General features: G+C 38.5%; 1 protein-coding gene across 1 annotated transcript; it reads left to right on the top strand.

The window, feature by feature from the left end:
- The first annotated feature begins 20345 nt into the window (after positions 1 to 20345).
- Positions 20346 to 55176, top strand: ETNK1 (ethanolamine kinase 1). Its single transcript, XM_084294937.1, has 8 exons — positions 20346 to 20629; positions 30992 to 31251; positions 32053 to 32193; positions 36741 to 36883; positions 42954 to 43037; positions 45260 to 45420; positions 46767 to 46840; positions 48365 to 55176. The coding sequence occupies exons 1-8, from the start codon at positions 20474 to 20476 to the stop codon at positions 48435 to 48437; spliced, it is 1092 nt and encodes a 363-aa protein (XP_084151063.1). The 5' UTR covers positions 20346 to 20473; the 3' UTR covers positions 48438 to 55176.
- The last annotated feature ends 16913 nt before the right edge of the window (positions 55177 to 72089 follow it).

The following is a 72089-nucleotide window of genomic DNA, read 5'->3' as shown; positions in this document are numbered from 1 at the left end:
AAATAAAATAAAATAAAATAAAATAAAATAAAATAAAATAAAATAAAATAAAATAAAATTGAAGAAACAAGTTCAAAATCTGTTTCTTACATAGTTGAAATGATCAATAAAGATATGATTTAATGTTTTAAGAAACTTGCTTGGTGTGTTACATTCATCTTAGGGCTGAGGACTTTCCATACTGGCAGAATGAGACCTGTCTTCCCATCAATTAACATGTCCTCTAACACATCTCATGTCAACAGCATTCCAGTTCCCCAGGGCCAGCAGGAATTTACAGAACGAGTAAGGTAGAAAGGACTCAGGCAAAAGTTCAGCCAAAGCCCTAGAACAGATAAACTATTTGAAGCATCTGAAAAAGCATTACGTTTCCTGCTGTTCAGGCAAATGTTCAATGTAATGAATATACTTTATAATATGTACTTTTTTGGTAATATGCATGTTCGAAGTCCATAGAAAATATCAAGAGATGTATTTTCATCATAAGAGCAGTAAAGATGTGAGGAACTGGCTGCACTTTAGCATTCATTTTGTCTTCTGCTAAATTTCTTTCCTTTCTGCTTAAAAGTGGTGTTTTAGCAGGTTGTGACAAGTCCTGCTTCAGCTAGATAACAAGCCTGATAAACTTGCAGAACAGTGTTATCTTATTTGAGCAGGTATTGTCATGTATTCAATGGCATTGTAAGCCAACATCTACAAACCAAGAACATTGCTAATTATAATTTTAAAGACATCTTGTGTGGAACAATGTGTGCCATAAAAATAAGATTTTTGTGTAGGGAAGCTGAGAGATTTTACCATCTAATTGTAAAGATTAATGCATCCTTGTTTTCTCCTTTCTCCCAGGTGTTTGAAATATGATAGGGTTTTGTTCTGCTTTCTGCTTAAACTACTATCTCATTATATGCTTTGATTTCCGACAAAGAGATTTCCCTTAGTTTAACCCTTAGTTTAGAAACTAATACTCCAAATAAAAGTTTTCCCCATAACTTTAGTCTGCTGACTAAACCTATCCCTTTAGGGTAGGTTTCAATGATACTGGCTTACTGACCTTCTTTAAGATACTGATTAGAAGGTGTTATGCTAAGCTTCCCCCAGGTTACAGTGTGACCTGAAGTGGGATGGGTTGTGTCTTAAACATTGAAAAGATCACTTTTTGATTATCCTGCATTAAGCTGATTTGAAGAAAACTGAATGAAGAAGTTTTATTTGTTTGCTTTTACCTTGATGAAACACACCAACGAGACTTCATCAGAAGTCTAAAAATACTTAGAGGTGTGTCTGCTTTTGCATAGGAGCATTCACAGAAGATACTGGCTCTTTCTACTACTGTTACTGTGCCAAGCAGTGTCTAGAACAGGACACTACTGTAATAGTTGTCAACTATTATTAACAAAGAAAATTTTGCAATACCAGTTTTAGGTTACTGGAAGAATGCCAGTGTTTCTCTGTAAAACTGCACATTTCAAAGCTATCTGGCTGAAATCTAAAAGAGAACAATCCAAAAATATTTTTAATAATGCCATGAGGGTTTGAATTCAGAGTTACATATATTTACATATACATATGTATTTTTAGATGTGTGTATGTATAATATCACTTAGTAATGAACCTCTGCTATCCCAGACAAAAAAACTCATATACACTCTGAGTACAAGTGTTAGGCTGTGCCCACTATAAGGTTTTAGAAAAGGCAAAATCTGATCACTGCTACCTAATACTGCCTGTATGTATTTGCTGTAGCATTGGAACCCCTTCTGTCAACAAAAGATAGGGCATGACATCCTGTCTCAGTCAAATCAGTAAGGTGAAATTCTACCTCACTGAAATGAATAGGTGGATTTTATTATGATCTGTGGAGGGACCAAGACTTCATTGCTGAGGTTTCTGATTTTACCCTGGAGGTGTTGACTGCAGTTAACCTGTTTAAACAGAAGATTGAGAGCAGTCTTAATGTCTATCACTATCTACATGGACAAATTGCTGATACCACGATGGTCTTTAATATAGCAAGCAATGATTAGGAAAGAATGGAAGTCTGGAAAGAGTGGGACAAATTAAAACACAAAATATGTGGACATGACTAATGGAAATGCAGGTTATCATTGAGTAAGTCATTGAAGTTACTTTTTTTTTCTTTTTATTGCTCATTATCATAAGTCATTTAAGTCATTGCGACTGCTTAGAGTCTGTAGTTTATTACTAAGGCTGCGTTTTTTGCTGACGTATTTGTAAGAGAAATTTGTAAGAAAAGGCCATTGGCCTTGTTAAGATAAGCAAGGATGTGGCTGTACACAGCCTCCAGTCCTCCCTTATTGTCATCTCACTGCTAGGGCAACTCCCTCCTGCCCATTCATATGCACAGTATGGGTGAAAAACAAGCCTGAAGACAGCTCCAGCAGGAGGTTGTGAAGGCAAGCAATGAACAGTTTCCATCTAGTACTTGAGCCAAGAGGTTCATCTTGACCCTCAGTTACTTGGGGAGAATGTCATGGGCTCAGTTTTGCTGACTTCATCCTGCTTTGCGTAAAGCTAACTCTGCCAGTAATGTTTTCTAATCTTGATGCTGTAACTAGTAGGTAAAAATTGGATGGTCAGAATGAGGGACTTCCCTGATGGAATTAAACTGCCAGTGTATGCCATTACTTGTATCACATACTTCACTTTTTCCTGAATCTATTCGAAGTAGTTCTGAGGCTAAGGGGATTAATTTGAGCTGACATTAGTGATATATGATAATATAGTCTATTGCTTTGTATTATGCAGAAACTGAAAGCAAAACTTATTTGGACTTTAAAAGAAGACAATATGTTGAAATTAATTTTTTGAAGTTAAAGTTTGTCAAGAATTTTAAATGCTGTACTACTGATAGAACAGATAGTAAGATCCAGATAAATGTGTTAAAAATATGTATGAAAAAAGCCTACCCAACAAAAACTTTTCTCCAATTCCAGTGACATTTTAAAATATTGTTCCTATACTGAGGTAGTGAATTAAGTAAAACCTGAGGGTCCTTTGAGGGAAAAACACAAGCCTAGAGTTATTCTCAAGGCTTACATTTACGGGATAAAAATAAATACAGTTATGTCTCAGACCTAAAACTGTATTTCTGAGTTATTTATGTACACCTGTTTCCTGGATATCAAATTAAAGTATTTATTTTGGAAGAAAGATCTCAACATTTTATTCTTTTGAATACGACATATTTCCAACAGTCCACTTTAGTCAATAACAATCTTCTGTTGAATTTATCAGTTTGGGATTTGGTCCATATCAAGCAGTTTGTAAGAACAGAGACCCATTAAAATATTCCATTTCATGCTATTATTGCTGCAAGAGGGTCTCAATTTCCATATAGACTTGAAATAAATTGGATAAGATAAATAGCCACTAACACAGGAATGTACGCTATTACCTACTGGGGGAATCAAACAACTGGATCTGATGTCATGTTCTCAGCTAGTAATTGGATATCGTTTATCTTTCTTACAGTTCTCTAAGAGAAATAACATTGCATACAGCTTTGTGCATTTTATGAGCAATGAGTGGCAATGGCATAATTGCGATATCAGTTCACAGAGATTGCAGCAGAATCCTGTGTACACAATGCTCTGAGAAAGATACTTAGTTACAAGCAGTACAATAATAACAGCTATTCAGAGTGCTTCAAACTTACAAAGCCTTAGTTAATTAGTCAACACCTAGTTAATAATTTAATTAAATGTAATTGTTAGCAGGAGTATTTATATCATTAGAAGATGATTAGTCCTTCAGTGACTTCCTCCTTCTAAGGGTTGAGTCAAACGAAACATTTAACTTTTGCAAGATGTATTAGACTTGCACAGTTATTAAAATGGCTATATTTGCTGGGTTTTCTTCTTCTGCATGACATTGTTGGTATTTTGTCTTCCCTTTTCCTGTAAAAATATAATAAATAGATCATTTATTCAAGTCCCACCCCAAAATATAGCAATATTAATGAACATGCATATTCATACATTCAAACTGCTGTCAGGATCAAAGATGACGGTCCTGAATTTCAAGGTAAGTTAATGCTTATCAAAGCTATGATCCTTGCAGTTTGTCTTGTCAACAGCTAGGCAGCAAGAGTACAAATATCCCTTGCAAATCAGTTTGTCTTAGAGGAGGCTGTTTTAGGGACAGTAAGTCTGCATAAACTATCTATGGAGTAGTCTTCAAGATCCTTCACAAGATATGCATGCTATTTCCTGGTGCATTAAAGAGATTAAAATGGATTACAAGCAAAACAATAAATCTTTGTATTCTAAAACTTGGAGTGTGTGCAGTTCTTAAAAACCATGTGATGCTTTTGCTTCTTGTGTTTCACTTGGAATAGACATAATGTTGTGAGCTATTAAATGTTCAAAGTTTTTAATGCATAAACAAAAAAAAATCATGAAGCAAACTCATTGAATTTTTGTTTTCAGCAGTATGTAATATTCATCTTCTTGCAGAAGTGGAACACTGCCTTGTGTCTACACTGTGATGATACTCATTCGCTGTGAAAACATCTGACAGGCATTCACCTTGTTTATTTTAAGAATTTAAATTTCATGCCAAGCCAGAGGAGACAGGGAGGCTACTGATTTGAGCTCTCTCTCCCCCATTAGTACAAAAGCATAAAAACTAGGTTCCCAATTCAGGCTGGTAAAGTCATAAACTGTAAGCCTAAAGTAATCATAGAATATCCCAAGTTGAAAGGGACTCATCCTAATAATTCACTTTCTATGACTATCTAGTTTGTTGTGAAAAATATGTTCTACTGCTGCAGAAATTGTCATTCAAGCTCAGTTTAATAAAGTGGTCATGACACATCATGTGAACGAAGAAGGAACTGTGACTGCGAAGAGATGAAGCACTTCACAAGACAGAAGACCTCTCACTTCAGGTTCACAGCGGCAGGGGAGAAGGATGAACAAAGAGAAGAAGCTGTCTCTTTTTTATTCAGAGCTCTCAGGGAGTGGGGGTGGGCAGGAAGCCCCAACTAGAAGTTCCAGGTTCATTTTGTATTTTCTGCTGAGCATATGCATTGTGTCTTGTGGTGTGGCAAGAGAACCATGCTGCTGGTTCAGGGAGCAGAGCTAGGTGGGTTTAGTGGCAAAATGTTATGCTGTATGTTATGTTACACAGAAGTCCAAAGCAGAAGGAATTGTTATCCATAGCTGATGGCTTTCTGGAGTGATCAAACTGACTGCTTCTATCAAAGCAATATTCTGATTTATGAGAGCCTTGTCATGACTCCTATAAACATTCCTGCGTGCCCTGGGGTGAGAAGGAAATCTCCCTTCACAGAGAAAGCATAGAAGTTCAAGACTTGCAGGATGATTGAGGCACCACCTTTCTCCAAAAAAAAATCTGACATGTATAGCCTTGCTGCATGTACCTGTGTTATATAGTTTGGAAAGGAGAACAGATGGATGGTCTCAGTACTGGCTCTTTCTGTATAACTGTGAATTAATCCAGTTCATTCTCATGATTACTAGCCATTAAAGCAAACTCATTATATTTGATATTTACCACCTAACTTCTTAAGTAAAAATCTCTCATAGAGTAAAATGTGGCTAACTGATGCTCTCTGACATCTGTACTTGTTCTGAGTACTACCTTAATTCATTCCTGACAGAGTTGTGCTCAATGCTGCATTTGACCCTGTTAGCAGCAATTTATGGAGCTTTTGAACTATGAGGGCAGTATCTTGAAACTGCTTTCAAAGTACACAAATTCACATTTATCAGGCTTGGTCTGCGCTTTTTCTGCTTTTATGTATGGAAGAATTATGATCATCACCTTGAACTGTGTTGATAGCAGCTGGGGGAGGTACTGCTTTGATTTTGTTAACAAAGATGATTATGAACAGCAGAAGTTAAGAAACATAAATACATAGTTATATATAATGATTTTGTAAAGCAACCAAGCATCTTCTGATAAAAGCATGTTAAACACAGACCCTACTTAGGCAAGACAGGAGTTCCCATCTGGTGATGGTAACAGAGTTCAGTCTATGGCCCAATAATTAGCAGTCAAACCTCCAGTAACTCAGCGGGTCAAAAGTCAAGAAAAGCCAGCTGAGCAAGGTCATGATCTGTGTATTGCAAGCTTGGATGCAACCAACCTTCCACAGCTCAGAAAAAAGGTCTAAGGGCAGGGGCCAAAGCCTAATCCCAGCTTCTAGCCCATGGGCAGAAGCTGTGGAGACACGCGCACTCGTGCGTGTGTGCACACACACACCCCCCTCCGGTTACAAAATTTCACAGCTCTTTCTCCCCAAACTGTTTTCAAAGAAGCCCCATCCAAGGTTAGCTGTGCTATATTAGTGTTCATCTTGAGGATACGCAGCTAAAGCCTGGAGAAGATGGGAAGTAAGTTGGAGGGAGTCTTCATAATCACCTTAGGGAGGGAGGTGTTTACAGGATGGTGGGGGCAGCTTGGTTTGGTTTAACTGTATTTATGCATTCAGTGCTCTAGCAAGACTGCGCTACTGAAGTTGGAAAGTAAGGCAAGTAGACTTAGGTAGAACTAAGATGTTTAGCAGCTGAAGGAGCTCTGCTGAAATTAAAAGTAAGCTTGTATTTCCCATAAAATAATAAGACAGTAATATATTTCTAAAAAGTAACAAAAATTATTTTCTACATTTGCCTGGAAGGCTCTTCATGTATGCGAGTATGTCCTTATCATCCTATAAGAACTGCATCCTACAGTTAAGGCTCTTGAAGTAAGAAAGATCTCTACTGTCTTGCCACTTCTGAATTTAAAGACTACAAAAAAAAAAAAAACCCTTCCTTGGTTAATCTTTTCCCTCTGAAAGAGGCAAGGAGAAATAAGAATACTTTAGTATGCCCATCCGCAATTTTAGAAACATTCACTAATTTTGTCTTAATCTTATATTGACAGTGCTGAGATGTCCCACAAATGACTTGTGATAGCATGAAAATCTACTGGTTTTCCTGATGTTATTATTGTGAATCTTGAATACTATATATATATATATATATATATATATATAAAGCCATAAGATTAATATAATAAGTTTTCAAAGACAAGCATCCTCATAACTTTTGCAAAGGTCAAAGAATTCAAGAGTCTTTGCCAAGTGTAGCTGTGATTTGTGTGAAAGTGAGGCCTTGAGTTGTTGAAGGCCTAGTTCTAGCACAGCTTCTGAAGGCAAAGAGTTAACTGCTATCACCTTTGTATCATGTTTTATCTGTGGCCTTCCCTTCCAGTGATTTTCCACTTTTGTCTGAGATTATCTCAATACGCTATGTTTAAAGTTTCAGTGCTTTAAGTCAACAAATTAATCATTGCAGCCTTCTTCATTTTGGAGGATTGTTTTGAAATTAAGAGCTAATGTTATTTTAACCTTGTTATTGTTTGGATGTGTGGGGAAAGAGCATAATAGCATTGATCTTTCAAGTTTTAAAAAGTGCAAACTGTCTCAGATAACATTTGAAACATTTTTCTTAGGATATCTGCCCTCAAAGATCTTATGTTATAAAAAATGTGTGGGTAGAGTCTTTTTTTGTTTGTTTGTTCTTTCTTTCTTTCTTTTTTTTAGGTGTCATTGAAACAAGGCAACACACAAACTATTGCAGTAGATTAGTTACGCCACGGATCATTTATTACAGCCCTGATATGGTGTTAGAAGTTGGTGTGGGTAGACTACTTGTAGTCCAAAAGCACAGTCAGCGGCCTGGGGTGAAACTGTTAAAAGTATGCTGTTTAATCTCTGCAGGCAGCAATACTGATGCATGCATCATTAAGTGTTTGAGAAGCACACGTGCTGTTTGATGTGCTCTGATACTCACACGAGCAATACAGTGCTCTCGAGTTCTTAGCTTGGGGTCTTGGTCTTGCATGTGGGTGAGAACTAAAAGGCTGAGGCAAAAAATTGAGTGAAGAGTGATGCTACTAAGCTAGGGGAACTAATAAAACAGTGTGGGAAGGATGATGACTCCACCTGTGATTTTAGATAATTGCCAATCCTTTGTAATTCACTTCATACAAGGCTTTTGAATCATTGGTGATTCAAAAAGCATACAAAGCTTTTTATAAGCATTCAAAATTGTGCTTATTGACATCTTTTGTCATCTGCATGCAGCAAAGAAATACCAGCTGTCTTTCAGGTGCACCCTTTATAGCTATGAGCTTTTCCAACCTCAAAATGAGGCTTTGTTGTCACAGCCTGCTGTTACAGAAGTTTTATTTCAAATCTATCTGCCATATTGAATAGCTTCCAGAGGAGAGGGAGCCTTCAGCTTATAAGCAAGATATGCCTCAGTTTCACTTTCTATTCTTGGTGGCTATATGCATTTTTTCCGTAAGAGTCACAGAAGAGAACTTTGACGTGGTAAAATGCAGTCCTCGCTCACAGCTTTATTAACTGCTGAAACCTACGTTGTGATGAATGAAATCAGATGGTTGAAGTTGGTGCAGCTGAGAAGGAAGCTGGAAAAAGAATAATTTTGTTTTAGCCACCTCAGATGACGGCATGCCCCCACTTCTGCTCATATGTGCAGAAGTGACAAAATGCATAACTAGAAGTGGGCTGGATCTAGAGTGGTTTATGCTTCTGCACATCTTTTCTCACTCCAAACTGCCACGACTGCAAACATTAGGTCATTGAATTCAAAGTACAGCTAACTAGCTGTTGTTCTCCACTTCCCTATCCGATCAGAATAAATAAGCAGGGAAATGTCTGGTATTTCTTAGAGATAATATGCTAACCTATATTAAAAAAAAATAATAATTTTGATTCAGTGTTTGAGACAATAGAGGCATCAAGGTTCTTGTGATTTAACTGTGCCTATTTTTTGGGGTAGTTTTCAGAAGATGATATGTAACTAGTTAACTTGTAGATTAAATACTTTTTTTTTCCTTCTGGGTAAGGAAGTTACACTTAGTTGTATGTATAAAATGTACTAAAGCTTCAGAAAGCTACTGCTATGAAATATCCCTCTTGCTTAGATTCAGAGAGAAAAAAACAAACAAACAAACAAACAAAAAAACATACTTTGTCTTAAGACTAAGCCTGACTTTGTTATTAACTTCAAGACATTTCTTGTCCCCATTACTCATATTTGAAGGCTGTTTCAGAGCATCAATGCATGATTAGAAATTTCTAGTTAGAATCCCAGTGGCAGCTTATGCCCATTTTGTGCACACCAATATTGTCTTCTAGCCTAAACAGAAAAGCCCAAAAACTTTTCTAGAGGATGATTCTATCCTTTCTAGAGGGTGATTCTATCCACACAGTTTTTCCTGTGCTAGACAGAACTAGCAAAGCTCTAGACTCCTTGTACAAGAGAGTGAGGGTCTCTATTTACTTAGTTGTGTTGTTATTTCTTATCCATACCTGTTTCATTTTTTTAACATGTGAGACTCTACTTGGTACTTCAGATGAAGTCTCAACAGCACTTTGTACCACAATCCCTCTGATTCTGTATCCCACGCACCTCTGTATTTGTAAGCAGTCCCTGCTGGAACTGTTTTGCCTGATACACCCTAGGATTTCTTTCACCTTTTTGACAACCTTATTGTTTCTGTACAACAACCAAGGTTACAGAAATAAAATAATGCTCTATTAGGGTGCAATTATAAAAATAGATGTATAGGAATTCAAAGTTGACTTTTAGTTTCTATGTTTCACATGCTAATATGTGTTCTACATATGCAGCACCAGTTGATACACTGCTGGGCTTGTCTATGGAAAAAAAAACACTGGGAATTATGCAGAACCCTCTTAGGACCTGGATTTTCTCAGCAGTCTGTGAACGGCTGGAAGGCTCATTAGGGGAGAAGAAAAGTGGGAGTTCTGCCACCGAGTCTTTCACCCAGATCTCCGTGCTGACATGCAAAAGGATGTGGCCTGAATACTCAATGTAGAAATAGTGTCTAATTCTTGCAATGAAACAGGCTAAGAAATTCAAAACTTACTAAAGCACTTATACAAGACTGCGGATGCCTTAATACAATTGGTATATATTTCTATGTACTTTTGAAAATAAACATAATTCATTGCTCTCAGTATCAATGTTTGCTTGTGTGTTTGCAGGCCCCGTGGGTTTCCACCAAGGACACAAAAAAATAATCTGATGCCAGATGATATCAGTAATCCACTCCCCTATAATCAGTGGTATTCAAGCACCAGAGGCTTCCAAAAAAAAGGTGAATGTATTTCTAATATTCCATTAAAAATGCACAGTGTTGTACATAATAAGATTTTTAAGAAAAAAAAAAAAACCCTCCTGACAATTTAGTTTATCCCCTACAAGAGTAAGATTTAATTACTCTTATCTTTACTATCATAATTTGCAATGTGCAGTGACTGCAGATATTATTATCAGCCATAAAATTATTCAGCCAAAAAACTTAGGTGAGGTGCCTAAAGTGCTGTTTTCCATATGTCTGTGGCAGTTAAAAATGCTTTGCTTTTAGTCTAAATTCACTGGACACAAGTTTTATGGGAGTGAATTTGATGTTTTCCCGATAAGGGACATAAAGGTTACAATTAGTTTTTCAGGAGGGCTTACATAGTCTATGTCAATGGAAACCTTTTATCGTATTTTTGAAAAGTTTGTACTGCTTTTACTCACCTTGTGTCCAGATGGAAATATCTTTTGCTCACATAAAACTGTAATTGACTTCAGAGTTTCATAAAACTGGGTCAAAGATATAATCTATCTCCACAGGTACTTCTGTGGCTGTTTCAGCTGGTTCTTGAACTTTGAGCTTAAGCTTCTCTATCGTGCAGCTTTTCTATTATTATTATTTTTTAATTTTAAGATTATTTCTTGATACAGTATTAAAAAAAAGAAAAGAAAAAAAATTATTAGTTTTCTAACATTTCTGCGACTTTCAGTAACTGCACCAAAAATGTACTTTGTTCTTGTTTTGCTCTGTGATCCTGCCCTTATTAATTTCAGACTTTGCCAGACACTTTTGCCAGATACAACCTCCTATTTGTGAGCTTTTCTTTGCAAAAGAAACCTTCCTATTCTTATGAAAACATCTAGTGAATTCTTATGATCAGATTTGGACAGCTAGCTGAGGAAAGAATGCTGAGAAACACAACAGATTTTCTTTTCTGGGAGAAAAGTAAAGTTAAAATACATCCAGTGAATAGAAACACAATATTTCTGGAAGCAATTAGATTTTGCTTTATAAAAAAGTAAGCAAAGGAGATATTACTGTAGGAAAAAATATTCTGCCAGAAGTTTGGTTTCTGGCAGAAACTTTCATGTACACGATTCAGAAGAACTTTTCCTTAAATACTATAAAAGGTATGGTGGATGAAATCTCTGACTTTCAGAAAGTGCACTAAAATAAGTTGTGACCCCAGACCTCAAATTCATCAGTGTTTTAAAGGTGATTGTTTTTAATGGTTCTGAAGGTTCAGATGCCTGGGTTTATTCTACTTCTCTCATCACGGGTCCATGTGTGGTACAGGCTTTAAGGTAGGAGCTGGCTGGGGCAGAGCTGTTCTGGAGACACTTAGGGATTGCACAGAAATTGACCTTGAGTCAATGACTACGTAGCTAAACTGAGCAAAGCAAGACAATCATTTACTGAACTAGAACTGACCGTCACAGAACAGCTGTCTCATAAGTTCCGCTTGTCCACTGCTAAGGATCGATAAAATAACATTGCAGGTGTTCTGATATATAATTCTTGGCTATTAATCCATGCAATTGTAGGATTGATCAACCTAACTTTCAAACATTCCTTCAGTATTTCTGCTTGTGTATACTTGTGTTTTTCTTTAGACTGAAGCTTTCTGTTCCCACAGATAGCAGGGAAACAAATGCTTATAACCAGGGACTTCAGTATTCATGGTAGAATAATATTTTAGAAATGTTTTTGTCATTTATTTATTCTTAAAATAACTCAAAGTGTTATGTTTGATTAAATGATCTATAATGACATAGTAACAGCTTTGCACTGTTTCCTTTCCAATGCAGGTAGTTCGTGTTGTTACCAGAAAGATGATTTCTCATGTTGTTGCCAGAAAGATTATTTCTCATAAAATATAGGCAGGATGATACTTAGCAGGAAAATTTTTTAGAATGTAAACTACTTCAAGAGAAACTCCCCAAATCTCTCATGTTTCCTACTTTTTTTTTTTTTGCGTTATCATTTACTTGTAAAAGACATCTTAAAAAGCTTCTGAATGGCTGCTTTTTTTACTGCAAACATATTTTTAATTCTGTAGATTAAATAAATACATAGTTACAAAACATAAGACAGTGATTTATTATTATTTTATTACAGACGAGTGAAGTTGAATCAGGAACAATCATTCCCCTGAGAAGTACTGCCTCCAAAATAATCTCACAATGCAAGGGGAGGCGGGGGGGGGGGAGCACGGAGAGGACAAAATGAGTGATAATTAACAGAGCTTGCTGACATGCTGTTCTTTAAAACTTAAAGATGTGCATCGGTTGGAGACAGGATATCGAATATCAGTAGGCAAAGCAGCAGGAAACTTTTTCCACTGGATGAAAGGGATAAAAAGAAGAAAAACAAGTCTTGGCCTCTCATTGCACTAGCAGCTGACTAAGCTCCCGACATGCTCAAACCACAGCCAATTGTAATGAATACCAGGGAAAACAGTATCTTCTAAACAAAAATCGTTACAAACTTAGAAACTTTAAGTCGAGATAAAAAATATAAGTTTCAGAATAACATGGCAGCAGAAGATAGGTAGATCACAGAAATGAAACAGAATGTTGCAGCTGCAACCTGCTTGCACAAGATGCTCTGTGTTCTGGGTGAACTGAGGCCTGTACAGACAGGGGCTGGGGCGCCCGGTTGAGGTAGAAATGCAAAATCCTGGCGTGTGAGGGGGAACCAGAGGCACTGCTCCTCTCCAACAGTGCTTTGAAGAGAGGGGGGTGAAGCTGGAATGAATGCTCCTTCTTTTTCACATTAAAAGTTCTGTTGATTCAAACAGATCAGGAAAGTTGTTGCATCCCGAAGCATAAAGACTGCTGAGTTGAATTGGCTGTACAAGCCAAAATACTTTAAGGGGCAAGATGATGGGGGAAACAGGGAATTTAGGAAAGCTGATGATAATTAGGGATGTGTTTGTTTACCATGCAGTGAAGCTTCCGGCTCTCTTTCAAGGCAATTTGATAAAACTCATAATGCCACTTGAGCTGTGAGCTCCCAGTGGTATGGAATGTTCCTGTACGGCAACTTCTGTTCCTTCTTGATTTCCTCCCGCTTGCAGTCCGAGCTGGCAGCAGCCAGGCAAGCCATCCTCCTCCTCTGTTGCTGTGCTTGGGCTCCACAGCCTTATGGAGGGGAACACAGACCTTGGTAAAACTTGGCCCTGTGTGTTTGCTACAGTTTTATTGTTTTTTACTTTTCCAATGTGAGTATGTAGCTTTATTGTCCCTAAACATAAAACTTAATGTTCCAAGCTCTCCCTTAACAAAGGCATAAAAGAAGCTGGCTAATTCAGTGATTTGCCATGCATAGCAACAGATGCAGATAGGAAATCTGTAAAAGATATTTACAAGCCAATGATTAAATACCAGGCTGTTCTGAGGTGCTCTTCTCTTATGCCTGTTGTACTTCTTTGGCAAGCCCTCTAAGAGGGTCTGTAGGAAAAATAATGTAACAGATAATACAAAAATAAAATAAAATCTGCAGGACTTTCTAGTGAAAACAACAACCTACAACTTGTAGGCTTAGGATGGAAATTGGAGTGCCCTTGTGAAAGTCAGATTTGCTTTCCCAGGGGCACGAATGGCCCTTACTGGTCCCCTCTCCTGGACACCATCCCCATTAGCCTCTGCCAATTTCTGGCTGGAGGTGATGGGATAGGCCCTGGGGGCCAGGCCCCACATTGCCCCCTGCCTCGTGGCCCCAGGCAGCCCCTGTTGCCCCCCCCCCCCCCCCCCATGGGTGGAATTTGCACCCTCACTGGTGGTGGGCTGAGAGCAGTGAGAGAGCAGAGCCTGGCTGTGAACTTTAATCCAAGCACATGTGACTGTACAGATGTAACCTGTTCCACTTCATTTGGCTCCCGGTGAGGTAAATGGTAGTTTTCCTGGTGGATGGGCACTGAAACAGGCTGTGCAAAGTTCTGTTCCTCCAGCGTAACTGATTTTAACCAGACTGTGCTAGTTAGCGATGCGCTGGCATGCAACAAAAGAAAAACACTACCAAAGAGAAGGCCAAAAGGAGACAAGAATCTAGGAAAAAACTGAGACAGTGGGGGAAAAACAAAACAAACAAAAAGAAGCATATAGATTATAGAACAAAAAGAAAAAGGAAAATGACTGTAGCACCCCAGATTGATTTGAGGTGGTTGTTTCTTGGATACAGGACTTCCAAGTCCATTAAGGATCTAGTCAAATATATACGACATACTTCTAGTCTACCGGAGGAAACTTGTAAGGGCAGAAGATCAAAATAAAGACAAAAGAGTCAAAGTTTGAGCAGGGGATACTAAACTAGATTATGCTACCTGATTTTAATCCAGATAAATTGGAATTATGCACCTTTCAAAAGTGAAGGGGACCTCTCCCTTCAAACCGTTTGAAAAGTGGCTAAAAAAGAAGTGTCAAGTAAAAAGACAAAAAAAAAAAAACACGTTAAAATTTCATAGGCAGCAAGAGAACAGATAAAAGCTTACTTATCCTCTCCTTTCTTTCAGTGAAAAACAAATGATTACTTTTTATTAATCCGTTCAAGAATTTCCAGAATGATATGATGCAAAACGATGCAAAACTATCTTTGGGATTTAAAGTTCCAGTGAAATTCTGAAGCCTTTCCTCCTAAAGTCATTAAGAGAGGATAGACAAAGTCTGGTCACCTTAACCTTAATCCTGTAGGAAATACCCTATAAATCAGGTTGGAAGCGGGGCTTAGAGAAATTATACAAAGAGGGACACACAAACAAACAAACAACAGGATTGAGTCTGGTAGACAGATGCCTGGATGTGCAGGCTGCTGGAAATCTTAAAGAAAGGATGTGATCTTGTTGCCCTCAAGTCTTTCTAATTATTGTCCAACTTGATGCAAAGGGATTAGATACAATTGAGAAAGCAGCACTATTTCTGCATAACTTCTATGATTCTTCAGTCTTTGATTTCTTGAAACTACCAACAAGATCACTTAGAATAACATTTTTTGTGAGGAAAACACCTATGCCAGTTTAGTAATTTCTCCTCATTGATTTGGAATCACAAAAACTGCCTATTATTTGCTTTCCCTTCTTTGCTACCTTTTTTTTTGCCTTTCCTTCTTTATTCAAGTTACATGTGAACTGGCAGTAACTTATATGTGATAACCATATTCTTGGTCTCTCAAGACTATTCTGTATGTATCTTTTAAATTTGTTTTAATTTAGTTCAGTTTACTCCTCCCCCCCTTTTTATACTATAAAAATGATTAAAGATTTCACTAGAAAAAAAACAGAATAGCATTCTGATAATGCCTTAAAAATAAGAAAACAAGGTATTCTAGGCTTCTTTTACAAGCGAACATAATATTTAAATGTACGTTTGACACTGTCTTTGTTCACAGGGTTTCAAATTACTGAGGTTTATGACTTTTTCCTCTAGGACGATGTTTTATTAGTCAATAATATTTTACAAAGATATTTCTAGAAGATATAAAAGCTGTTCAAATTCTCCTTTTACATTGCTGTGTGTGAATTTATTCTTGCATGTGAGGCATACTAAATTTACCCCAGTAGACTCAATCTGGGTACTTACACAGTATGTATACTTGTTGCCCTTGAGAAAAACCTCAGGATATGGCAAACTATTGTATGCGTATACAGTTCAAATTTAGATCAATCAACTTGGAATTACTCTTTTTTTTTTTTTTTCCCCTATTAAAATAAATGCAGACAGTGGCCTTTTTGTGGTATTTTATTTTGTGCTGCTTTACTTAATCTATATTTTTGAGTAGCATAATTAGTATGAAGATTTTCTTTTCTTTCTTTCTATGCAAGGGCTATACAAAGAGCCTTGCCTAGTTTTATAAATAGCCATTTGTACAACAAATGTACATTTTAGCCCCTCCAGCATGGAGAAATAATGGAATTTCTTGCTGAACTGCTCATTGTGATTTAGCATCTGCTTAAGCATGTATTTGGCCCTACTGACTTAAGCAGGCTTTGTCTCTTCATTGAACTGAGATTAATTTAAATGCATTTAAGTGTTTTGTTTAGTTGAGGCCATGTTTCCTGCAGTGTGTGTGACTGGGTAACTATCCACGGCAGTTCAACCTGTGGTTCCCAGACTTTGACACAAGGACAGATTAGAGGGAAGACATCTGTGCATTTACCTGAAGCAGCCTTGGAGGTAAGCAAGCCTATTGCCACAGTTGTCCAGACTTCCAGTAGGAGAACTGCCAAGGTTTCCAGGTGAAACCCTGAAAAACTGAAAGATGGAAACCGCTAAGCTATTTCACACGTAATCACACTTGTTATAAAGACTACATTATGCACAGCACCACTCCCATACTGGAAAAATACAGGGGTAAGATAGCTAGCAACTAGGTTATCATATGGAATATGTTGCATGCATGTCACTAACTAGGCTACTAGAAAATGAAGTCATAAAACTGCAACGAGCATTGAAGCTTTTACTCTATCATACGTGGCTTTCAAAATACACTTGAAAAAGCTATAATCCATTATTCTGTCAAGCAACTTGCACAAGAGTTTTTACCATATAAACAACATGCCAAGCAGTATCCATCTTAGAGAAATTTATAAATTGCCAAGATTTTTAAAAAATAATACATTTCAAGCTAGTCTTCACCAACATTAAAATGAAATCTGTTTATAGAGTACAATAAACATATGACAGAACTATCAACTTTGTGTGTTGAGAGTTGTTGCTGGTAAATCAATATGGATGCTAGGGCACCAGGCACTTTAAAAATCAATATAATAAATAAATATAAGAGTTGAATTACAGTTTAACACTGTGTGTACAGAGATGTGATTCATCTTGACACAAATAATACATGTTGGATAATCAACAGAGATGACATTCTTTAAAGCCCTGAAGAAATGGTGTGATCAAAGGACTGGACTGAAACTCGAAAATTATTTCCAGGCCCACTGACTGACTGGTTTAATGGCAGGTTTAACCTTATGACTCAATTTTTCTATCTGTAAGATTAGGACAATATAAGAACAGTATTTTGAGACTCTCAAGTATGCAAACTATTATTAAAGTTAATTATGGCTAGAAGGGGTACATTTTCGACTCATAGTCACATTTATGTACTGAGTTCTTCTGAAGCAATTACTGAATTACTGGGTTTGGCAAGCAGCCAGGAGAACTGCATCTGGGAAGTTACAACTGGTTCTAAGCCTGATGTTTCTTCCTTTTTTTTTTTTTTTAAAGAGCTTATAAGGCATTCAGCACTGACCTAAAAGCAAGATAAAAAATGTAGAAATAAATGAAATGGCAGAACCTGGTTTCTGATTAGCAGAAGATGGAAAAGAGAATGGCAGAATTGTGAGGATAAGCAGTTCAAACAGGCTGTAGGTAGTCGATACCCAGACTGGCTGGTAGAGCGCAGCCTGGGAGAGAACTAAAGCACCCGGGTTTTTCCAGTTCCACATTGTCTATAAGGTCAGCCTTAGGATGACTTTAATTTAGTATGGTGTGTCTAAAAAAGATGCATGTTGTGTTCCCAAGCCTTTATTTCATGAAACATCAGGCCTTTTTAAGAACAAGTCTGTAGCCGACCTGAATGCTTTGTAGCCTGTGAAGATTGCACTGGAGTTCCTATTAATGAATTTCACAGTTTGTAGGGTACAGGTTTCAGGAGGATTAAAAAGAGTAAAAATATTTTTTCTAAAAGGAAAAAAATACTGTTCCTGGGAACTTTGAGTAACAGTCCCTGTCCTCAGAACATGTTTTCTGGGGTTTGATTCAAACACAGCAAGTATTTGCAGGAAACATAAGGTAAAGAGGGAACAGAACTAGTAGCTAGCTCTAACTTTTCTTCAACCACTGTAAAACAGGAATGAAGATTTACCCATGCACTTTGAGGACAAGCAAAAAGGATGTGCCTTTATACCATGACCTGAATAAATGAAGGTGCTGCTGCCTAAACATCCCTAGTTCTTTTATCTATTTGATAAATATTTAGTAGTTTAAAAGCCTAACTGATCTTTAAGTTCAGTTTCCTTAATTCCCAAACAATCTAAACACCATGATGGCTCCAACTTCCCCCCTTATGTTTAAAATAAATTCACAGCCAACTTCTGGAGATTTAGTCAGACTTTGGCAAATTAGCAAGGCTTCTCAGAGCAAACAACTGAAAGTAATATGGTTTCTGGCAGGAATAAGTATTTTCTTCTGTATTAGCATGACTGAATCTCTGTTCAGACCAGGTCATGCGGAAGATGGAGCATTCAACTTCTGACATTTTATTTTAACAAAAATGTCACTTTGCCCTTAATCTGCAAATAAGTCTTAGCTTATCATCTACCAAACTGCCCGAGTAGAAGCAGAGGGCATTGTATCACCTGACAAGATAGGGTGCTATCATGCTATGCTACTACCATGCTATTAGCTACTATGCTAATACTAACTTAAAAGACTGAATAATGTATAAATGATGAGATCTGTGTTTGAAGAAGTATTTTTTTTTAATAATAATAATAATAAAAGAGTTTAAACTTTAAAAATGTCCTACATTTAAAGAAGAAAAGCGGAGTGGGCTAATGGAAGAAATGGGGAAGTCCAGTCAGGTGAGATGGAGAAAAACGGTTTTAAGAGGCCAATGTATACAAAAAGACATGCAAAATCACGGGAAAGAGGATTACAGAACTTTGAATATTTTCTTTTAAAGAACAGATTTAAATAAAGGCAAGCCAAAAGTATATTACCACTAGAAATGTACTGAAGCTATAACATTTGGATCTGGAAATGTTATGACATTAGTGACACTATAAATTTAATCCCCCCATCTTACTCTTTCAATCCTTGACAGTAAAAGGCTATTGATACAGAAAAACACATTAACACTAATAACATCAACCCACAAACATTATATTTTCATTTAAAATACAACAGAAGGCAATTTTGTTTCCTGAACTCCCACAAAGACAGATCTCTAGACAGATCCTGTCTCTAAAGATTTTAAACACTAGAGAAGGTCTGAGCCAAAGTTCAAGTGGAAGAGAATACTAATAATGAGGAATGAGAGAAGAAGAGATGTAAGATGAAAATGACCTAAAAAATTGTTGACAGACTACTCCAAATGTTGAGCTCCATCAGAGGGGAGAGGTATACGGGTGAAGAACAACTATGGGATAAGGTTAGGTGTTCAATAGAAATAATGGGAGCAGAAGTGATGGTGTACTTACTTAGGCTATGCAAAGCCCTTCAGTGACAAGAAGACAGCCATTCTTGGTAAAAAACAAGATGTTCCCAAGTAGATTGTAGTGGATGACATGGTAGGAAGGTTACTGATGTGCCATGGTTCTGGTGAGGAGCACACATGAAACTAATAACTCAAACTGTAGAATTTGCCATTTCCCTCTCGGCATTGTTCATTTTGAATGGATGTTATGCCCTTTCTCCCTGACCTGTGTCTATTTAGAGTAAAAACTCTTCAGGGAAAAGCCTGGCCATTATTCTGTTTGCGTAGTTATTGTGTATTAGGCTATCCTAATACTTGCTTTATGGTAGAGGAACTTCCTGAGCCTTCAGTGTTGCCTACTTAGGAAGATCACAGAATGCGATGGGAGGCATGTACTTATGGGAGTATTATGGCTGATATAAACATGTCCAAAAAATTAGTATCAGTTCCTTTTTTAAAAAAAATAAAAATAACGTGCTTTATTTTGGTATAGTCTGGACTTTTGTTTTGGCGGAAAAAACGATCTCAAACCGCCCCATCAACGCTTGCAGGCAGCACGGTTTTCAAAATTAATTTCATTCCGCATTGCATATGGGCTGCCTGCTCTTCACGGAGATACTGAACACGGGGCAGGCGCACAGCGCGGTGCGTCCTCGGCGCCCGGAGGGAATACCGATGGTACCGGCTGAAACCGCACAAAGTGGAGCAAGGCAAGTATACACCCCGCAGGAAGGAAGAATGATGATTCAGAAATTAATTAAAAAGAAAAAAAAAAAAAAGGCGTTACTGAGGCAGGTACCGAAAAGAAAGGCAGCGCGCTAACGGCGGCAGCCGAGCCGAGCCGAGCCGAGCCGTGCCCGCCGGTGCCGTGACGGGGCCGGGTGGGCGGGGGGGGGGCGCCGCGGCGGGCAGGTGAGGGGCCGGGCGGCGGCAGGCTCCGCCCGCTGTCCCAGGCTGCTCCGCGCCGCAGCCGGGGGAGGTGGAGCCGCTTTATCGAGAGCCCCAGTGGAAATTTCCCCCTCAGTTGCCGGCTCCAGCGCGGAGGAGACGCCAGCGAGAGCCGCCCGCCCGTGTCGCGCCCGCCGCCCCTTCGTCCCTGCCCGCCGCCATGTCCAACTACATCCACGTCCCGCCCGGCTCCCCCGAGGTGCCCAAGCTGGACATCACCGTCAGCGAGCGGGAGGGGCCCGGCTGCCGCCAGGGCGCCCTGCAGCTCCTGCGCCGCCTGCGGCCCCACTGGAGACCCGAGGAGGTGACGCTGCAGGTACGGGGGGCGCCGCGGGGCCTGCGGGCGGGATGCGGCGGGGAGGGGAAGGGATGAGGAGGGAAGGAGAGGGCAGGGCGGGCGGCCATTGTGCGGGGGAGCCGCCGCCGCGCTTCCTTCCCCTCCCCCCCGCCTCCTCCCAGCGCAGCCCCCTGCGCCGAGCCCCATTTGCTCGGCAGGCTGCTGGCGGGGCGGGGCGGCGCGGCCGGGCAGCATCCCCTGCCCCCTGCCGGCCCCAGCGCTCCCTTTCCTCTTCCTCCTTCCGCGCCCTCCCCCCTGAAGCCCGGCTCCGGGCAGGGCAGGGGCGAGGAAGGGCCGTGCCGCCCCGGCGGCGAGGGGCCGAGGAGAAGGGCCCTCCCCCGCCACCCTGCCGGGCAGGGGCTCTCGCAAAGCCGGGGGACCCCCCCTTCCCCGGGGGGCGGCGGGGAAGGAAGCCGGGGGAGGGAGGGGGCGGCCGCCGAGGTAACGGCCGCTGCCGCCGCGGTAACGGCCGCCGAGGTAACGGGAGGTGCCGCGGTGAGGTAACGGCCGCCGCCGCCCGGGGCGGGCCCGCCGCGCCTTCCCCGGCGGTTGGCGGGGTGAAGGAGCCCTCGGCGCCGTGCGGAATCCGCTGTGCGGGACCGGGCGCCGTGGCGCTTCTAGAACATACCGCACCTAGCCCCGCGCCGTGCGGGAGGTGCCGCTGGGAGAGCGGCGCATCGCTTGCAGCCTGCCTTCCTCTGGGCGTTTCCTTCCGTCCTCTTAACCTGTTTCTTCTTTTTTTTTTTTTTTTTTTTTAGCAGTTAATAATGTGCGGAGGTGTATCGTTTTCGTAAAGCTTTTTTTTTTTTTTTTTTTTTTTTCTCCTGAGGTGAACTAACAGTTGGAAATAATTCCTGTAGAAAAACTGAGATCGTTGTGGTAATAACGCGTAAATGGGCTTCGATTTTATGAAGTTTCTGGATAATAGAAATTTGACTTGCACAACTCAGTTAGCATGAAAACAAAGCTAATGCTTTTTTTTTTTTTTTTTTTCGAAATAATTTCTTTGAGGGCTGCAGTTGTAAGTGAGGCACAGTCCCAGTGTAGGTGAGATATTTTTCCTCGAGTATTAAACAGGTTTCCTGTTTGTGGGTTTGTTTTAGTTTGATGATAAGTTACTTCTCAACATCCCTTTTTTTCATTCATACAGGCATTCTAATAAACTGAAATATTTTCATTTTAAAGTGGGATGTTCCTGACCTTTTGGGAAAGTTCTAGCATGTTTAAAATGAAATGCCACAAGAACACACAAAAAAAACAAACCCACTTCCTTCCTTCACCACTCAGTTTGGAAGAAAAAGCAATTAGAATAAAAAGCACCAGTGCCATTGGTGTGGAACTGGGCCTTATTCGACTGGCCATGCAATGTGAAAGTAATAGGCTACTGTCTGGTTAGGTGCTTGCGTATAAAAACTGTCTCTATCTTGTTTGAACCAAATTACATTAAAATCAAACAATTTTCTACTTTTTTTTATATTTTCTTTGTTTGCAACAGCAAAAAATCCTATTTGTGAAGCTCTTTAGGAGCCCTTTATTTTTACTCTTTAGTCTGTTTTTAACTGTTATGTCTATACATAACAACAAAGAATTCATGTGGTTACACATGCATCACATACGGTAAGATGCTGAAATTGAAGATGACTGCTTTTGTTCAGAGGATGGAGCAAACAAGATCTGCCCTGGATTCTTCTCATTGGATAGGCATACATGTATATTTAGGAGGGAGGAAAAAATGAGAATCACGTATCACGTGGAAAATATGCTTGTCTAATTTGAAACAGCAGCATCATAGCAAAGTAGACAAAGAACATTGGTAGGTGGAAGGAACTGCTTCCTCTGAACTCTGCTGCTATCTACCTTTGCTCTCAAGTAATTCTTGGCTCAAAACAATGAGTAAGAAGTTGGAAGAGTCCAGGGCTTGACTTATAAAAGTTAATCAACTTCTCTTGCAAAAAAAATGTACTGTTCTGTGTGCCAAACTGCTTAGTCAGTGAAACAGTTCTGGAGTGTATTTAGGACATCTTAATATTTAATCCTTACTTCTTGTAAGATCTGTAAGTTTAAAGTATGCTCATGACTTTTGATTTTTTTTTTTGTATCAGTATAGGAAACAAATGTAGGACAGGATGAAAATAATTAGTCATTGTTTAAAGTATCCTTTTAATGCAGAATTTTTAGAAATTCTAGAATCTGTAAGCATTGCCAACCATTTGCTGAATCACAGGCAGTTCATTTTAATGCATCTCCTGTCTCCAGTTATATGTGAATATTATCTGTGTATAAGAACATAAATATGTTGTTTTGTAGTGATAAGGAGAAGCAAAATTTTCCTGTCTAAATATGAACTTCACATACTTCAGTTGTGCAGTTGTCATCTAAGGATGCACTGGAAGCTGTGTAGAACTGGGTATTGTATTTTCTAAATCTTTAATTCTCGAGGTTTGCATTCTCTGCTTTACACTTTCAGAAAGCTATGTCATTATCACAAAAAGCACATATTTGTTTTAGTAGCTTCTGATTCTGTAACATGATCAAAGTAATAAAATAGAGTAGTTCAGGTTGGACAGAATCTCTATGGAGGCTTCAACCTCCTCGTGAAAGCTTACAGCTTGCTTAATCCAGAAGTTGGTTGAAGTGAATATAGGGAACAGTGCCTGGGGATTTCATGAGGTAAAATGCCCTTCAAAACTCAAACCCTGTTTTGGATTAGTGAACAGCTTAAATTGTGACAGTGGACATTACTAATGAGTTGGCCTGAATATAAAAATTGTAATGAAAAATAAAACTTTATCTATATTTAACTCTTTCATGCCATAAAAAGGTTTTATCACCTTCCTAATGTAAAAATATCTTAAGTTTTCTCATCTTATTTTTTTTCTCCCTTCTTTTATGGAGGTGAAACTTTGTTTTTGAAGGAGGATCAGTGTTTGGTTATGGTACAGGAAGGCCAGTGACCACTCCAAGTGTAGACTTGGGATTCTTTCATTCCATGACCTACTGAACATCTATAGGTCTGTTCCTAACAAAGGATTCAGTAGGTTAATACATAATCGCCTCTCTACAGCACAATGTTAAGCAGCAGGGAATACAATCTGTATTTGTTTTCATTCTGAAGTGTTCTTTAATGTTAAAAATAAAGGGTGCTTGCTCTTACTGGTGAAGAGACTTAATGATAGTGTTAATTTACACATATATTATTTGCATAGTGTGATATGTATCCAAAAGTCAGCTGCAAGATCACTTGGGGATCTGGGATAAAATTGCGTGCCAACACTGTTCTTGTCCTTGCACAAACCTAAAGGGGGAGAAAAGATTTTTTTTTTTTTTTCTAAAGAGATTCAATTATTGAATGAAATTTACTTTTTTAGAATCTGCAAGCTTTTGTATAGAACTTTGTTCCATATCATTTCCAAAAAGGTTTCACAAATGTTTCTCGTTCACACTCACATTATGGAATATTGTGGTATAGTGCTGTCTTTGTTCAGGATGTACATATCTTCGCATTTATCAATGCTCTGCATGACTTTACTACTGTGCCTTACTATTCTTCGTAAGGACTTAGTTGTGCTTAGAAAGACTTGTACTTCAGCCAACAAAATACTTAACTTAAACCTTACTTCCTTATATATCCGGTTAGCTTTTTCTCTCGCTCTCCCCCCATCTATCTGCTTTTTTTCCTTCCTGACTTGCGCTCTATAGCTTTTCTTTAATTAGTATTTTCTGGCTGCTGCTCAGAGTTCTGTTCTTGTCTGCATGTTTGTATTTTCTTTATTACAAAAAGCCTGGCTTCAGGTTTCTGAACTACTTAAGATACTCTGTTTATTTAAACAGAGACTGTATATGGGATTTAAAGCAATGAGATAATTGAATGGGAACAAAACATAAATCTCATGGGGAACAAAGCAAACTGTAATATTTTCTAAATCTGAATGCTATTACATTTTTTTCAGGAGTCGTATTTTTTAACACCTAGCTGTTCTAGGATATGATCTTCAACAGTTGTGGAAGTAGTTACTACTTAAAGGAAGGATGAGTGAAGGAAAATAACATGAAATTGTTTCAGAATGGGCTACACTGATGGTGTTGTATTGTGGAAAAACTGTAATTTGAGGTGTACCTTGAACACAGTGTTGCAGCAATTGAGAACTTTAGGTAGTAGATGTCATTTGATGCTGATTGATTTCTCTGTTCTCATTATGTGTTTGATGCTAGATAATACCTTGTTGTAAAGGAATTTTTATGGTATCAGTGGGTGGAGCAGCAATAATGTTCATGGGGTGAATTGAAGTGCCACATCACAGTATGATGTAATCCAGCTGTGCATGGTATAGGTGTGTTTGTACTGATGAGTCTCATTCTAGGTAATTGAATAAAATAAAAGTCAATTTTTGCTAAGACACAGCCTGTTAGTTACCTGGCTATGTATGGCACATAACTTCCAGGAAAGGCTTGTGATGTCAGAAAAGACAGCTTCCTAAAGATGTTCCTCTTTAGTCTGTGGCTTTTTCGCTTTTAGATGCTGATTCATGTCAGAAGTCTCCAGGGTAGGAATAGCAAATTCATTCTTGGAATTAAAATCTTGACTCCTTTTATACATTATATTAGTCTATTTCTACATGTATGTCTGTAACTTTTAATCAGTATTGTGTAGTCTGTGGAAGGTTTTAAAACAATTCGCTGCTACACAAGTCTCTCAACTACTTATCAGATGCTGACTGTCTCCTTGGGTAGGAGAATAGTCTTCAGAAAGAAGACAAAATATTTTGTTTTATGCTAGAATAAGTCTCCAAAGAAAAATTAACTCATCTTGTAACACATTTAGATCAGAACTGGTCCTTGCAAACAGTGATGTATCTGTAGTATTTTATAATAGAATTCTGCATGTAATTTTAAATGGTCTTCATATTGAGGATATGCAAGACATGGAATTTCACATCTAAAAAAAAAAAAAAGTGTTCTTTGAAGCTGCAGGCTTGATTGGTAGCCAAAAAGTGTTTGTTTTATACTATATGGTATGGGAAGCAGCAGTAGTAGTAGTATTGCTTTTTCTCCATGCTGCTGTCATGGCTGGGTGCCCCAAGTGTTTGCTGGAGAACTGGTAGTTCAGCCTCTGGCCAAACTTAGCACAGAATGGCACCATTAATTTACTGGCTTCCTGCTAGCTCCTGCTTCTCACAACAAATGGTGCTTGTTCATGGCCAGCTCGTAGCTCAAGTCATGTAGGCACTGGCTTCCAGCTGCAAAGTGTGGTGGCCTGGGTGTTGTGGCTCCAGAGCCTGGGGACCTTTGGATGATGTTTCTCTGACATATGAGACCTGCATTTTCCAGTAACCAACCAGTACTTTGTCTTCTCTTATGAGCAGCTGAAAAAAAGAAAAAAGATGGAGAAATGATGAACCTCTTTTCAATGTATGGAATTCTTGGCAGAGGTATGCTTGTGGATGTGCTCGCATAGACTGTATTCTCCCAGAAAAAAAAATAAGTTGCATCTTACAATAGAAACTTTAATGCTGAGAAGATTTCAAGAAGCATATATTACAAATTATGCCTTTCTGGAGATCTTCCCTGTCATTTTTGGGTTCCAAAGCAGAACCAGGGAGAGCCCTCCTTATCAATGCAGAAACATCACATTTCTGTTTGTTTCTGCAGCAGTACAGTACTACTACTACTACTGTTTCTCCTTCAGTGGATGTAAGGACAAAAAATTGGAAAAAAATTGTGGAAAATTTGCTGGGTAGGTGGTAAGTGCTTTCTACTTTTCCCCCTGTGACACTTAATTTCTGCCTTTTCATGCATGTTCCACGTGATCAGAACTTGGTTCTCATTCTTTTGAGCACCTGGAACAATAGGATCATATACAAGCTTTTTTGAAGCACTTATTATGAGATAGGAATATATCCAGCACATGCCTTTATCAGAAATCTAATAACCTGATAATTATGAGATTTTTAAAGTATAATTGCTTTTAAAGTAAGCTGTCTCAAAAAAGACGTGTTTCTGCTCTTCCTATACCTACTTGACCTGTCCTGTTTCTATCTACTGCTTTCTGTGACTGCACTTGAATAACTCATTTGTAGATTTCTAACCTTCACTTTGTATTTCAGTAAACAATTTGTTTGTTCCCAAGAGCTGGAGAGCCTTGACAGTCTGGACTTCCAGCTAAATCTCCTCCTGTATTTCTTGCCTAGATCATGGGCCAGTATAAATATAATTTCCAGGAATGTTGTCAGAATTCAGCTGTAGCTTAGCATTGTATCATCTGAAAGTAGGTACCACAAGGTGATAAGTACATATCACAATATTTAAGTTTTTACAGACTACTAGAGTACCAGAGTTGTGCTTTTTTTTGTTTTGTTTTATGCACTCAGTTGTGTTTTTTGCTTCCATTTGCTCTCTGTATGTCTAGATATATTTCAAGAATTTCCTACCTCATATATGTAACGCTGTAGATTTTTCCATCCTCTACGTGACCTTGAGAGCTTACTGATTTTTTTTTTCTTGCCTCCATAATAGGGGTCTCTTCTGATCATGCTTTTGTTACAGAACTGATATTTTGCTCTGCTGCATCTCAGTTTGTTTCAGGGAAGACCTTCCAAGCAGATTATTCAGTACACAATTAATGCAAGATTTAAACAAAGTATTAAATTCTTTTATTGGTAGACAACATTAAGTGTTTTTTCATGTCAGAGTATGGAAATTATCTGCTATGTTATTAGAAAAGTAAGCAAACTCTTCTGCCTTCTCATTTATTTGTTAATCAATAAATGCTCCTGGGTGTAAATAATTACCTATAGCAGCATGTTACAGATAGATGCTAATAAGAGCTAGAGTTCCTAAATTATAAGTCAAGGGAGTCCAATTTCCTTGCTGTGGAGTTGTTTTTTATTAATGCTAATGAAGCTTATTTTGAGGGATAATAGGCCTATGCAGTGTGACAAAAGCTGTGAGGTGGCCAGAAGTTTCTGTTTGACCATCAGAAGCAAACCTCATGTTCTTACTGTTCCTTGCATCAGTACTATTTAGGTCTCTGTTATTTGTGCTGTTGCCGTTTCTCGGGACCTTTGAACCTGCTCTTCTTGTCCATAGTACTATCCTGCACAGAGAGAAGGGCAAGCTTGATTAGAGTTATTTTTATAGACATAGGAAGGGGTAGCAGAAGTTCCAGTGACTTGAAGCTGACTTGATTTTGTAGGAGCTTTAGGCCAGCATATGGTTGTGAAGAGATTGTTTTGAGGTACATAATGGAACAGATCAGGAGCTACCTGTGTGCCGGGTGCTCATATCTTGAAAACATCAGTGCTTTTAGACTAAAGGTTTTCACCCTAAACCTTAATGTAGCACAACTGTTGTATATGTGGATGTCATTAAGCAAGTTAGTTCTTTCTGAGAACTGCTAAGAACATAAAAGCATATCCTTCCGACATGTTTCAGGAGCAGATAACTCTGGTGGTGAGTTCTTTGAACTTTTTGAGTTTATTCTATTTGTATACTGAAAAGTATGAGAACCAGTACTTCCTCAGTGATCAGAGGAGGTTCCATCTGTGACTATATACTTACCGGGGTGGGGGGCAGATGATGACCTTACAGAGGTGTCACCTATGATTTACAAGCCACACTTGAAATGAAGAAATACTCTGCTTGGTCAAATTAGATAACATTGCTCCATTGCTCAGTCATGCGATCCTTATCTTAGAGAAAACTTGTAATATCCGTGTGAGTGTCAAACAAAAAATATAGTAGTGTTAAGAGTATAAATGTATCTTACTGTGGAAACCAGTAGGTATGCTAAACTGTACAGTTTTTAAGTTGTACTAACAGTGTAACATTATTTTAGTGCTTTGAGGACTGTTTAAGGCAAAGACTTCATTAGTTGTCTCCTATTTTGGATTATTAATAGCTAGTAATAACTGTCTGTAAAGCCCTAATTCTGGGTGAATCATGTAAATAGGCTAATTTGGCTTTATGGCATGACTTGCTGAACCTATTTGCACAAGACTGACTGTCCATAACTTTTTATGCAGAGTACTTTCTGTATTCTCTGCCATTTTTTTCTGCTTTTTTTGAGTTTGTTGGCTAAATCACATAAGAAATCTGAGCAAAGCAAGATGCGATAGTTAGAACACAACATCTTTGTGAATTCTTCCCTTTCTAAAACAGGGAGACTCAATTTTGGGGCTGGGGGTGGAGGGCCTTTAGGGTTTAAAAAGCTCCTGGTGCTGCTTGATTTTTCCATATCCATGAGACTTGAAAAATAAATTAACTTGTGTTTGAATGGTACTACTTAGCATTTCAAAATTAGACCCACTTAACCTTAGAGGGGGGGGAAGGTTTATGACTTTTTTTTGCTTTCAAAAAAAAAAACCCAACACCTCCAAGGCTTTCAGGGACAGTGATGCAAGTAGAGAAGTTGCCTGTTGTTGACGTGTAATTTAAAAGGGGAAAAATATATATTTTTTAAATGTTAAGCTGTCCTATAAGGTCTGAAATGCAGCAGGACTGTTCCTTGGTCAGTAGTTTTGTTCTGAGTCTGACTTACGTCAGTTGTGAAAGAAAATTTCCCCAGTGTTTGTAGGTTGCCTTAGGCAAAAGTGCTCGCAGCTTCCAGTACCTGCATAGTTGGAAAATGTTCAAATGCAGGTGTTCAGGTGGTCTCCACATGCCTCGTGTCATGTGCCAGAAGTTTACTAAATGAGAATTGATGATAAAAGTGCCTCATATAGAAAGGTGGTAAGTTAATTAAAAGATGCCCACCAAAGGGAAAACTGCATATGTAAATGCATATGTGAACCAACTTCAAGTTGCCTTCTGTTGGTTGCTTATTTTAGTATAAGGTCCTGAAAGGATGCTTTGTGTAATGTTTGATTCTTTTATAACTTAATCAGGGCTTGGGTGTGCAACAGTGTGAGAAAAGGCATAAATTTAAACAAATAAATACACATGAATGCAATTTATGGTTGTAAGTACCGTACCTGTAATTTGTTTACTTCTGTTTAGAACAGCAGGAGCCTGTTAAGTACTCAGAAAAATGTTGGTGTTCTTGCATGTGATGTTGGCTGTCTGAAAGTGTGCTCGTCACCTGAAAATGTTCATCTATTGCCCTTGAGACACTTACTAGGAGCTGGAGTTAGGATGGGTAACTCTCTTCTGGCAAGTTTGTAAGTGTTCACTCTGGATTGACTGGGCACAAAGTTTTACAGCACTGAGCACCTATTTTTCTGAGCTGTAAAACTGTCCCGGATTGTAGAAGATAGAGAACTGCTGTATTACTCTTGATTTGCTTTCAAATGCTTGACTGCCTGCAGTTATGTATACGTGGCCTAGTAACTCTGGATTTAGCCTGCTAATCTGGTAGCATCTGCAAGACCTTTTAATCACTAGTTTAGTCCCATGAAAGGAGAAGCAGCAGTTGGTGGTGGTATTGGTTTCTCCCCCCATAGCTAAGAACTTCTAGCAATCATACCCCCACTGTTGTCTGAAAGGCAATGATTAAATTGCCATTAGATGTAAGTAAAAAGATGATGAATGCTCTTCTTTTTGTGGAAAGTTACTTGCTTCACATTCTGTATTTTCAGGCATTGGTGACTACACTGGTCACTGAAGCAACAGTAAATTGCAGGGCTTTAAAACTGCTTTTGTATAGCTCTTAAGTCTTAAAATGCTTGTTTGTCTTTTGAGTGGCGTGTACTAGTTATGAAGTAGAATGATGGAAGAGTGAGTCTTGTCAGAAGTTCTCTAAATTTGGAGTGGTACCTGACGTTGAAGACTGGGGTCTTGAATTTGAAGTACTCCATCAAATTTGTACAGTAGCCAAAGTGACTTTGCAAATTGTTCTCAAGCAGCAATACCCCAAGACTAGTGGGAAGGTAAAACTCAGGTATGAAGCAGTTCACCATTACTTTCTTTTTAAAGGAGTAGCTTAGGACTCCAAGAATATCTTTCTAGTGTTTGTGTACTGTTCAGCAAATAAAGAAATTCTGAAGTGTGTCAGAATAGTTTCTGTGCTGCCCCATGTTTATGATCACTTTCATTGCAGTTTTAGGATGGCCACCTTATTTGGGCTTTGATTTCAGCATCATCAGTTTTCAGCATGGTTATGTGAGAATTTGTTTCATAATATTGAGCTTTCAGTGACTGCCTTTTACATGTAGTGTTTCAGTAGTTCACTGTGGCATGTTTTCATGGTTTTCTCTTGATGTGTTAAATGAAAAAATCTCTGTAGATCTTTTTTTAATGTTTAGTCTAGTGAAGATTGTCTTCTGAGCCAAGGAATGACCCTGTATTCTTTTCTTGCACTTCAGGAATACAGATCTAAGTCACTTACAGTTTGTTTTTACTTTTCAGCTGTTCACTGATGGAATCACCAATAAACTAATTGGCTGCTACGTGGGTGACACAACAGATGATGTGGTTCTAGTTAGAATCTATGGAAATAAGACTGAGCTCTTAGTTGATCGAGATGAGGAAGTGAAGAGTTTCCGTGTGTTGCAGGCCCATGGCTGTGCACCTCAACTATACTGTACTTTCAATAATGGCCTGTGCTATGAGTTCATGCAGGGAGAAGCACTGGATCCAGAGCATGTGTGCAATCCTGATATTTTCAGGTAAACTTTTAAATTTCTCTAAATTCTGTGATACATATATGATGTTCTGTCAGGCCCAAAGGATCTCAGGTTTAGCTTATGAGTAGACAAAAAATAAATATTTTTATAAACCTGCACAAAACTGATGCTCACAGTTGTGACTGCTTGCTTTCCTTTGTCTTAGTTAATCATATTTCAGTTTTGAGCAAGTGACCCTTGTTGCTCCCATGGAAGACAAGATATACTTGTTAAGAGTTCTGCTTATTGTGAGTGTTTAACACTTCAACGCTACTGCTAGTCAAGTTATTTGATGTGGTGTAGCTCTACAAGGCTGGGCTTCATTAAATCAAGTTGTCCTAGCCCAGTTTCTGGTCGTCTTCATTTGTGAATAGGCTCAATATCTTTATCTGAGACATAATTTTCATACTATTAGCAGTGAAAAGAAGATTCTGATGTTTTTAAGATTGTAGACTTTCATGTGTTTGCTGAAATGTATCTGTTGCCTAAAAACTGTAGCTAATTTAAGTCAACTCTTCTAAAGATAAGCAAGTTGAAGACTGAAAATAGAGGTCCATAATGCATGCTATAGCTGAACTCCAATTCCTCTCCACACGAGTGCTCCCCCCTACCCTTAGTGCTGTTGAAGGCCTTTTGGCTCTTGAAAGATGCTACCTTGTAGCTGTGCTGCTCTTATTTATGCTCTTTTGATACTTCTGCTGGATTTCCTGTGATGTTTCTGTGAAATCTATTTTTGCTAGGAAAGATAGGATAAAGGCTGTCTAATCTATTGCAAATATAACATTACATTTCTTTTCTTTAAAGACTCATTGCCAAACAGCTTGCTAAAATCCATACTATCCATGCGCACAACGGTTGGATCCCTAAATCAAACCTCTGGTTGAAGATGGGAAAATACTTCTCTCTTATACCCACAGAATTTGCGGATGAAGAAGTAAATAAAAGGTAGTTATTTAATTATGTGCTTTCCTGACTTCCCATTCTTTCAGAATGATGGTTGGAAGAATATTAAAAAAAAAAGTTTGGGTTGCCAATCTAGTAAGTATACAAGATCTTATGTTTTGTCATACTCTTGCATACCAGCATAGCTATATATAAACTATAAGGATAGTTTTCTAATTTGTTTAGTATATTCTATGTATTCATATATTTCTTGTTATGATTGAACACTTCATCACAGAATCATCTAGATTGGAAGAGACCTCCAAGGTCACCTACTCCACCCTCTGATCTAACGCTAACCAGTCCTCCACTAAACCATATCACGAAGCTCCACATCTAAACCTATTTCAAAGACCTCCAGGGGTGGTGACTCCACCACTTCCCTGGGCAGCCTGTTCCAATGTCTAACAACCCTTTCAGTAAAGAAGTTCTTCCTAACATCCAAGCTAAACATCCCCTGATGCAACTTCATCCCATTCCCCCTCATCCTGTCACCAGGCACATGGGAGAACAGACCAACCCACACCTTGCTACAGCCTCCTTTGAGGTACCTGTAGAGAGGGATGAGGTCGCCCCTGAGCCTCCTCTTCTCCAGGCTGAACAATCCCAGCTCCCTCAGCTGCTCCTCGTAAGACTTGTTCTCCAGACCCTCACCAGCTTCATCACCCTTCTCTGGACTGTCTCAAGCATCTCGATGTCCTTCTTGTAGTGAGGGGCCCAAAACTGAACACAGTACTTGAGGTGCTGCCTCACCAGGGTACAGGGGGACAATCACTTCCTTAGCCCTGCTGGCCACATTGCTTCTTATGCAAGCCAGGATGCTGTTGGCTTTCGTGGCCACCTGAGCACACTGCTGGCTCATGTTCAGTTAACTATCAACCAATTCTCCCAGGTCCTTCTTTGCCAGGCAGCTTTCCAACCACTCATCTCCCAGCCTGTAGCGCTGCTTGGGGTTGTTGTGCCCCAGGTGCAGGACCCAGCACTTGGCCTTGTTGAACTTCATGCAGTTGACCTCAGCCCATCGGTGCAGCCTATCCAGATCCTCCTGCAGAGCCTTCCTACCCTTGAGCAGATGGACACATGCACCTAACTTGGTGTTGTCTGCAAACTTACTGAGGGTGCACTCTATCCCCTCATCCAGATCATCAATAAAGATATTAAAGAGGACTGGCCCCACTACTGAGCCCTGGGGGCTGCCAGTAGTGACCGGCCTCCAGCTGGATTTGACTCCATGCACCATGACTCTATGGGCCCGGCTACCCAGCCAGTTTTGAACCCAACGAAGCGTATGCCAGTCCAAGCCTCGAGCAGACAGTTTCTTGAGGAGAATGTTGTGGGAAACGGTGTTAAAAGCCTTCAGGTCAAGGTAGACCACATCCACCGAGCATGTCACTTTGTCACAGAAGGAGATCAGGTTCATCAAGCAGGACCTGCGTATCATAAACCCATGCTGACTGGGCCTGATCACCTGGTTGCCCTGCAAGTACCGTGTGATGACACTCAAGATAATCTGCTCCATGAGCTTCCCTGGCACTGAGGTCAAACTGACAGGCCTATAGTTCCCTGGGTCTGCCCTTCGGCCCTTCTTGTAGATAGGCGTTACGTTTGCTAGCTGCTAGTTGGTTGGGACCTCCCCTGATAGCCAGGACTAACCATAAATGATGGAAAGCGGCTTGGCCAGCTCCTCTGCCAGTTTTCTCAGTACCCTCGGGTGGATCCCATCCAGCCCAATTGACTTGCATATGTCCAAGTGCTGTAGCAGGTTGCCAGCCATTTCATGGTGGATAATGAGGGCCACATTCTGCTCCCCATCGCTTTCTACCAGCTCAGGGTACTGGGTATCCAGAGAACAACTGGTTTTGCTGCTGAAGACTGAAGCAAAGAAGGCATTAAGCACCTCCGCCTTTTTCTCATTTTTTGTGACTAAGTTTCCCCCTTCATCCAGTAAAGGATGGAGATTCTCCTTAGTCCTCCTTTTTGTGTTGATGTATTTATAAAAACATTTTTTGTTATCTTTAACAGTAATAGCCAGTTTTAGTTAAAGATGAGCTTTGGCCTTTCTAATTTTGTCCCTGTACTGCCTCACAACATCCTTATAATCCTCCTGAGTGGCCCACCCTCTTTTCCAAAGGTTATAAACCCTCTTTTTTCTCTTAAGTTCAAGCCACTACTCTCTGTTCAGCCAGGCCGGTCTTCCACACCAGCTCGTCTTTGGGCACGTGGGGACAGACCGCTCCTGCGCCATTAAGATTTCCTTCTTGAAGAGCGCCCAGCCTTCCTGGGCTCCTCTGCCCTTCAGAACCGCCTCCCAAGGGACTCTACCAACCAGTGTCCTGAGCAGCTCAAAGTCAGCCCTCCGGAAGTCCAATACAGTGGTTTTACTGGTCCCCTTCCTAGCTTCTCCAAGAATGGAGAACTCTACCATTTCATGGTCACTCTGCCCATGACAGCTTCCAGCTACCGCTTCTCCCACCAGTCCTTCTCTGTTTGTGAACAAGAGGTCTAGCGGGGCACCTCCCCTGGTAGGCTCACTAACCAGCTGCGTCAGGAAGCTATCTTCCACGCTCTCCAGAAACCTCCTAGACTGCTTCCTCTGGGCTGTGTTGTGTTTCCAGGGTATGTCTGGGAAGTTGAAATCCTCCACAAAAACAAGTGCTGATGATTTCACAACTTCTGCCAGCTGACTGTAGAACTCCTCATCCGTCTCCTCATCCTGGTTCAGCGGTCTATAACAGACCCCCACCAGGATGCTAGCCTTGTTGGCCTTCCCGCTGATCCTAACCCACAGGGACTCAACCTTATAATTCCCAGCCTCAAGTTCCACGGCATCAAAACACTCTCTGATATAGAGAGCCACACCACCACCCCTTCTGTGCTGTCTGTCCCTTCTGAAGAGCCTATAGCCAGACATTGCAGCACTCCAGTCATGAGAGTGGTCCCACCACGTCTCCATGATGGCAACCAAGTCGTAGCCTGCCTGCCGCACGATGGCTTCCAGCTTCTCCTGTTTGTTACCCATGCTGTGTGCATTAGTGTAGATGCACTTCAGTTGGGCCATTGCCTTCTTCCCTGGACTTGCCGTTGTTCCCCCTGGCACACCTCCAACAAGCCTTATTTCAGCCCTGTCCCCGTTCTTACCTAGTTTAAAGCCCTCTCAATGAGCCCTGCCAGCTCCTGGGCTAGGATCCGTTTTCCCCTTAGAGATAGGTGGGACCCGTCTGCGGCCGCAACATTATTGTCAATATTATGCATATTGACAGTAGTTGTATACCTTATTTAAAGAATGAAGATTAAGTATTGAATCAAGGTTAAGTAAAGTATTTCTTCAGGTAGTTGGATCTCAACAGCTTTAAAAGATAGCCATCAGTCTCACGGAGGCACATGTTCTGGAGTGAATGCAGAAAGCATGGTGTTTCTTTCCTGGGGTTATAGGAGTACTGTTCTTGCTCATTCTAACCTGCCGATCTTAGCTATTTCCTATATTTGTTCGGTTTAAGGACTTGTCTAAAACTGAGTGTCATAAAAGTAAAGCTAACAAAAGGCTGTTTTAGATGATGGGATAAGTTGAAAAAGGGTTTCTAGAGAAGTAAAAAGAAAAAGGCATCTGCTGCACAGTCATTCTAGACTTGAGTTGTCGTGGAGTACGAACAGCAGTTTCTCCTGTTTTTTTTTTTTTTTTTTTAAGTATTCCCAGTAGAACTCTTGACTTGGAAATCAGGCTGTTTTTCCTAGGAGCTTAACAAAATAAGAATCAAGAAGATTCTAGAGTCAGTCACTGAAAAGTTGGGATGAAAGTAACGAAAACTGGTAGAAAAGCTAGCCTAAATAAAATTAGTGCTGTAATTTAAAGCAGGAATTGAAGGCCGTGTTTCTCAGGGAGGGGAGATCAACCTTCAAAACCACAATTTGGAGGCGTCTGTACAATATCAAACTTCCTATTACTTGGTTAAAAGATTCCAGCTTAAACATTCTTTATAGAATTTCTTTGAAATCACTGATGTCAGCTGCTTCTCTTGTTGTGTTGTAATTAAAGAATACTCTAGCAAAGTTTTTTCCTACAACATAAAATTATAAAGAGAACTGGAAAAAGAGTAATTGAGAATCTAAAAGATAAAATGACTGCCTCAAAGTATTTTTACTGTGTCTAAAGGAACAAAAGATGAATCTATACTTACTGCATATTGTACTTGAAGGAAGTAATGTAATGTGAGCAACAAGTGAATGAAATTCATGCTATAAATCTTTTAATCTATACTCCTATAGAAATGTTCAGGACTGTGTTCAAGTTCTGTACCTAACTGCTGGTCTGCCACTATGTTTACCACACAAATAACCTTTATAGAGTTGTTTTTGGGGAGGACTGAGCAGAATAACTGTCATAATTTGACTGCAGTGGTGCCAGGGGAAATAGTACCCTAATTTTGAGAGAACATCTGTTGAATTATTTGAAATTAGAATGTAGAGGAAAATAATTAAGTTATTTCATTACAGATGCTTGGTATGGAACACACTACTAAAAATTAACTCTCAAACTTCTTACACCTGAAAAGGTTTTTAAGTGAAATTCCAAGTCCTCAAGTTCTTCAGGAAGAGATGGCCTGGATGAAGGAAAGACTGTCAAATTTAGGATCACCAGTGGTACTCTGTCACAATGACCTGTTGTGTAAGAATATTATTTACAACAAGAAACGAGGTAGGTATTGAACTAAGCAGTAAGTAGTGGCTTAGTTTGTTTATTCTGTAGCTGTATTTCCTACATCAGTGGTGTCCTTTTAGTGATGGTAACAACTGAACTCAGCTTGAGCTTTTAGCAGTCAAGGTAATGGTAGTGATATCTGTGTAACTACTACGTTGTTTAATTAGCTGATTCTCATTTAAATGTTACTGTACAGAGAACAATGTTTTTCCTTGCTTTTCTTTAACTAATTTTGTTAATCCACAGCCTGCCTGTATGACTAGGTTTCAAAGTATGGAATTGTTTATGGTAATTCTGTTTGAATCACATAAAGCTTTGTTTTGGGGGCAGAGGAGGGGGGGATCATACAAGCATAGAAAATAACCGAAAGACATCTCCTGTAATTTGTGTGTTGTTCTGATTTGTGATTGTGTTGCTGCGAGGGAAGACAGCTTTGTGATTATGTATTTTAGTGATACTTAGCACCACATTCAGTTGCTCAATTTGTTTTATGTGAAGTACATAGGTATCTTAAAGATTTCTTTCCTTAATTACATACTTTATTTAAGCAGCTGTAGGCAATACACATCTTGGTGAAGATAAATTGCTTTTGTTTTTATTATAAAATAACTCTAAATAATTTTATTAAAGAATGCCTCAACTAGAATCTGTAAGACTTTTATATAAACCCACACTTTCTTTTATTACTTGATTTTCAGTGGTTTGAGGTTCGGTTACTAAATGAATCAATTAAACAAGATATTAAGATGCTAAAATGAAGAAAAGGGAAACTTAAGATGTTAAAATGGCCATAGTGCAGTAAAAATGTTTACCTTTGCACAACTTGCTTTACTTTTCAAATATGTGAGCTCAGCTAAGTGCAACAAATTCATCAGGTTAGATATTTAAGACTCTTTTGTAATCAGGATGACCTCCTCCTTTCAGTAGCTTCGTATCTTTACTACAGTTTGGTGGTAAATCGTTGGTATTTCAGCCAAAAGTGTGTGAAATAAGTAAATAGGAATCAAAAAATCGGCTTGTGGTCTCACACACATTGGAGCTGTGGTATTACAGTACCAAAAATAAATCTGTTGTTATTGTGTGGGTATTTTCAATGCTGAAACTACCTTGAGTTTTAGTATTCCTCAATTACCTATTAATGTAAAAAGTAACTTTTAGTCACTTTTTATAGTAGAACCATGATTCAATGTAAAATAAAACAGAGGAATTCCTTTAAAAGGCTCGTTGTCACGGTCAATAGGCGTGAAGTTCCTACTTTTAAAACAAATGCTATATGCTTTTCTTTTTGTAAACAGAATGGAGGAAAAAACAATGCCAGCAGTGTATCACTTATGAGCAATCCTACAATAACCAGTGTGTGAGTGTTTAGTGTTTGGGGAGAGGGTGGGAAGGAGGGGGGAGTATGTAAAGCACTTCGGCTTCAAGCTACCTATAAACAACTTGGGGGGAAAGAAAGACTTGAAGTACAAAATAGGTAGGTTGATTGTTCAACTTGTTTGAATGTTGCACATATACTGTGTTGTAAGACTTCCGTAATCTGGATACAAATGGTACTATTTTATAGTAACCAAACCTCAATGCAAGCTGTAGAATATTTGTACCTCTCTTCTGAAATATTTTTTCTAATTGTGTACTTTTTACAAAGCAAAAACTGTCTAATCTGTCTATTAGAAAAATCTAAAAATTAGGAATATGATTTTAGAAGTTGAATTGCAACATTAACTCCATGTGTATTGCTGGAATTCTGTTCAGTACAGCAAAAGCTTGTATTGATTGATATACAGATTACTTTGTAAGAGCACAAAATAGACTCATTAGGAATGATGAAGCCACTGTATGAAGGTAGCTAACAAATACTGATCATGCTGAGATTTTTTATGAAATTTACTCAGTTATCTAGAAAAGCTCTTGTGTATCAAAAAGATGTTGGCTGATCCTAAACTGGAACTGAGGGGAGAGAATCATTCATCTAGATGAACTACTTACCTTTTTTTTTCCTCCCCATTAAAGATTGATCGGAGCTGGTAATGTTGATTTCGCTTTTCAGAAGCTGGCACAAAACAATTTAGTTATGGATTTTAAATGATACTGTATTTGTTATGTTTGTGAATGCTTAAGATGCATCTACTCAGCATGTTTTTGTTTAAGCTACAAGCTATCAGCAGATACTAAGACTTTTGTCCAATGCAGGTAGAACAATTGCAGCTTATCCCAATACTTTGCTTTAGACTTCTCCTCTGGATTAAATTAATATTAAATTTTCAGACTTGAAAGAAAAATCATAGCTGTCATATACAGCTTTTAAGAAGAATCAGTCTCATGTCCTCACACTTTATTTATGAGACTGGAATAGCATGTTGAGTGCTAGCTTCCTGTAATGAAGTGTCAGTCATCTGATATGAATTTGTTCATGCTGTGGCTGAGAGAACTTGGCCTCTTGCTGCTTTGCTAATGTCCATTTTTAGTCACTCAGGATATGAAAATTAACAAGTGTCATTTTACATAACATATAATTATTATCAGTGTGAACTCTTCTTTGAAGGATGTAACTCGGAGCTTCATGTTTCTCTTAATTACAATTTGGACAGCAAGATAGCACCAAGCATATTTTGGCTTGGTACTGCTTATTTATAGACTTGTTCTTATCCTGTTCAAGTTTTCTTTTTTAATATGAGTTGGGAATTTCCAAAATACATGATCTTTTAAGAGTATTCAAATACTTGCTGTTTAAAAAGATCAAGTATCAATATTCTTTTGTCTATATCCGTGGTTTTTTTTGAATGTATTAAATTCATCTGCCAGGAAGTTAAGTGTGTAGGTAGATGGCTGGTTTTGTTCTGTTTATTCCCTCTGCCTACCCAATGTTTTCTATGATCTTTGGTAGGAGTCTGTGGGTGCTCAGTGCTTCTGAAGACTGAGGTATGTTTAAGGCTTCTGGTTTTGCTCTAAAAACCCGTTTTAATTTTGCAAAGGTATTTTGGGTATGTATAGCTAAAATTGGTGGGTGTAGATAATGTCTTTACTGAATCTGTCTTGTGGGGCCTCTGTGGCTCACCTGATGAGCAGGATAGGATACATCATTTTGCTGTGTTAACTACAGCTAGGGCTTGCTTGTTGAGTGTTTACCTTACCAAACCACTGAAAGTGAAGGGCAGCTATAGAATGATATCATCACCCCTTCTACCTTTCTGTTCCCTGAGGAGATCTAACAGATGCCCTCTTGACTACTTCTTGATCTATTTAAAAGGAATCTATTTCTGATGTATACAACACAATTTCCATTTTGGAATTTTATGTGGTGTTCATAGATTAGATTGTTGCCTATAGTACTAGCTCCCTTGATGAAAGGAATGTCTTGATTTGAAATGCAAATTTCTTGACATCTTTATTCCTGTTGATAACAGTAGCCGCTCCAGAGATATGATAGAGCTTACTTTTAAATAATGGCTCACTTCAATAAAATCCAAGTGCACTTAGACTATCCTGTTTTTGGTCTCCCTGCTCCCAGTAGTAACAGTGGAATGTAAAAATATTGTGTTTATTTAAAACCTCAGAACAAAAGCTAACTGATCAACTGCTAGTGTAACCCACGTCTTTCTAGCAGTGCCTTTGTGGTATGAGCTGCAGTAAATCTTAAAAGTAGCTTCTGATGCTGTGGATATTTAAACAGTAAATGTAAAGGTTCTTCTGCTTCTTCTAAATGAAGGTAGCTAAGATGTGTCACTTCATAAATGCATAATGCATATGAACTTTAAGCTTTTGCTTTCTTTATAGAAGAAAGTTGCACCCTTGAGTATTTTATGCCAAAATCAAATTTAAGGTTGAGTTCCACAGTAGCATGAGTCAGAAAGAGACATTTTCACTTTGAAGTTTCATCTTACCAAATATGGGTGTGCCAAATTTTCTTCATCTGCTTCAGTTTACATATGCCGTTGTTGCTGCCTTGTGGTGGTATTCTCTGTGCTACTTAAATGCACTGACCAAAGGTTTCACATCACTTGTTCATCACTTGTTCACATGCACTTCCCCATGGGAGAGTACCTGATAACAGCATCATCCATATCCAGTTAGATTCAATTTCTTACTTTGTAATACTGTTATTTATAACTGGAAGTAAAATTTAAATGTTAGCTGAATTAAAAAACGATAGTGGCACATACAGGTATGTTCAAGATGAAATTTGTACATTAAAGAAATTTAAAGTATATTCCTTTGATATTCTGCAAACAGACTTTTACGTACCATGTTTGTATCATCTATGGGGGGGGAGGGAAACTCAGAATACAATCAACATTTAATAACGGTAGGGTGGGGGGTGTCAAGAGGTCAGTTGTGTAGCAGAATATTAACCAGGGTTGGGCTGTGCATTTTGACTGGCTTGTAACTTACAGGTGTTTGTTTTAAAAGAAGTACTAAAGAACCAATGAGAAGCACAAGTGTATGAGTCTGCCAGTCAAGCAGTGGCAGAAGTTGATCTGTGACAGTATCATAAGATCTTGGCTGCAGCTGCTGTAAAACTTCTTGTCCCTTCAGACCCTTCAATTTTCCATTGCCAACAAGATTTTCCTGGGAGGAGCTTGCCACTTTGCATTCTCATGTTGGTTTGTCAGAGCCTAAAAGGTTTAACCTCATAACCTTGGTAAGCAATCCTCTTTTTCTGTGGAAGCAAGGGTAAACCTGACTTGGAGGATTGTGATTAAGTGATTTTGTTGGTGTTGTGGGGTTTAACTTCAATTATAAGTACTTAGATGGATGCATTTGGAAAATGTTGATGTGTTTCAAATGTGGTAAATGATGAACTGCATAGATATAAGGAACACTTCTAACAGTTATTCTGTCTTATCTTGCTTGGGACATACATCTGGCAAAGCTATTGTATTTGATATGTGCAGTATTCATAAATCCTAAGGAGGCAGTATATTAGACACTTAAAGTCCTTAGCCTAGGAAATACATAAGAGTAGTATTCTTAATCTGCTTTTTTTTTTTTTTTTAATCTAGAGATCTGGTAGGTAGTATCTATAAGTGTATTCTAGGTCAGGCTAACAGGATTGTTCATTGTAATATTTTATTGAGTAAACATGCAGCTAGTCTTTGAAAGAGTGGCCATAGAAAGGGAAAAAGAGTGCAACTGTGAAAGTTACCTATTTCGGCACAGTAGCTCATAACTTGTACATTTTAAGCTCTTGTGAACAGAAGTTAAGTTAAACCATTGCTTCTATTTCTGCTGTCTCTTCTGATTTCCCTTAAAATACAAGAGCTGTAGTTTTACCTAATTATTCCAGGTTATTGATATCTTGACTGCTTGCTGTCATGTAAACATTCTTGAGCAGGTTCAGTGCTGTACCATCTTGAGCGAAGCACTTTTCCCAGCTTACCTATAGGTAAAAACACTGTGTAGTATAAAAGTTAGCAAGTAAGTTGGAAACAGTTGGGACTGTTGCCACCTTATCATCCCTTATCATCAGTCCTTGTCTATATAACATTACATAATTTCACTGTTTTGAAGAGTGGCCTCTCAGTGTCTTGCGACTAGTTTAAGCCAATTAAAAAAATGCAACAATTTGAGAATAGTCCTTTTTGTAAGTGAGGTTGGGCAAAGGGGAAATACTAATGTACAAAAAGAAAATACCAACACGTTGCAACCTGTTAGTCTACCATGGTTGCACACTTTTCTGAGAGTAAATAGGGAAAAATTGGTCTGCAATTTCCTCATAAAGCTTAAACAAAGGATTTTCTGCCATATATTTTATTTGGAAGGTAATGGATGCCCTCGTGTGGTAGAAGTTAAAATTAAAATTCTGCTCTTCAGAGTAAAAGTAGAGAACTGTAAACTGTAGGTAATTATTGAAGAGCTTTCTTGAATCAATATTCAAAGAAGTCTTATACCACAAAAATCACAGCCTTACCCTGTGAAGTCTGAGTGCACACAACTGGGTACAAATAAGGTGGGTGTGTGAGGGTTTTTTGTGGGCTTTTTTCCACTAAAACTTCAGAGGACACCAAAGGATTAGGGCCATGAATTTGTTAAATGTGGATTCTGATGTTGCTGCTGTTGTCTCACATAGGTGATGTGCAGTTCATAGACTATGAGTACTCTGGATACAACTACCTGGCTTATGACATTGGCAATCACTTCAATGAATTTGCAGGTAAAAATTGGATTTTTGAGGTAAAGGTAAACTTGACTGAAAAAAACACTGATTTCTCATTCTTGTAGCATGTTCTGTTTTTCTCTTTTCTCCGTAGATATTTATATAGCTGTTAAGACAATGGTATCAAAACATGTGTACTGGTCTCTATTTGCAAGCCACAGTTATACCCTTCCTTTACAGCTCTGGTAGCCCAGAAATGGAACATAATGTCTTAAGTCTTTGCAGTTAACTGTCATTCTGTGAAATCGCCCAGCAGAGACTCAGCACGCCAGAATGAAATACTGCACATATATCTTCTACAGCATACATGTGTTTGCGTGTGTGTGTGTGTTTGTATGTGTGTATATATTACCAAATGTAGAATATATTGTATGATTCCACAGTTCCAAATAGCAGACTTCTATGGTTTCTTGCTGATTTTGTGTCTTTGTTAAGTACTTGCCCTTGAGTCATGCGAAACTGGAGTGGTAAAGGCTTAAGATTATGCGATAGTATAAAAAGCCAGGTTTTAGCAGTAAGTTGCAGATAGATTCCTGCATTAAGTCGTTCAATTTCTTTCAGTGAATGCCTGTTCCCTTCACTCTGTAAGACAAATAGCCTTGAGCGTGTGCTATGTTATTTCACAGTATGGGGCTACAGGCAAAACCTAGGTAATTTTTGGTATAGATAGAAAGTGCAGTATGGTGAAAATGGGAGCCTTAACTTACCTGTCATTGTTTCTCAAAATAAATCTTAAGTACAGGTAACTTTTTAGATTTCAGAGTATATGCTTGATAATTTTAAGTATCTGGGAAATAAGTTCTTTACAAAATATATTTGAAAACTTTCAACTTATTTTGTCTGGGACCTCTAAGAGTCTGAGTACATCTTCGAAGAGCTAACTATGCTAAGAAGACTCTACAAACCTTTTTTTTGCCACTGAAGAAGAGTTGTTTCACCTTTCATATTCTCTATCCATCCAGTACAAATCTGAACTTTTTTTAAAGCTGTGTTTGAGTATATCTGACATGAGAAGGAGTTCTAAGTGCTAGGGGATTGCAGTGCTTGTAGGATTGCAGTGCTTGTAGAATAGAACTTAAGGTGACTTAGGTATGGAAATGTCATTGTAATGGCCACCAACGGCAATAGCAGGTATGGCCACAACCATGTGACCATAAAGAATAACACTTATTTGTGGCGTGCAATCTTCCAGTGAGGTTAAGCAACTTTCCATGTGCAAGAGAGCTGCATACTTATGACCTCTTTACTGATACACCTGTACAGAAGATCTAATACTTTCTTAGCGCATTCTGCATGCTATCTCAAATTCAGTGCTTTCAGGATAGAGTGCTTCTATTGCATGTGCCTCATAATGGCACATTTGGTGGCAAACATGCTTACTTTCTCGGGAGTATGTTTAGTATCTATTTTACTACATATACATGCTACCTTAATCCTCTGGAAAGTAATATAGAGGAAAGGAGAGCAAGAAGGTGTCTCAAAGGAAGAAGAAGCATGGCTAAGAATGGCTCTTCAAACACAATGCGTTTTTAATCCTGCTTTGTGGATAGAATATATTTCCATGTCCTATGGTAATCGATAGTCAGTAAGAGTCAACTGTGATCTGGGTCTCAGAACTCCTGGCAGACTCTGAATGTGGTTGAGCATCTCCAGTATAGGTAGATTTGGAGCCACATGCCATGAAGAAGAACAGGACAAAAGAGCAGTTATGAAGATAAGATTTGTAATTCTACCAACACCCTGTAGAAGGGGAGGGGTAGACTTCTAATGAAGTTTTAGCCTTAAAAGCTTTTTTGTCAGCTTTATTGCTGACAATGTATATGTATCTGGATTCAGCTTTAGATAATGTTGCATATAAGACCGTGGTTGACATGCATGGGAGGGTTTTGCTTTGCAGTGCAAACTTTTTTTCCAAAGGCTTCTCTCAAAGCCAAGCTTGTTGAATTTCAAAACACTTGTAGAGTATGTTTGTGGCTGAGAACAGAGAATAAAACTTTCTTCTGCGCTGAATGCTTTGTAATTCTTATGTGACAAACTCTTGCTGACTTATAACTGATAAAATCAGGCCAAAGTAAAAGTAATGATGTTTGTCCACATCAGTCTGTGTTTGTGCTGGCAGGGGGAGGGTATCGAGGGTGAGGGATGAATAGTCCAGTTATGTGATTTTGATGTTCCTTTTTAGATACCTTAAGATTCCAATACTCGTTTTCTTTTTCTAGGAGTAAACGAAGTAGACTACAGCCTTTATCCCAACAGAGAATTACAGGAACAATGGCTGAGATCTTACCTTGAGGCCTACAAAGAATATAAAGGATTTGGCACAGAAGTTAGTGAAAAGGAAGTTGAAGTTCTATATGTTCAAGTCAATCAGTTTGCACTGGTAAATAACAGTCTTTGTGCTTGAATATATTCACTGCTGTAGAGAAGCTTACCTACTCTGTGGCAAATGTAATTGCTAATTTCTTAATGTGAGTGCTGTGGTATGTGCTTATATATACATATATATATATATATATACACACACACACACATATATATATTCTGTTCTATGGAAGTTTGAGAATGCTTGGAATAATCTACAGAGCAAAAGAGGCAGTGAGTATTAGAAAAGGAGATGAGATTTTAAGCAAGGATCACTCTTGGCTGTTAATTGAACTGAGTCCCTGAGTTGGCAAGAGATTCCAGGGAGTCTGTGGTGATCTTTTCTTTGTAGCAGTAAGATGACAAAAAAAATTGTTAAGAGAACATATAAACTGAAATTGATAGTTGCTGGTGTAAAGCTCCAAACTGCTCACTATCAGACAAAGTTATCAAAACTTAGAGGTACAGGAAAGATCCACGCTTACCTATAATGATTGCTGTTTTAAGTTTTTTTCAGGCATGCATGCATCTTCTATGCTTATAGTAAAGTGTTATATGCAAGCTCTAGGAAGTGGTTTAGGTTATTATTGTAGACAGTTATTAACTGAACAGAATTCTGAAGCATATCACTTGTAACCTAGGTGGTCCAAAAATGTCTTCTACAAGGAGATTATCAAGCTCATGTCTGCTACATATATTTCAGATGAACTTTAGAACAAATATTTTAGCAGTCATATCTATTACCTATTGTTCATGTAATCCATACTTTCAATCAGAAATTGAGCATAGGTCTCCAAGACTATGCATCTGGAGTAGTAAAGGAAGTATGGTTGGAGCAGATGACAAATTTGTGTAAATTCTGAGGAGTTTAAGATCATATCTTTGTCCAAGTTGGTATTGAAAGTGAGTTGTAGTTAAAATGGTTTAAGGGGGTAATCAGATTCAAAAGGAATTCTTTATATATGTTAGGTTGAGTAAATGTAGGATAGTAACTGCCATAAGATGTTTAGTAAGCAACAAAAGAAGTAGTTCTATTTCTGTTTTTTAACATGAGGTATACAATTGCACAACAGTTTACTTAATAGATGACCTGTTGACCTGTCTCACAAATGCAGCATTAATTTTCTTGGAAAAGAAACATGGAGGAGAGTTAGGAGGCCAATGGATTTCCCTTGCCATTAATTTTATAATACTTGTTTACCAGTCTCTTTGGTAATGAGAGATCAACTAAGTTAACAAAAAGATTGGGATTTTTTTTTGGAGTGTTCTTCTGTGGATAATTGTGTCTCAATGGGAGAATGTGCTTAAATGCTTTTTATACTTTTTTATATAGTAATAATCTTTACCTACTCTCTTTTCCTTTAGGCTTCCCACTTCTTTTGGGGATTGTGGGCTCTAATTCAAGCCAAGTATTCCACCATTGACTTTGATTTTTTAGGGTAAGTGTACTTGCTATATATATAATGGAATAAGTGAGATTGGAAGGGACTTGTGGGACCATCTAGTTCAGTATCCCAGCTATCAGAAACTGATGTGTGAGCAACAAAGCTGGTCTCTGTGATCATACTATCTCTTTTTGAAGAGAAAACAAGACAGTAAAAGCTGTTTGTCCTCCCTCTGCCTTCCCCCCCCTCCAAGTTTTTGAACTTAATCATAGAATGGCTCAGTTGGAAGGGACCTCAAAGATTATCTAGTTCTAGGCAGGGGTGCCATCCACTAGACCAGGTTGTCCAAGGCCTCATCTAACCTGATCTTCAACACCTCCAGGGATGGGGCATCCACAACTTCTCTGGGCAACCTGTTTCAGTGTCTCACTGGCCTCATCTAATTTAAGTCTCCCTTCTTTTAGTTTAATACCATTCCCCCTTGTCCTGCCATTATCTGATTGAGCAAAAAATTCTCTGTATTTTTTATAATCCCCATTTAAGTACTGGCAATCTATGATGAAGTCACCTCAGAGCTGTCTCTTAGGCTGAACATCCCCAGTTCTCTCAGCCTTTCTTCAGCCCTCTGATCAATGCGCCTTTGGGCTAAAATACATAGTATAACAAAGCAAGGAACTTACTCGAGGAGTAAATGCATTAACAGTTTTTATTGACAAGAGAAAAGCACAGAAACAGAGTTGGTCAATGTGGTACACTGTCTGTCAGAAGACGTACATTTCTAACTGCAGAAAATGAGAAATGGGGCTCTTGTACAGGAGAACTTTTTACCATATGAAGTATTGATCATAGAAATTCCAAATTTTTTGAAAGAATCTACATAATGTAAATGAATCTTAAGTTCCATCTCCTGAGATACTGACTAATTGACTAATAGTTCTGTTTCAGGTAGATGTTGGCACTTTTTTTTAATGCTTACAGTGAGCAGAGGAATTTGAGTCTTTTGGAGACTCGGAGAAGTGATAAAGTTAATCACTTTGCTTGGCATGAGAGACTGCTTCAGTTTAGAATTTTTTTCTGTTAATGACTAAGACAGCTTACTATGCTTAGTTGTGCTATTGTAAATGATACAAATATGAATCTCTTCTGTGGCTTTGTGATTAGTTAGTCCTAAGTAGAAGTACTTGTTAATAACCGCTAGATGGCACAAAAAATACAAGTAAAAAGCGCAGGTGATAAAACTCAAAAATGTTGCAGTTTTGAATAAAATGGCATTCTTGCAATGAACAAGATTAATCTTAGAATTGTAGCTGTCAATTGTTGGACAGTCTGTTAAGCATGAAAACACCACCTCTGCAACCAAAGCAGGATCTGTTTTGCAAACTTTAGCAAGCTGGGAGGGGTGGTGATAGAAGTACCATAATAAGGGTGTTCTATTCTTAATTTCTTCCTTTGGCAGCTGCTATGGGTTAGCATTGGGAATGGGTCTGGAATAGGTACACTTCTGAGTAGGCCTAGCGTTCCTGTTTCTGTGTGAGAAATTGTCTGCTCTTAACTTTAGATCTTTCTCCATTTGAATAGGTATGCAATTGTTCGTTTTAACCAGTATTTCAAAATGAAGCTGGAAGTCACGGCATTAACTCTTCCTGAGTAAAGAAGAGGAATAAAGTTACCAAGTGGATAGACAACCCCTGAATCTTTTCTGAGAATGGATACTGGAAAAAAAGCTAAACATTTGTTGAAGTTCTGTAATGCTCACTTGGTGGTTCTTGCTTTATAAATAATGCCTCTAAACAGTCCTTCAATGTTAAATTTAATATGAAGAACATACGTACTGCTGTTGATATAAAAATGGATTAGAAACTTGCTAAATCTATAAAAAGTTGTAGAAATGGCAATTTAATCCTTTTTCGTAATTTAACATGTTGTATGTGAATTATTTATTATAAGTTTAACATGATTCCATTGCTGCTTTCATCAGTTTTTGTAAAAGTTGGGTGCAGACAGTGAAGTTGTTCCAAAGGATTTGTTTAACAGCTTATTTTATTGAGTTGCATTAACTTATATTAGAGATCTACACAGTCGGAGGATATTAACCTTTTAGATCTATACAGGCAAAATGTGACTGAGATACTGGTCACTAGTATGTAGTAACTAGGGGAAAAGGTTAGGATGATCTTTTTTTTTTTTTTTTTTTTTTTAAAAAAAAGAAAGTTAGCTTTCCATATTATGGTACTTATCTTTTGTATAAGAATCAACCTGGTTGCTGAAATGATAAAAAAAAAAAAAAAAATTTTTTTTTTTTGGCTTTCCTTTCTGTGTGTTAAGCTGTAGAAATGTGAAAGTTCTGTGGCCATCAGATTATCTGAGACTCTGTACCATCAGTGTTAGATGGGAATGCACCATCTCTAACTTTTGTAGGAAAGCTGCTTGTTAAGTGTATTTTTTAAACAAAAGACCACTATTCCAAAATCTGTATTCCTTTTTGAAACTTGATTCAAAATTTGAACACTATTCTGGTCTCTGATGTGCTTCAGCAGTGTCTAATGGAATGGACTATTGAACTGAAGATCAGTGAACAGAGATCCTGTTGCACTGGGGAGCAAGACACTTAGGTTTACAGTTTGTGTATTGTTGATGTCTTTTCCTTCTGCTCTGTCACCTTCTAACCTCGGATTCTAGTCTTAAATGCTTGGTCCTGTAGTTGAAAATTCTGTATGTCTGTTTTTCTTCTGTGGCAGCAAATTATTTTTCAAAGTCTCCAGTCTGAAGGATAACATGAAAAAGTATGACTTGAACAATGGGGCTTTGATCATCACACACATCTCCTTATAGCTATTATACCAAGAATGGTCTGGATCACAAAATGTGAATAGAAAAGAAAATGTTTACTGAAGAAAACCATATGTAAGTTTGAGTGGAAAAGAGGCTTTAAATCTGAAGCGGGGAGGAAAAAGAAACCCACAACAAAAATAAAACCCAACAAGGCGGTTTGGAGTTGGGCAGGCATATACTCAACTCTGGAAAAACTTTGCACTTTGGTCGCTTAAGTGCCCACATGTACAAAGTCTGTGTGTGTACATATACACATGCAAACACAAACTTACCTGAAGAGTAAATATTATGGGGGGGTCTTTTGTAGAGACTCTGGCAAAGATATTTATTCAAAATTGCTTTATGACATACTGTTATGTGTGTGTGCATACACATTTAAATAACATATACATACACAGTGCTTTACAAAATTTTTGATTCAGGACAAAGTTAATGTGAATGAAAAATTTTCACCTTGAAAGACCATCTTGAATGGCATTCTGTTATTTTACAAAAGCAGTTTTTTTTTTTTCCTCTTAACTTGTTTATATTCATCTCTGAATGTTTCCATTTTTTTATTTCCTTCAGTCAAAACCTTAAACTGTAGTACAAATGGGATAACTAGGATTTTTTTTTGTAACTTGAAGTTGGGTAAACCTTTCTGTTAGCATTTTTTAGCTGAAGGCTACTATGCTGGACAAATTTTCTCAGTAGTGAAATAGAAACATAGCTAAAATTAATGTATTTTCATTTATAGCAGATATTGAGGATGTTGCTAGAGCTCATAAAAGCACTGAAGACTCTCTTGTGTTCCATACTTTCTCCCTCTAGGCATGATTGAGATACTTCAAATAATACCCCGCTGTCTTGGTGTGTAGTTCCTTTAAGTTCAGCAAGATGTCTTTGAAAGTAAGGTTGATAAAGATTTTAGGACTTGATTACTATTCTTCAGATGCTGGCTTTTTTTCTGGTGATGTTGCTTTGTGTTTGTAAATTACGTGAAAGAGGCTGTGAAGATCACTTGGTCTTGGAAAATCCACCACTTGACAGATCCTGTCTAACTTTCCCAACAGCTGGCAATCCACATTCCCTTTTCAAGTACCAGCTCTATTTAAGTTTGGAGTTAATGTATCTTTTTTTTCAGTAGTATTTTGTTTATATAGCTCAAGTAGCAATAACTGTAGGAGTGGAAACTTGCTTCTGCAGAACCAAAGCTCTTCATGAGTGCAGCTCAATCTCATTCTTGTGGAGCTGTCAAGTTCCACTGAATCCCATGAAAGCACTTTCAAGCAGATAGTAAATACTGCATGCTTTTTCTGAGCCACTTTGAAGAAGCACAAGGATTATCACAGGTTAGTGGTCAACTTTGCAGTACTGATAGAGGCTTTCATTTTGCATGTTGAAGTTCATTTTATACACTTAAATACTGCTTTGCATCAGCTTTCTCTCAAGACAAGTACAGATTAAAACAATTCCTGGTAAAAGTTCTGAGAAAATACTGTAAACTATTTCTGAAAATGAAATGCCAGTTACCTTGATTCTTGTTCCACATCAAATTTAGCCAGTAGCACTCAGATATTCTCACTTGCAAAGGAATATTTACAGACTCGTTAAGTTTGAAGCAGTAGTTTGCAAAAGTATTGCAAATTATAAGGTAGCTTGAAACTGTGAATACAGGACATTCTGAATGTAAGTTAGGTACTAAAGCACCAAACTAGAGAACATGTACTTGTTTCAATTAGTTTTTCTAGTTTTTCTCAGTCTCTTAATAGCAATTTAAGATGTTTGAAGGAGGACAAAAAAAAAAAGGAAAGACTGAGCTCTAGAAACATCCTGTAGTAGTTTTGACTGTGACTTGCCAAGAAGATATTCTGTTGCCTTTATGTTAAGCTAAGGGCATGAATGCCAAAATCAATAATTCTTATTGTAGTTAGACCTACATTGTAAATATAAAGAGGATTATTAATAATGGCATTCTTGCATAAATAGCATCAAGTCAATAGACCATAGTGGCCTGGTTGCTTTTGTAAAGCAGAATAGTGTGAATTTTTTTCTTCTCATTTCTGCAGTCAGATCTGGCTAATCAGTGCTTAATTTCTTAGGTCATTAAAGATTTATGAATAACTAATCTGTTCTCATATAATTTTAAATTTCTTCATTTACACTTGATTTGCATTTGAAAAGGAATTACCAAATTTGCATTAACCAGGTCTGACTGTATATGTATATACAACAGTGTAAATAACCATTTGTAAATTAGTGTGAATTGTACTGTACCTTGCTTTTATGGACTTGTGAATTGCATTGTATTCTCTCCTATTTTGTAGAAATTTTGATGTAAAGAAGAAATCTAACTGTGTGCTGACTTCTTTTGTTAAAATGACCTGTAACAGAGCATAATACTTTTTTGTTCGCGTATAGCCTTGGGCACCCAGTGTCTTTTGTTTTTCCCCTGTTGGCTTTTTAACATCTTGCTCTTGGGAATGATTCTGGGAATAAAGTCATTGATACTAAAATAAAAAGAAAGTCTAATAGCGCAAACAATATCAGAGGTACATGTAAGTACCTATGGTATACAGAAGGCTGTTCAAATGTTTACTTAAAATTCCAAAAATTTCTTATACATTCTTGAATGCTGGTGACTTCTAAACATAAGCATGTTGAATTGAAGTACTCCTAAGTGTGCGCTCCTGTGGTGACAGCGATTGAGTTAGTTGTGATAGAAGTCTCCTAACCTAAATGTTTTTGGTGGATATAGACTTATAGGATTAGTTGCTAACTTGTAAATGCTTATAATAACCCTCCAGATCACTCAGATAGTTCTGCCAGTCATTTTTCTCCACGCTAGAACTATTGGTAGTCCCTTTAGACTATTTGAAACTTACCTGAGGAGGTATTCTTCCTGTGTGCACTGCGCTCCCTCCACAGCCCCCAAACCGTAGTTTGTTGGGGGAAATGTGAATATAAAAGCTTCCTTTCCATACTTAATCATTAATACTTACTTTTTGACTACAATTGTTCTACTTTATCGGTATATGACTTCTCATCAGAATTATTTTGTGTAAAGTCCCTTGCTGAAGAGGCCTTTGATCTTGAAGTGAGGCATAGACTAATTGTCCTCAAATACCCAACTGTATTTTGTTACTGTTGCCTTTCACTGTCAGTTTTGAACTACATAGTGTTCTTCAAGATGTTAGTCTGTTCTTGTCACTGTTGTATTTTAAAAATTCTGCTGGAAAACGCCAGTGTGCAAATCTCATTGTCCATCTGACAAATAGATTTTGATACGGTTTGTACATTGTCAGCTCTACCTGCACCAGATGTAAGGTACACATGCTTATCGGTGTTGACATTTACCGTTACTGGGGTCCTTGGAACTGAGTTTGTCATAGAAGCTTTAGTTGAGAGGCAGGGTGGGCTCAGTAAGTATAAGTAAAAAGAAAGTTCACATGGGAATTAGAGCTTCAGATTTTCATGTGGCAAAGTATTGGGTATGTTTATTGCATGGTTTAAGGACAAGAACAAACTGGGAAAGTTTGTTTCACAGTTCAGATTTCTTCTAAAACATTTGCTAGCTAGCAAAAGCTTACACTTTTTTTTTTTTTTTTTTTTTTAAATCCTGCCAAAAGGAGTCTTATAATAGAGTAATTGCTTTTCTAATTGAAGAAAATTTTTCCATAACCAATGAGAATATAATCTCTGGCTTGGGGTAGTCTTCCTGTAGTTTATAGAGGAGGCTGGCCACATCCTATCTGTTTATTTTAGGTAGCTGTCTATTCTTGACATGTTTTAATGTTCTTGTTCTTAAATGCCTTTTGAGGTGTGCTTATATGATTACTCAACTACTGGAATTAGCTACTGGCTCTTATCTCTTCCACACCTGCCAGGTTGTAACTATTGTAGCAGAACAGAAAGCTTTTGATCAAATCTACAGGTAATGTCAGGCTGGTGCTGAGCAGTGTTGCAGCTGACTCCCCCCTTTTTTATTACTGTAGGTTACATGCTGATTGTTTTCATTAGATATAAAAGATAAAAAGCCATGACCTTTGGTCTTGGGCAAAGCAGGTCTTTTGTTAGCCAGCCACATAAGTTAAAGGAACTCTTGTCAGTGAGATATCATGCAAACCTAGATAGGCATGTCAGAATAAACCAACTTCTTTGTGGCCTTTAGAGCCCTGGACTGGAAAGGAAAATGTGCAAATTGTATGTGCCATTTGCATGGAGGTGCATTAAGTGATGTGAGACATTGCAAAAAGCATTGCTTAATTTTTATAGTGACTTTTCCAAGCGATCTGTACAGTTTGTTGCCTTGACTAGAAACCAGTCAATTTAGGGGATGGAAAGGGAAGAGACATTGTAAAAGATAACCTCTATCTTAAGATCTGTGTGCAGCTCATTAATTTGCAACACTGCAAGTGTGTTTTGGGTTGGGCTTTTTCATTTATTTAACAGTGTATGTGGTTTTCTGTATGAGATTCTTTAATAATCAGTATCCTCCTTAAATAGATTATAAAAACTGACTGGAATAGGCCTGAAGTCTGACCTTAGAACAGGTGGCCAGACTTTACCAGATTAACAAATTTCTGATACAAGATTTTATACAAGTTGTTTCTGTAGCATCTGAAAAATTGTTGAACACCTGTCTCAGGTTCCCTATTGTGTGGAATTTTAATATGCGCAGCTCCCAAAAATGTTTGATTTTTATGCTCATGGACCTAGGGAAAATCTAGTGGGAATTAAAAGCTGTGCAAACGGTTAGAAAGCACATGTTACTGGAAATCTAATAAAAAATAAATTTTGAAATACATTCAGGTACTGCACTAGCCTATTGTTGTTGAATTAAAACAGCATTTTTCTGTTAAGTACTTTTTTCTATATAGCATAGATCTGTGCAAAACACAAGGTGAAAGACCATGGAAGAGAGTCATTAAAGTGTAACATAAAATGCCATAAAATGCAGAGGAAATTGGTAAAAATATTTCTTAGCTTTTGGTGAAAGTAACTTTTAATTTATCAAGAAAAGGTAGGTATCAAGTGTGACAGACTTTTTTCTTTTTTTTTTTTTTTTTTTGGTACAAATGTTGTTCCTAACATGTTGTATCTCAAATACAATCTGCAGTAATCAGTAACGCTGCTTTGTACACAAGTGCTTTGAATAGTCTCAGCACCGAGAATGTATCCAATCTTTAATATGACTTAAAAGCTAGATTCATTGGTTCTGTCTCAAGCCTCTTAATCCAGCTATCTAAAACCCTTTAAATACTTGCAGAAACAGGGCCATAGCATATTAGGGATATATTCCTTTGTGTCTTTTTTCACTGCATATTTTCCAGTGTTCTTTTAAACATGAATCAATTTATGTGCTGTGAATAAAATAAGTTCAATTTAAAAAGCAACCTTTGATCATCTTCCAGCACTGTCATCCTCCCTGTAAGCCCCCATGACCCTTCTTGTATGTTGTGGAGTTTAGATGCATCATTTATCCATTGGAGTGAACTGTATTTCTTTTGAACTAAATGTTATTGAAGCTATATTATAAGGCCTTCTACCACTGATTAAATGAAGTAATGTACCTTTCAAAGAGATTTATATTGTGTAAATAATTTCAAACTGCAACAATAAAGTTTGTTTCTAACTGCACTGTTAGCATATTCTGTGATGCTTTTGCTTTCCCCAGATTTGAAAACACTTTCTTTGGAATACTTAAGAGTTCTTAAAGGCTTTTGACTTCTGTTAAGATGCATACTTCTTTCTGGGATTAACAATGAATCTGAAAGTGAAGTGCTTTGAGCAGCCAGCAGTTGGCTTGCATGGAGTTGACTCCTGACACTTTTGCATATTAAATAGTCATGGTCACTTACTAAGTTCTCATATCTGGAAGGCAGGAAGTAGATGGAACACGACTGTCAGTGGGGGTCACTACTGAGGAATTGGGAGAAAAAAAGAAAAAAAAAGTTGGGGCTGCTACAGAGTTATATTTGTGCACAATAAGGGCTTTGTTCTCTACATGGAACCTGCCTTCTAAGCTCTGTGTCCAGTGCTAGGGCCACAATATTAGCTGCATGGGTGTTAACTAGAATATTACAGGTATTAGTAAAACTCTGCTTCTTCCGTCTTGTTTGTACAACTGAAGACAATGATTTCACCAAGATACTCATCCAACTTGGGCTTGAGTTACCTTGAGTGAGTTGATAGAGGAAAACATTCTTTGAGTCAGCCCTCCATGATGGATCAGTCCTTATCACTGAAAACAGGTCTTTGCTGCATACACTACAAAATAGTGTGTTTTTTGTTCATCATGGGCACAACTTGAGTTACTGGAGCATATGTGTATATGCTCCATGTGTATCTGAAGGGATGAATGGAACAAGCAAGTTCTGCTGATGTGAAAGTAAATCAATCTTCAGGCTTGAGGAAAAGCATTGACCCAGCATTTTATGAGACTCAAGCTCTATGCATTTTTCCTTTAAATAGGTGTTATATATAGTAATTCTTAATTTGCAAGGCCTCCACCTTCTGACTAACTGATTGTGACTGTTTCAGCAACAGAAAACACAGTAATTGTCTGTATGCACAACCGCAGTCTGAGATTCTCATGTACTCTAACTGTTGCTGGCTATCACTGACCTAAACATGTGGTTTATTCACATTTGGCTTAATATGTGAAGTACTAATTATGCTACAGAATGGGTAAAACTGTGAATTGTTTTTCAGTTTAGAAGAAAATACACATACAGTGACAGGAGATCTAGGGCTACTTGCTGCTTAGAATCAAGAGCCAATGTTTCTCTGGTGTCTCTGCCTTGTTTTTACAGAAAATGCAGAGCAAGCTCTTACTGAGCTAGAAGTCGTTAGGAAGTAATAAAGAGTTTTTTGAAGGTCAGTCAAGAATATACAGTCTTGAGCAGGGCATTTTCCTCAAGATACAAGATCAAACTACAGATGTGTTAGGGAGAAAGCAATGGTATATGTAGTGGACTTCAATACGTTATGTATTGAAGTGTTATCTATATAAAATCTGCACCCATAGGAAAAAAAATATTCCTTGAGTGAATTCAAAACAGCCCACTTACTATTACATTTTAGGTTTATAATGGATTTATTAAATAGAAGCCCTTACTCCCATTAACACGGCAGAGTCAAGCTGCACAAGAGCTCACTGGAATCTTTTATGCATGTCAACGTGTGTATCCTACTGACAGGCTCCATTCAGAACCTGCACTTGTTACTGAATGGGCAGGGATAGCTCTTTTCTCTTTTAAGTCTCATAGTGTGCTTTTATTGCTTGCAAGTAAGGGCAAAAACATTTATTTCATCAGAAACTAGCTTTGAGATGGGAAGTGTGACCCTTTTCTTGTATACTTTTGAAAGTCTTCCTTGAGGCTCTATACTTAGGCTACTAACCATGACTTGTTTCCTTCCCATCCCCTGCTAACGTTCCCTACAATTAGTCTGCAGTTCATCCTTATCCTTGTCTCTTGCAGTGCAATTTAGAATAAAGCTACTTGTCAGTTTTTTAAATTTTTAGGAGTATGAAAAGAGCAGTGCATAGAAGTGTTCAAATGCTAGCAGTTATTTAAGAGGCCAAAGGTGGTGTCTACTTCAAATGACTTCAAAACTAACTGGGGCAAGTCAGAAGCACAGCTCTTTTTTTGCAGTTATTTTCTGTTGATACTTTTATTTCTTTGTGCCCTGTGAAATGGAACTGGATGACAGACTCCAGCACTTACCCGCAGGTGGCAATGGAGCTGCAGACTGTCTCATTGTTCAAGAAGCTTTTCGAGACAGCTTATTTTTGTAGTACAGCATGTCATACATTGAGTTAAACAGGAAAAAGGGTATTCTTTTATCTCTCAATGAGTTGCAGCCAAGATCTGTAATTGCCTTGCTCTTAATGTTGCGTAACTGTTAGCAAGACTCAAGCCAAGCATTAATGAATTTCATCAGAACTTCATTTTTTAATGAGCATCATTAATTGTTAGTCATGCGTACTGCAACCTACACTTCTCTAAAGTGGGGGTTTGCCAATCATGTTGCACTATAAAAACAGCAGCATATTTTCCCCAGATTTTGTCAGTAAAATAGCAACATGAAAAGACTATGAAGGGAGGGAGACAAAAACAAAACAAAACAAAACAAACAAACAAACAAACAAACAAAAAAACTAACAACAAAACCACAACACATTTATTTGAACTTCTCTGAAAGTTGGCCTGCAGTTCCAGTTTGTGAGCAGCTGACGCTGCCCTGCTTTCTTCTATCTGGGCGATGATAATACCTCATCAGCTCTTGTGAGAGCCGGTAGGGGTCTCACATTCCAAACTTAAGAGTTGCACCAAATCCTGATGTTGATCTGGCCTCTTGGATGGATTCACGGGGCCTCCTCTGGCCCTTGTTATAAACTTCCATAAGTTTTTAAGGCAAAACTTTTTTTTCAGGCTTGGAAAAATGACGACTAGCAATCCACTGTCCAGTGTTTATTCCTTTGGATTACACAACTGGAAGTGCCTAAAGGGTACAGAAGGATTGTGTGCTTCCTGACTGCCCGGAGCACTTGTCCAGATTTAGCAATTCATATAACCTGTTGGTGGCGATGCTTTATCTGCACCGAACAATCTTGCAGTTTCATACTTTCTCCATAACCAAGTGGAATTGACTAGCTTGTAGAAGTGGGTGAATTAAGTCATCATGCCGATGTCACTGTTAGAGCTTTATGAGATACAAAAGTTTTTCCCTGTTGCATATACTAGAGGGAGTATGTGTGATTGTAGCTCTAGCTCATATAGTACAATCTCGCACCACAGATGCTGTTTAGCACCGAGATTTCAGAAGCAGGTTAAAGCAAACAAAAGTAATCAAATTGTCTAATAATTCCCCACAATAAGGGAAAAGTTTTTTCTGCATCTTGTGTCTTAGACCCAGAAAATGTATTACTCTAACCTTAATCAGTGTGAATACAAACATTGAATACAAACATATTAATTCTCTGATGAATAAATCAGAGATTTGCTGCAGATAATCAGTTTGCAGCAGAGAAGAAAAGAAAAAAAAGAAGACATCCTTATGAAGCTGTCATATTTACTTTATTGTTTTCTTGGCATATGTTATCAAAAGCAGTTGTGATTTTGCATGTTTTTGTCTGGATGTGCCACTGGAGATCCAGCAGTGTTCAACGTAGCATTCCATGGTTTCTCAAAAACATGTCTACTTGCAAGATCTGAGCTTCATGTTTGGGAAGGAAATTTATTCTTTAGATGGTAGGGTTCATTTCAACTGCTTAGGATCTTTTAGGTAAAAAAAAAAAAAAAAATGTGTGGAAAAATAGAAATGCACACATGAGACTCCAGGGTGGGTGCCCATTTAATGCTACAACTACTCCTCAAATAAAACTCAACAACTGCTATTTATGTTATGGTAACTTGAACCTGAAAATTTGTACCCAACCTTTACCTACCCCAGCTGATTATGCAAAAGTTTGATGAGGAAATATTAAGGTACCTCAAAAAGTCAGAAGCAAAAGAAGAATATTTGGGATAAAAAGGTTTAGCTCAGTGGTCTCGAGGTGAGGAGCATTGCAGAATTCCTCCTGGCCTATTTTCTATGGCTAAGATTAGCAAAACCTGCTGCACTAGACTTAACAGGCTGTGAATCAGAAAGACTGGAATTTTAATAAGGTGGTGGTTATTGCCTATTCTATGTGTGTGTGCACAGTGAGGGTGCTGTAAATATTATTCCTTGCTTTGTATAACCTGGTTGTTAGCAAGAGAGTCCAGAGAAAAATGGCAGAGAGAGATGGCTGAGAAATTCATCTTGCAAGAAATGATATATGGATTGCATCAATGAATTGGTGAGACAGGCTACTGAGATCACTTTTCCATGCCAAGTTTTTAAAGTCATGTCATTCAGTATCCTGATTTATAGCTGTTTCACTGGATAAGTACATACTTGTGTTAGGATATTGCAAGTGGAGAATTACTTTGAGTGCCAAAAGTAAGTGATATTTTAAACTTTACCACTGAGTAATATTATTGTTGCCATATTATGTTTCATAATGCTGGACCAAATAGGGTATTACTGCTGCCTCAAATCTTCCCTTGGGCTGTGAACAAATATACATCAGGTGGATTCACTAGGAGGAATGTGACTGTCTGAGCAGCTGGTTCAGTTTAATACCTTGCTCTGCCTCGTAACCTGTTAGTTAACTTGATTTGGGCCATCTACCTGTGTTCTCAATTTCTTTTTTCCTGACATATTTTATATATTTAGATTGCCCAGGTCTTGGATTTATCCTAGATACTGATAAATAATGGCAGGAATCCCTGGTGTAAGAGAAATGGCTATGACTATCACAAAACAAGCAAATCCCTTTCTGTATATACAATTCTGTATATCATATAATACACACAAGTAATGCAAACAATACAAATGTAAATAAATCAATTTAAAGAGGTCCTACTCTAAAAGCAAAACGGGGGCTTCTAAAACTGAAAAGCGTGATGAGATTTTGAGAGCTGAAAATTCCAGGAGCTGGTAGATGGTGTTCTCTCATTGAATTGGTTACTACACCTAGTTGTGAGCAACATTCTACCAAAACCATCAGTTGTCCTAACTGATATCAATCATACGTACATTAAACAGAGAAAAAATAAAATAAAATAATAATAATAATAAAAAAAAAGATAAAAAAGAGCTGGCTAGTGAATATAATTTCCTTGCCAAGGGAAATTATCTGAAATTGCAAAATGTTATTTTACTGTCATATTGTTCTACCAAAAAACACATGGCATAAAATAATTTAATTTCTTCAAATAATTCAATATTTTATTTACATATATAATATTCAAGTCATGGATGGCAGATAATATCTCTGAATGGCAGTTTCTAAATGTTGACTATATATTTTAAATAGAGTAGGAGAAGAACAAATATTATCTGTGTTACAAATGAGCCAAAAGCTGTCTTGCTTTTTATTTTGTTTGTAAACACACACACACACACAATCTTCCACCCAAGGACCTTGTAATGGAAGTAAAAGTAGGTCATTTTCCCATTTGACATGTAGAGAAGAACATAATAGAAATATAAATTACAAACCCAGCTTCACAAAATGAGTTTTGTAGCATGAGCAGAAATTAAACACAGATATTGAATTGATCAAGCTTTTCAATTTTTTTTTTTCCCCCTGAGGAAAAACAGTGCTCACTGAGACTGAATTTTCCCTACACTTGAGTTCTGTTTGCTGAAAATTTCCTGAGATCTGGGGCAATGTATAAAGCAGCAATGAAACCCTCTCTTTGGAATCAGAAGGAAAGCAAGTGTCTAGCCTGCATCTGCATGAGTCTCTTCACCGTCAGGGCAGTTATTCTGGAATGGCTCTCTTTGTTATCTCCCCTTTCCCCCCCAAAATAAAGGTTAAAATGCCAGTCTCTTTAGTGTTGGTACAACAGTTCGGAAAGTTTGAGAAGCTTTTGTGAAATCATTTCCAGGACACTATTTTAAACCCAAACATCCACCTTCAAAAATTGTTGACAACACTGATAACAAATTAACAATTTTAAGCATAATTTAAGATCTGCTGACAATTTCCTGGCTATCCTCAGATTATCTGCCATGTACAGATAATTAGTTGGTAGATTCGCATGGATGTTAAATGTAGTCGGTATTAATAGAATACTTACTCTGATCATTTCCGTAATTCAGGCCATATAATTTTTTTACCTTCTAGTGCTAGGCTGAATGAAAACAACTTGTGGCTCCAGCAAAGCAGCCAGTCTTGATTTGAAGGGAACCTGAAATGGAGAGTTCACTGCTTTGGCAGTGTACAGGGTCTGGCTGGGATGGAGTTAACTTTCTCTGCAGCAGCCCATACAGTGCTGGGCTCTGCACATGTAGCTAGAACAGCAGTGGTATCACACCAATGTTGTGTCTGCTGCTGAGCAGTGCTGGCACAGCATCAGGACTCCCTCTAACAACCCCAGAGTCAGCAGGCTGGGGGTGAGCTAGAGGTGAGAAGGGAACATCACCAGGGCAGCTGACCTAAACCAACCAAAGGGATATTCCATGCCATGTGGTGTCACACAGCAATAAAAGGTGGGAAAGGGGGAGGAGACGGGGGGCTCTCGTTATGAAAATGTCTGTCCTCCTCCTGAAAAACAGCTATGTGTGTTGAGGCCCTGTTTCAAGGACAAGGTCAAGCATCACTTGTTGGTGGGAAGTAGAGAGTAATTTCTTTCCTCTGCACTTCCACACAGCCTTTTCTTTTCTTTTTCCTTTTTTTTTTTCTTCCCTTTTCCCTTTAGTTAAATTATTTAATTAATAGTAATTTTCCCTTAATAATTATTTTTCCTTTAATTAAATTGTCCTTATCTCAATCTGTGAGTTGGTTCTTTCCTTTTTCTTCTTCCCCTCCTCTTCTGAGGAGGGGGAATGAGAGAGCGGTTGTGGTGGAGTTCAGCTGCCTAGCGAGGTAAAACCACAGGCAGGTACCTTGTTCCCATGGTCAGTCAGACTCACTATAAAAACAGTTGTGTTGCTTTGCTTTTCCTCTAAATCTGTCTGCCTTAAATTATGTGTTATAATTTTATTTGCTTTAAAAAGCAAAGCAAACCAAAAAATTTCATTTTTTTTTTCCTGTCACCTTTCAGTCTTTCTAACAGGCAAAACCAAGTGAAACTCATTAGTTCAGCTTTCTTCCTTACACTTTTCTGAACACACAATTTTACATCACTGATCCCACAAGTGGGTGCTGTACTCCACAGCTGGTCACCTCTCTGTGTCCTCCTGTGGTCACCTCTTGCTTCTCCCCTGCATTTATTCACAGCTAGGCCATTTGTCTTGTTGACTAAACATCACCAATCCCTTCCTGCCAGGGCAGAGTTCCTGTCAGATGGCATCTTTGTGCATGAGGTCAAGGTCTGTATTTCCTTGCACTGAAACCCATGACGCTCAGGTCACTGGATTCCCGAGGTGATCCTGATTGCACTGTGATGGCCCTGGCTGCTCTGCCAATCTCCTCATTTCCTAGAAATTTGTCAAAAGCATTTCAGGATCACAGATGGCAATATTAAATAGCACTGGGCCATGAACATATCCCTTTTACCATATATATGACACGCAGTAATAATTCACCACTGACAACTATTTTTTGAGATCTGTGAGTTAGCCAGTTTTTAATTAGAGCTCACTAAAACAATTCTTCTGTAAAAAGAGTTCTGTTTGTCAAAATCCAAATGTTTTGCAAGAACGTGTCAATTCTGACAAATATTTTTAACAAGAAAAAGTCAAAACATTTCATTTTTACTTTCTTGATTTATTTTAATAATATCAAAACATTTTGTTTTGATATAAGATAAAATTGTTTTGACTTTATCATGTTTTCATTTCATTTTCTTTCTATATAAAAGTATCTTTAACATGCTTCATATTAAATATACCAGCTAACACATCATATTTAACATAAAGGCTCAAATGAGATGGATAAACATTATCCAAATGAAATATTGGAAATATGTTGGCTGTTCTAAGTCAGCCTGGAGGCAATTTTTAAGCCGCTGGTGATTTTTGAAGTTATGAGATTTTGCTCCGATTTGGAAACCATCTCGACCCCTCTCTACCATCAGGCACGGTGTGTGGCTGGCACCCAAGAGGAGACCAAGGCTGTGTTTTTGGGCAGCAGCCCATAGCTGGGTTGGGCTGTATGTCTTGGCAATGGTTACTGTGATGCAGGGGCTTTCTGACCGCCTAAATATGCAACCCTGAGGGGTTTGCAACTAAATAATTAGAGATTTATTAAACAAGGGAAAGCATCTGTGGTGACCTGACCATCAGGTACATTTAATGTAAGAAAATGTGCAGCCCTGGGGCTTCTGGGAAGTGCTTGTGTGGCCAGGGGTGCGATAAAGCCGAGATGCAATAAGTGACACCATGCCTGGGGACTACTGAGGCTTATTTTGCAAAATATTCATGCATTCCAGGTAACGCCTCTGTTTGCACACTAAGCAGATAGAAATGCTGCCACCACCTCTCAGCTCATCAGCCTGGATATATGGCTGCGGGCAGGATACAGAAATACCAATGTGTCATCAACATCTCACCATACCTCACCTATCTGAATGTATGTGTACATCCCAAAGGACCAAATGAAAGACTTACAAATCAGCAGGGACACTGAAAGCTATGGGCTTCCCTTGACCTGGAGGTTAGATAGCATTTATCATCTTATGGTTCATATATGGGTAAGGTGAGGCACAGATGGTGGGAAGTTGGCTGTTCTCCCAGCAACACGACTGCCTCTGCAGTGTCCTTACCCAAACACCACAGCAGATTCATGTCAGCCAATGTGAGAATAGACCACCAGGCTGGGGCAGGCCTTTTTCTGCAGGTTTTAGCTCAGGTGTAGGTTCTTCCTTTCCACCTACCAAAGGCACCTGCTCATTAATGAACATGTGAAGGAAGCAGTCACTGTTGTGCTGTGGTGAAGAGAGCTTGCTGTAAAACTTGCTTGTTTCAAGGCCAGGCTGGATGGGGCCTTGGCCAGCCTAATCTAGTGGGTGGCATCCCTGCACATGGCAGGGGCTTGGAACTGGGTGATCTTTAAGGTCTCTTCCAACCCAAACCATTCTATCATTCTATGACTCTAAAGCCAGTGACTCATAAATAAGCTCTGAGCAAAGCCACTGCGGTCCCAGCAGTGCCTGCACCAACTGGGACAGTGGCAGCCAGGGGCTGCAACTCAGCCCTGTGGGCACCATGTAAAGAGCAAGAAACAATAACTGAGCTAATAGAAACATGGCCATAAAACTTCTTTCCCCCTCCTTGCGTGTAGAAAAACACTGCTCGGTCAAAATGGAAAACTTGATGAAATGGGCATTCCTATGGGAAATGTCTGTTTTCAATTCTGTATCCTGCACAAAGACTTAAATCTGATACTGTTTTGGTTTTCTCAACAAAAATATTTGCTTAAGAAAGTTTTTTTTTTTTTTTTTTTTTTTTAAGCAATTTCTTTCCAAATTACATATAAACTTTAAAACTTTTATAATGGCCAGCAAGTCTCTAAGCTGGTGAAATATTTGGCTGAAAATTATAAATGCTATTTTCAGCTGCAGTGTTTCAGTCTGTCCATGTCCAAAACTTTACTTTGAGATTCTGGAAAAAAAAGAAAAAGTATGAAGAAAAGTTGAAACAAAATGGTCTTCCTGATCAAAATTCTTTGTTAAAAAAAAATAATTTCTTCATATCTGTGCAACAGCAGTCCCCATGTAGCAGGAAGTACTATGATACCCAGCAATATACATCCCCTACTGCACAGTGGGGATGTTGCTGGCAATGACTAATCTCATTAGAACTCAAAGTCCCTTTCTCCATCTGTAAAATCGGGATGTCACCTCCCAAGGAAAAACAATCTTAATGCAGGCTACTTTGGAAATACAAGCACTTACAGTGTTCCAAACTCTTTGCAGGCTTAGATCTAAAGTGCCATCTTACTTCATTAAGTAACTACTTAATTAAACGAACAAAAAGCCCTTTCCTAATCAGTAGATCTTCTGGCTCTTACTGAATCATATTCTGAGTGACAAAAATTTATTTTTATTGCGTTCACTCTCATTAACACTGCAGAGAAATAGTAGCAATGACTGATCTAGATGTTCTTCTGCATCAGGAAGAGATTTTTTACTGAACTTTGTTCTATTTCTCCCATGCAAAGTCATTAAAGCACATTTTTAATAGAGAATCTAATTTTGCTTTAAGAACATGTAATGCCAGTGATGCATAAGGAAAGTTGCGTTGCTTTACAGCATTCTGGCCATTAACAACACTGACAGGACAGATAAGTGGTTAAATTTTGATTTGGGTTGAGATAGCTGCCTAAATTCTTGGTCCTTTGTATTTAGAATATATCTTTAGGGTTGGTAGCAGTATGCATGAGTTTATTGACAGACATAGTACAGTTTATAAACACAAAATACTATTTCTTTCTTTGATTGCTTTAAACAACAGAAATAGATTTTTAGTACAGTTATAGAAAAAAAGACAAAAAAAAAAAAAAGACAAAAAAAAAGACAAAAATTTATAGAAAAAAAGACATGAGCATTTTGCCAAAATGCTCATGTGAGTTAAATATTTGGAAAAAGATGTGGTATGGATGTATGGAAAAAGTGGTATATATACTTCTATGTATGTGTACTGTAGTATTGTAGTATGGATATTATGCAGATCAGATGATTAGTCTCTATAAATCTTCATAAACTGTCTCTATTTTTGATTCTTCTGGTAGATAGATATTTTATATCGCCTGGAAAATCTGTAAGTATTTTTCTTCTTGTAGTCATCTTCTGTAAAATGTTGACTGAGAGTTTCTCATTCCTCTGATCAAATGAAATTTGTATCCAGAACTCTCCATATCTTTTTTTTTTTTTTTTAATAAGTAACTTCTATAGCAGAAGAGGATACAAGTACTACTTTCATGCTACATTTTACAGAAATAGGTAAGAAGATACCTTAGAATACTTCCCGCTTAATTTGTGTCCTCTAAAGCAACACCTGTTCTAAATAATAATAATCGCAGAATCACAGAAAAGCTGAGGTTGGAAGGGACCTCTGAAGATAATCTAGTCCAATAATAACAACAACAGCAACAACAACAAAATGTAATTACAAAAACAAACAAACTAACAACAAAGGAAAACAAGCACCTCAGGTAGTGATCAATACCAAAGGAAAATATAAGAAACAAACACTAAACAGCAAGATGACATCCACATCTGGAAGCATTACATGTGTGAAATGCTTGTCTATTACCCACTTTGTGCTTTACCCTTACTGTAATGTGAACACATAGATACCCTTTTATTTATTACTCAGGAAAAGCATCTAAAAAGGGTGTTTTACAATAGAGAAGCCTTCACAGGTGACCATAATACTATCCTTACTCTGTTGAAGACTCAACAGGCAGCCTGTGGGGTCTACCATTTTTGGAAACAATGCTTCTGCTGACTTGAACCTGTGCTAAGACAAACAAACAAACAAACAAAACAAACAAACAAACAAAATCTATATTAAATTAATTCTAAGCTGCTAAGCAGAAACTCTGCCAGATGCTAAGGTCTCTGGGCAGTTCTGGAGCAGAGCCTGTATTTGCAGGTGGACACAAAAGAGAGGAGTTACAAAGCAGAGACATTTTCAGTTTAATTAACCTGAGATGTTGACTACATTTGTATACAGGACCTTGTGACTGTATCAAATGTGAATGGAGTGCAGTTGCATATACTGAGGATGACACCCAAGAACTGGGAATGTTCAGCTTGGGAACCGTGTTTTTTTGTGCTGAATAACCACCATTGGGCTGACCTCATGCGGTTCCCACCAGGTGTAAGAGACATCAGTTGCACTGAAAATTTCCATGCTTGCTGTGTGTCTGAAGGTGATTCTATTTGTTTTTTTAAAGATTGTTGCAATCAAATAATGGAATTTGTTTGCTTGTTTTTGTTTCCAGAAAGACGAGATTACTTTTACTTTTAGAATGGAGAATGTAGCATTTTCCCCCTCTCCATGCAGAATTTTCTGGGGTTATATTTTTCATAGCTGCTCACTGCTAAAGCTTTTTCAATGAGATGATCAGCTCAGTGTGCTCCATGAGGAAACAGGACTAAAACCTGAGGAGGATTGGCTGCCACCCCCCAAGTTCTGCAACATTTAGATAGGAATCTTACTTTATACCTAATTTAGGATTTGCCTCTGAACGTGCTTTTCAAACTAATCCTTTATTCTACTCCACATATAATCTAATAATGGTTTGTGTCCTGCCGTGGCTTGAACAGCATGCAGGAGGACTGTGCTGGGCTAATACTTCACCGTATTCATTTGCTCATGTGGCTTATTCACACTTCTTACCCATCAACCACAGGTCTTTTAACTGGAAGCCTCTGGGACAAGCTGAGCTCATGTACGTATAGTAAGCTAAACAGCAAGGTCTCGTTCCGATTATTTCTCTGAATCCTAGCACTTGTGGTTAAAGTTACACACAGACGCAACTGGAAATACAAAGGTCTGATGACCTTCTGTAATAGCTTGTGAGAGGTTCTCACTAACTGCTTTTAGTCTTATAAGTTTTAAAATTCAAATTATAAATCTTTTTCCTCTAAGAGTTTTTCTGTGGCCATCTCAGTGGCTTTTTGTCCACTGTCAAAATATTGGTGGTCGTTTCTTTCATGACAAAGACATCAAATGCATGGTCCCTTCTCTTCAGTTAGTATATTTTTAAATAGATATTATTCTTCAAAACTATCAAGCTCTGTGCTAAGTTCCTTCAGAGGTGAGCCTTTTTTTCTTTAGCTCTCTCAATATCTATAGCAAATATCTATTTGTTTAGATTATTGAACTAAAAAATAACTGCCTAAGTCTGATAATTAACATTTGTTGTGAATTTTGGGGAAAATTAAATTCTGATGGAAAATAGAATCTTAGAAAAAAAATAGGAAAATATTAATATTGCAAAAGAGCTTGCAAAAAAATAAAAATATGGTTTTAGCTGATTTGATCCAAATGGAAATAATTAATGCAAAACACTTTACTAGGCTTACAAAGAACATTTAATTTTTCATTCTGCAATAAAACACTAAGCTACATTTCTCTTCCAGCATGTTGTTTCATTGAGGCATTTGTGCTCTCTTCTATTCCATGAGCAAGGCTACCTGGAGGACCACATCTCCCACAGAATAATGAGTACTTTCCTGTGACTCAGCCAGCTGGTACGTTACAGGAAGGTGAATCCCTTGAGGATAGAGGGGACACTGGGCTCTTGATTGACTCTTCATAAAGCCACAGTCCCAAAGAAGGCAAGTACTGGATACCCTTGCTCTGTTTCAGAATGAAACACTGCAAGTGAATTTAGTATGCTGACAATAAACAATTGATTTGGAAAATATCAAACCAACTAAGATTTATTCTGAAGACATAGAAATACTGGAATATTCTCAGGTATTCATTTTACTTGACCATCAGCTCTGTTCCAACACCTTTGGACTCAGGTCCTACCTAAGCAGTGCAACTAACCCAGCACTGTTTGATCAATTTTCCCAGTTCTTTTGCTCTGACAGACATGTTCCCAGTAGCCTTTATTGTTGAAATTCAGGTAGCTGCTTCCATGGGCTTGACAGACCTGATTTTTCCCATGCTTTCCCTTGTGCTACTTCAGACTTGGAATTAGAGTTTTCAATAGGGATTTTAATTTGTTTTATCGTAGAGTAATTTTTCTCACAGTAATTTATTGTTTGCTATTCTCTGCAATGGTGTTAGCAACCTTGCTTATGAAAGCCTAGTGGCTTTGTGTTCAATGGCCCTTGACAGATTTTTTCCTCTCTGAATTTGTCAGATTATGTTTTAAACCAATTTGTACTTTTGGCATCCAGAGTTATCTTTACTTGAGCTTAATTATGTGCCACATGGAAAAGCGCTTCCTCTGCTCATTCCAGTTTAGTTGCAAGATAAATCCATTTTATGTCTTTAGGTTTTAGACGCTGAGAAACAGCCACAAATCTTCCCCTACTGCTCTTCTCTGCAGCCAGCAGCATTTTGGAGAGATCTGTTGTCTTCTCCAGGCTGGAGAGTCACAGGGTGCCTTGCCGTCCCCGATACAGATGTTGGTCTCTAATTCTCGTCATGGCTGTTACCCTACCCCTTCTATATTGTTGTATCATTTCTGAGAGGCATGACAAGAACGTGAAGCAGATGCAGGCACGTGGTGTGGTTCTGCTCTCTGCTCTGTTGGCCCTTCCTTCCCTCTCAGATCCTGGTGCTCCATTTGCCTTTTCCATCATTCTGGATCACAGACCTCATGTTCCCATGGCATTATCTACAGTGACGCCCAGCTGTTTCCTGAGTGATAATTAGCGAATCCATGCCCAAATGCAGTTCTTTGCTTTTCTTGGTGTTTATTTGCTTTTCCTGGCTTCCTTATCACCTCCTCACCCAATAACTTTCTCCCACAGATGGACCTTTGGATTTCTGAGAAGCTGCATGTGCCAAATACTTCTGCTGCTTGCTTGTGTCACAACCCCAGTGTGGGAGCTGCTCTTGAGAAGTTTGGGAGTTCAGCTTGGCTACTGCTGCCCTGCAAGAAGTTTCCACTCTGTTTTCACCCTGTTCTGAGTTTTGAAATGAACTGCACTGATTCTTAAGTGCTTCTTAAAAACTATTGGACAAACAAGTGAATTCTTGCATGTGCTTCCCTGCTGTCTTCTCCCAGCACTCCTTGGTGAGAAGACACTTTCACCAGCTTTGGTATCGTCCCTTTGAAAGAGCGTAAGTGTTTCTGTGTAGTATTTTCTTAGGCCTCAGATTTTTCTTTTTCATGGCACAAACCAGAAAGCTAACTTACATTCCTTGCTTGCCTAGTATTGACTTCACCAAGATACAAAATCCAGTCCTGAACACAACTGAACTTTGACATTTTCTCTTCCTACTTTATGAGTTCAAAATTCCATGCTACCAGGGAGCAAATCCCAGAACAGAGTTGTTTTCTTCTAACACCCAATGAAAGACTTTATTAACACAGGAAAAACTGCACTACTCTTAAAATTCCCCTTTCCACCATCCAGGACAAAATGCCCTGCAGATGCCTCTGCTCGGCACAGGGCTGCACTTCCAGACAAGCAGTGCATACATCCTGTGACTGCTTGAGCACGGGGATCAAAAGTCATTTTGCCTATGTGGGAAAGAGCATGTCTGAGCTCTCTGTGTTTGTTAGTCTTCCCAAATACACAGTATCAGTCCTACTGTGAAGTCACAGTAACATATACTCCATTTATCTCCCCCTGTGACATGATTGCTGAAAGGAAGGTGCTGGGGCACTGCTATGCCTGGATCCAGTGATGAAGAAGTCTCCTCCAGGACACTTGATGTTACTACCTGCCATCACATCTCATTGAGACATATGGAAAGGACAATGACAATTTCATGCTGTGGCCTTCTTTTCTTTTAAAAAAGAAAAAGCAGTACCTATAGAGTTGTGTTGCGATCAACAAAAACTTAACTGCACTTTTTCTGTATGCCTGCTACCACAGGCACAGTGTACATGTTACCAGGGATCTCACACTGTTTATTTTAACCTATGTGCAAAACCAGACTCCCTGAAAGAATGAGAAAGTCATGACAATTAATTTACTGCAGCCAGTAGTGTTAAAAATCCTACTTTGTGCGTTAAGCTCATGATGTGCCTCAGCTATTGCTGGTTTCCCACATTCAAAAAACAATATAGCAGTCTTTCTTCATGTTAAGCACAATAACAGTGCGACGTTGCCATGACTAGGAGCAATTGTTAAACAGATCTCCTTATTATATGTAATTACCTCACTGTCTAAGCAAGCAGCCACACAGAGCAGCTTAATTTTTCTTAAATTTAATTGAAATCTGACAGTATTGCAAACCCTCAGAATACTGTAACAAAAGGGCTCAGTATTCATAAAGTAATTTGTTGCTAATTTTGTTCAGTGCTTTGAAAGGTTGCTGGAAGTAGGGGACCACAAAAGAGAATGTACTGCTCTAAGCTGGGATTTTTATCACTTTCTAAATGACGTAGTGAATGACAGGGAAAAGCTGCATGATAGTGGCTGAGTGGGTATTGATGGCTGCTGCCGCGCTAAATGGTGCATTGGCACTGAAATATAGTGAAAGAACAAATCATCAGTGACTTTTCTATTTCATTCTTTCCGGAAGAAAAGACTACATCAAGAATTCCAAAACCTGAATTAGATTTGTTAAGAAAAAAAAAAATATAACCAAAAGAAGCCCACAGCAGACCGTCCTGGTTGTGTGCCCACGCTCTCTGGCCCATAGCTGGAGCGGCATAATAGGCGGGGGGCTCTGAAAAGCACAAAAGCAGTTTTGAGGAGATCCAGGTTGTGCTTTTCAAAAAAATCTGATGAGTTCTGGAGCATGGAAAACTGATGGAAGGGGAAAACAAAACCTTGGTGGGAAGAGGATGGGTATTCCTTCTGCCCACCACGGTGCACCCAGCTCTGGTGCCTGTAGTGAAAAGCTGTTTTCCCTCAGTGACGGATTGGGAGAAGTTCCTCCAGCTGCATAGGCAGAACTGGCAGGAAAAACAGCTCCTTGTGAACTCTGCTGTCCATGCCAGACTGAATGCGATGCATGATATGTAATAAGCACAATACCTGCTGCTTTCTCTTGTTGTAGGGCAGTGAACTGAGTACCTCCCAGAACAAGCTGCAGTTATTTCTCCATTTCAAGTCAGTACACCCTGGGTCTGAGAAGTGGGACCAATTTACTCACTCTGTGGATTGGGCATGCAGAGACACTTAGCCCATGCCAAGCAGGCGCCGCCACGCATGCACACTGGTGTTTGTAGTTTGGGCCCCTGGGCCTGCCTAGTTCAGCCGTATGATGCATCATCAACATGAAATGCGCACAAAGTAGGTGGATCTTGATGGTCACAGATTTCTTTCTGTTGAAGCAGAGAGGGTCCAGAGACTTATAA

Source organism: Netta rufina (assembly GCF_964035555.1).
Source record: "Netta rufina genome assembly, chromosome: 1".
Classification (NCBI taxonomy): domain Eukaryota; kingdom Metazoa; phylum Chordata; class Aves; order Anseriformes; family Anatidae; genus Netta; species Netta rufina.
The sequence above is the reverse complement of the archived record's forward strand: the minus strand, read 5'-3'. Positions and strand labels throughout refer to the sequence as shown.

Excerpts from the sequence above, each read along its gene's own strand:
- ETNK1 (XM_084294937.1), top strand. The coding sequence starts at position 20,474 with ATGTCCAACTACATCCACGTCCCGCCCGGCTCCCCCGAGGTGCCCAAG. Across the intron at positions 36,884-42,953 it reads TATTTACAACAAGAAACGAG|GTGATGTGCAGTTCATAGAC; the intron begins GTAGGTATTGAA and ends TGTCTCACATAG. Across the intron at positions 45,421-46,766 it reads AAGTCAATCAGTTTGCACTG|GCTTCCCACTTCTTTTGGGG; the intron begins GTAAATAACAGT and ends CTTTTCCTTTAG.